Genomic DNA, 72089 nt, shown 5'->3' on the forward strand with positions numbered 1-72089 from the left:
TAACGTTCCACGGCTGCCTATAGTTGTTTGCGGATAGGATCAGGTTGCGGTCAATCTAGTTACCACTTCCCCAGAGCTAGTAGTCTGTTCAGTTACTTAGCTAGTCCGACCTGCGATCCTTGCCACTAGGATCATAACAGTACAGCCGGCCTATAAAGTGTTAATTGCATGGCAGAAGCAGGAGAAAAGAAGCTTGGAGATATTTTTTTTTTTTTTTTTTGCTGCCGTGTGTCTAGCTACTGTGTGTCTGGCTTCTCTCCTCCTCTTAATCTTGGTGTGGCTCTGAGTTCAGCTGCTGATATGGATATCCAGAGTTTAGCCTCCAGTGTAGATCATCTTGCTGCAAGGGTACAAAGTATTCAGGATTTTGTTGTGCACAGTCCTATGTCAGAGCCTAGAATACCTATTCCGGAGTTGTTTTCTGGAGATAGATCTAGGTTCCTGAATTTTAAGAACAATTGCAAGTTGTTTCTTTCTTTGAAACCTCGTTCCTCTGGGGATTCTGTTCAGCAAGTTAAGATTATTATTTCTTTCTTGCGTGGCGATCCTCAAGATTGGGCTTTCGCATTGGCTCCAGGGGATCCTGCATTGCTCAGTGTGGATGCATTTTTTCTGGCCCTTGGATTGCTCTATGAGGAACCTAATCTTGAGAACCAGGCTGAAAAAGCGTTGTTGGCCCTCTCTCAGGGGCAAGATGATGCAGAGGTGTACTGCCAGAAATTTCGGAAATGGTCGGTGCTTACTCAATAGAATGAGTGTGCCCTGGCTGCAAATTTCAGAAAAGGTCTTTCTGAAGCCATTAAGAATGTCATGGTGGGGTTCCCTACGCCTGCAGGTCTGAATGAGTCAATGACTCTGGCCATTCAGATTGATCGGCGTTTGCGGGAGCGCAAACCTGCGCACCATTTGGCGGTGTCTTCTGAACAGACACCTGAGTCTATGCAATGTGATAGAATTCTGACCAGAAGTGAACGGCAAAATTATAGACGGCAAAATGGGTTGTGCTTTTACTGTGGTGACTCAGCTCATGTTATCTCAGCATGCTCTAAGCGCACAAAAAAGATTGATAAATCTGTCACCATCGGTACTTTACAGCCTAAGTTTATTTTGTCTGTTACCCTGATTTGTTCCCTGTCATCTTACCCGGTTATGGCTTTTGTGGATTCAGGTGCTGCCCTGAGTGGATTTGTCATTTGCCAGGCGCTGTGGTTTTGTTTTGGAGCCTTTAAAATTCCCTATTCCACTAAGGGGAATTGATGCTACACCATTGGCTACGAATAAACCTCAGTACTGGACACAAGTGACCATGTGCATGACTCCTGTTCATCAGGAGATGATTCGCTTTCTTGTATTGCATAATTTGCATGATGTTGTCGTGTTGGGCCTGCCATGGTTGCAGACTCATAATCCAGTCCTGGATTGGAAAGCAATGTCTGTGTCAAGTTGGGGTTGTCAGGGAATTCATGGCGATGCTCCTGTGGTGTCAATTGCTTCATCCACTCCTTCTGAGGTCCCTGCGTTTTTGTCAGATTACCAGGATGTATTTGATGAGCCCAAACTCAGTTCTCTACCTCCTCATAGGGATTGTGATTGTGCTATAAATTTGATTCCTGGTAGTAAGTTTCCTAAGGGACAACTTTTCAATTTGTCAGTGCCGGAGCATGCTGCTATGCGGAGTTATATAAAGGAGTCTTTGGAGAAAGGACTTATTCGCCCCTCCTCCTCCTCTCTTGGTGCGGGGTTCTTTTTTGTGGCTAAGAAGGATGGTTCCTTGAGACCTTGTATTGATTATCGCCTTCTAAACAAAATCACGGTCAAATTTCAGTATCCTTTGCCATTGTTATCTGATCTGTTTGCTCGCATTAGGGGGTCTAGTTGGTTCACCAAGATAGATCTTCATGGTGCGTATAACCTTGTGCGTATTAAGCAGGGTGATGAATGGAAAACTGCATTTAATACGCCCGAAGGCCATTTTGAGTACTTGGTGATGCCTTTTGGACTTTCTAACGCTCCTTCTGTCTTTCAGTCCTTTATGCACGACATCTTCCGCGAATATCTGGATAAATTTATGATTGTGTATCTGGATGATATTCTGGTTTTTTCGGATGATTGGGAGTCCCATGTTAAGCAGGTCAGGATGGTGTTTCAGGTCCTGCATGCCAATGCTTTATTTGTGAAGGGCTCAAAATGCATTTTGGAGTCCAGAAGGTTTCTTTTTTGGGTTTCATTTTTTCTCCTTCTGCTATTGAGATGGACCCAGTCAAGGTTCAGGCTATTCATGACTGGACTCAGCCTACATCTGTTAAGAGTCTTCAGAAGTTCTTGGGTTTTGCTAATTTTTACCGTCGCTTCATCGCTAGTTTTTCTGGTGTTGTTAAGCCATTGACGGATTTGACCAAGAAGGGTTCTGATGTTACTAATTGGTCTCCTGCGGCTGTGGAGGCCTTTCGGGAGCTGAAGCGCCGGTTTTCTTCGGCTCCGGTCTTATGTCAGCCAGACGTCTCCCTTCCTTTCCAGGTCGAGGTTCATGCATCTGAGCTTGGAGCGGGGGCTGTTTTGTCACAGAGAAGCTCTGATGGCTCTGTGATGAAGCCATGTGCTTTCTTTTCAAGAAAGTTTTCGCCTGCCGAGCGGAATTATGATGTTGGTAATCGGGAGTTGTTGGCTATGAAGTGGGCATTTGAGGAGTGGCGACATTGGCTCGAGGGAGCTAAGCATCATGTGGTGGTCTTGACTGATCACAAGAATTTGATTTATCTCGAGTCGGCCAAGCGGCTGAATCCTAGACAGGCTCGTTGGTCGTTGTTTTTCTCTCGTTTTGATTTCGTGGTCTCATACCTGCCTGGTTCGAAGAATGTGAAGGCTGATGCTCTTTCTAGGAGTTTTGTGCCTGACTCTCCTGGTGATTCAGAGCCAGCTGGTATCCTCAGAGAAGGGGTGATTTTGTCTGCCATCTCCCCAGATTTGCGACGAGTGCTGCAGGAGTTTCAGGCGGATAGACCTGACCGTTGTCCACCGGAGAGACTGTTTGTCCCGGATAGATGGACCAGCAGAGTTATTTCCGAGGTTCATTCTTCGGTGTTGGCAGGCCATCCTGGGATTTTTGGTACCAGAGATTTGGTGGCTAGGTCCTTCTGGTAGCCTTCCTTCTCGCGGGATGTGCGTTCCTTTGTGCAGTCTTGTGGAATTTGTGCTCGGGCTAAGCCTTGCTGTTCTCGTGCCAGTGGCTTGTTGTTGCCTTTGCCTGTCCCGAAGAGGCCTTGGACGCACATTTCCATGGATTTTATTTCAGATCTCCCTGTCTCTCAGAGAATGTCGGTCATTTGGGTGGTGTGTGATCGTTTTTCTAAAATGGTCCATTTGGTGCCCTTGCCTAAGTTGCCTTCCTCCTACGAGTTGGTTCCTCTGTTTTTTCAAAATGTGGTTCGTTTGCACGGGATCCCTGAAAATATTGTTTCCGACAGAGGATCCCAGTTTGTGTCTAGATTTTGGCGGACCTTTTGTGCTAAGATGGGCATTAATTTGTCTTTTTCGTCGGCCTTCCATCCTCAGACGAATGGCCAAACCGAGCGCACTAATCAGACTTTGGAAACCTATTTAAGATGTTTTGTTTCTGCTGATCAGGACGACTGGGTGACTTTTTTGCCATTGGCCGAGTTTGCCCTTAATAATCGGGCTAGTTCTGCTACTTTGGTTTCGCCTTTTTTTTGTAATTCAGGGTTTCATCCTCGTTTTTCCTCGGGTCAGGTGGAGTCTTCTGACTGTCCTGGAGTGGATGTTGTGGTGGATAGGTTGCATCAGATTTGGAATCATGTGGTGGACAATTTGAAGCTGTCACAAGAGAAGGCTCAGCGCTTTGCCAACCGCCGTCGCTGTGTGGGTCCCGGACTTCGCGTTGGGGATTTGGTGTGGTTGTCTTCTCGCTTTGTTCCTATGAAGGTCTCCTCTCCTAAGTTTAAGCCTCAGTTTATCGGTCCTTATAAGATTTTGGAAGTCCTTAACCCTGTGTCATTTCGTTTGGACCTCCCGGCATCGTTTGCTATTCATAATGTGTTCCATCGGTCGTTGTTGCGGAGGTATGTGGTGCCTGTGGTTCCTTCGGTTGAGCCTCCTGCCCCTGTGCTGGTTGAGGGAGAATTGGAATACGTGGTGGAGAAGATCTTGGATTCTCGTATTTCTAGACGGAGGCTTCAGTATTTGGTTAAGTGGAAAGGCTATGGTCAGGAGGATAATTCCTGGGTTGTCGCCTCTGATGTTCATGTGGCTGATTTGGTTCGTGCCTTCCATGTGGCTCACCCTGATCGCCCTGGGGGTTTTGATGAGGGTTCGGTGACCCCTCCTCAAGGGGGGGGGGTACTGTTGTGAACTCCGTTTTCAGGCTCCCTCTTGTGGTCACAGATGGTATTGTGTGACTTTGGTTTTTTGGCTCCCCCTGGTGGTTTGGTTTATTATCCTGCGGGTCTGCTGGATCAGCTGCCTCGTTATTCACCAGGGAGGCTCCTATTTAGCTCTGCTTCACTTCCACTTGTTGCCGGCTGTCAATGTATTCAGTGCTATTCTGATTACTCCTGATTATCTCGTTTTCTGCCTCTTCAGGATAAGCTAAGTTCTGTTTGAATATTTTTTGCTCATCTGCCTGCAATATGATTTCTGTGTATGATGAGTCTAGTCCAGCTTGCTAACATGTGATTTATTTTTGCTGGTAAGCTCTGGGGTACAGAGTTGCTTCCCCCGCACCGTTAGTTGGTGCGGGGGCTCGAGCAATCTCTGCGTGGATATTTTGAATAGGGTTTTTTATTGACCGCACAGTTTCCTTCCTATTTTCTGCTATCTAGTATTAGCGGGCCTCATTTGCTAAATCTGATTTCATCTCTGCGTTTGTGCTTTCCCCTTAACTCACCGTTAATATTCTATATCTTTGGGGTCTTCCACTGAGGCAAGTGAGGACTTACTTTCCCTCCAGGAATAGTCAGTTTCTCAGGCCGTGACGAGACGTCTAGGATTTTTAGGTAACGTTCCACGGCTGCCTATAGTTGTTTGCGGATAGGATCAGGTTGCTGTCAATCTAGTTACCACTTCCCCAGAGCTAGTAGTCTGTTCAGTTACTTAGCTAGTCCGACCTGCGATCCTTGCCACTAGGATCATAACACATAACATCCTCACCACCCACACCTTTCATTGGGCGCCCCTCAGCAGGGTCACGGACCGGGTCTAGCCACCGTGACAACCCCAGAGCAGAGACTCAGAGACCCGGTACCGGGTACCCCTCGTCCCTGCGGCAGTGGGGGCGCTGCAGAAACAGTACGGCACAGTTAGATGCCATGCTAGTGGAAATGGCAATATGTGAAATTCCCTGTTACTGCACAGGAGAGCGCTACCCTCTCAGGGGCAAGGGAACAGGTAGCGGACACAGTCACAGCGTATGCACTCATACGAACTCCTCTCCAGAGGTGCCGGAAATCTAAGGGCAATACGCCCGCCCTGAGCACACGCACAAACTCCTCTTTGGAGAAGTCAGAATTCTAAAGGCTATACGCCTGTCCTGAGCATACAAGTCCACACTACCATAGTGTTCCACACATGCATGTAACATAAATTATATTAGTGCACCGATGGGCACGCACACCAAAGATCCTTTTATAGATTGTGCCAATCAGACAGGACCTTGCTCGTGAACCAATCCGGAGCCGGCACAGGACCTGAGCAGCTGACGGCCAACCATCAATGAGAGGTCGCCTCACGAGCATGCTCAATGGAGTGATTTCTGCACTTAGACCCAGGAACGTCTGCTTGCTGCCGCCTATTGCTAGTTACTATAGCTGTAGCTGGAGAGCCAGCAGTAACTAGACAAACAGCACGAGTCAGAGCAAGACGCTGTGACCGACATCTCTGCTAAGCAGGCTCCCTTGCGGTCGAAGAATAATGGTAGATCGCAGAGGGAGACAAGGCTTGGGATCCACCTGGTGCAGTAGGAGAACTAATTATATCTGTCACATCTCCACCAGAACCTGCTCCAATGACTTCTGCTTCTATCACCAGACTCTGCTGTATTCACTGTGTGAGCGGCACTGGTGATAGAAATGTCAGAAACAGACGCTCTAGATGGCAGGCTCTGACCAGTCTCTAAGGTTAGAGTTAGAGTACCAGCCAATCGGAGAGCACCACAACCTGCTAAAGCTTCCAGCTTGCTGCTAGATATAGCTTAGTGTTTCCCTGGCTAGGTGTGTATCTTCTTATCCTGTTTTATTTAGTGTATTCTTGTTTTGGTCCCTGTTTGTTTCTGACTGTTCTTATGGATCCTGATTTTGTCCTTGACATGACCTTTCGGCTCTGACCCTGATTAGCGACCACAAAAAGACCTATATGGTTGAAACGTCACACTTGTCAAAATAAAGGAATTTTTTGGGATATTTCACCCGGATTGGATACTGTCCTTCATTGCTTCTTTGGCCTGATTAGCGACCATTCCTACCTAAGGATGGCAGCCCTTCTATGGTAGCATTCCACTGGGTCATACTGTAAAATCAGATCCCTGTACAGGAGTTAAAAGGTATTGGGATTTCTCTGGAGTCTACTAGATGGAGTGGCTTGTGCCAAATCTGTCCGAGGCAGTCTTTTGAGCCTGTGGCCTGAGACAAACATTACAATATCAAACAGATTAACACTTTCATATGTAGGATGAAAGATAGTCATTAACTGAAACAGATACAGATGTGAAGGTGTTCTAAAACTGGGTGAAGAATTTCAAACTCTCCAACAAAGGTGAGGTTATGGAAGACAGTTTCATGTCACATGTCATGCAGAGCATTTATGTTCCCATACAGATGAAGACTTTTTTCTAAGCGAGGAAAGGCATTGCTGGGTCCTGGAAACGAGAAATGCCTTTAAGTTGCTTCCAGGTACAGATGATTTGGCCAATTTATGCTCTAACGTTTCTAAATTTTTCATATTTCTAGTGCAGTGATGTAATTCAGTTTTCGTATTTCATGTTTGCATACTATGGCGCTACAGTGTACTGCCTTTTTGTTTGAGAGTATATGAGTTGGTGACTCTAGGTTCAGCACCTGTTCACACTTAGTCTATGTTTGGATGTGACAGTCAGTTTTTTGAAGTATGCACCACGGATAGACTGAGCACAGCAACAAGACACAAGGTTGTTATACTGCATCAGCAAAGTCTCCCTCAGACAGGCATTTCAAAGCAGACTGGGGTTTCAAGATATGATGTTCAAGGTCTTTTGAAGAAGTACCATGAAATGGGCAACACTGAAGACTCTAGACACAGTGATCAGCCAAAGAAACTTAGTGCAGCAGATGAAAGACAAATTATGCTTACTTCCTTGCGAAATTAGAAAAATTTCTAGCAGTGGCATCATCTTACAACTGGTAGAAACCAATGAGATACAGCTTTACTCATTTACTGTAGGGAAAAGTCTGACCAGAAAAGGAAGAATGGAAGAATTACAGTCCAAAACCCATACCTATGACATGGAAACCAGGAAATACAACTCAATTATGCATAAAAAACATAGGAACTGGTGTGCAGAAATATTGCATCAGGTGATCTGGACTGATGAGTCAAAATGTGAAATATTTGGCTGTAAGAGAAGGCGGTTTGTTTATCAAAGGTCTGGCACAATAATGAGTGTCTGAAGTAGTGAAGCATGCTAGAGGGCCCTTGCAAGTTTGGACCTGCATTTTAGTAAATGGAGTTGGGATTTGGTCAGGATTAATGGTGTCCTAAATGCTGAGATATACAGGCAGATATTTATCCAGCACACAATACTATAAGGGAGGCATTTGATTTGCTCTAAATTTATTCTGCTGCAGCACAATGACTCCAAACATACAGCCACTGTCTACTATCTTTAGCGTAATGAAGAAGAAGGAGTCCTGGAAGTGATGATACAGCCCACACAGGGCCCTGATCTCAGAAGGATTTGCGCAAGCTACGTCCACAGATCTGTGGTTGCTTAGGACAACTTCCCTGCCGAGTTCTTTCAAAAATTGTGTGTAAGTGTAGCTAGAAAAATTGTCTTATTTTCTCTAGCTGCTCCCCTTTATAATTTCAGTTTTATTTTTTTATAAATCTGCCATACAGTTCCAGAGGATACAGGCCTTTTTATTTAGTGCAATTTTTTTATGCTGAGCAGCCTAAAGACATGCCCCCAAAGAATCCTGTGAGCCACACCCATTCTACAGACCCCCAAAGTTAGCACTAAATAAGAACTATTAAACTGAAACAGAATACTCAGTGGAGCAGTGGGAATGAAAAAAATGGCAACTTTTGACCCAGTGATAGTTCATCTTTAAGGTCCAGTCACAGTATTTTTGTTGAGGTCTGGACTGTGCTTGGGCCATTTCGGCACCTTCATCCTTTCTTTCTCAGCCATTCTGATGTAGATTTCCTGTTGTACTTGGGATCACTGTCCTGCTGCATGACCCAGTTTTGGCCAAGCTTTATCTTTTAGATAAATGTCCTCACAGTTGACTCTAGAATACTTTGGTATACAGAGGAGTTCATAGTTGACCCACTGACTGTAATGTGCCCAGATCCTGTGGCTGCAAAACAAGCCATCACCTCTCCACCATTGTGCTTGAAAGTTGGAATAGGGTGTTTGTGCTGTTTTGCTGTGATTGATTTTCACTAATCCTGGCGCACGGCATTATGGCCAAACATTTCCACTTTGGCCTCATCTGTTCATGGATATTGTTCCAGAAACCTGGCAGTTTGTTCAGATGCAACTGCAATCCTTAGCCGTGTTTTTTTAGACTAGAGAGTCTTTCTCTTGGCAACCCTTCCATACAAACCACATGCTTTTTTTCTGATTGTACTGTCATGATCTTGAACATTTAACATGCTAACTTTTGGGTCTTACATGTAACTCTTTATTTATTTTTTTTTTCATTTTTATGAACATAGCATGCTCTCATCTAGGGATGCATTTGATGGGACGTCTACTCCTGGAAAGATTGCAAACTGTCTTGAATATCTTCCACTTATAAATCTATCTCACTGTAGAATGATGGACTCCAAGCTCATCAAAGATCATTGCTTTCCTCCTTGTCATGGTGCTAACACACAACGGCATGCTCCCGACCAGAAAACCATCCAAACGTTTGCTTTTACAGATGTGGTCACACTTGCTGATGAACAATTAATCAAGGGCATTTAATTAGCAGTTTCTGTCTGCTACTTAACCTCTTAATTCCTATGGAAGCAGTCAGGATGTACTTAATTTTTCACACACTGCTTCTATAAATGTCCAGATTTTTAATAAAATAATTAATAACATTGTGTACTTTTTGATGTGTTGTTCATTTGAGATTGTTTTATATAATTAAGATTTTCTAAAGACCAGATATTTTATTTTGTCTTGATATGTAGAACCATGGAATTCAAAGAGAGTGTATTTAGTTGTTTTTATGACTGTGTTGTATATACATAATAGAAAGACATTTAAAAATATTTAATGCTTTGAATATATATGTTCTTCTGCTCTCCCGGGCTTTTTAGACATGGATATTTCCCCTTTAGTCCAATTGGTAGCTCAAGTAATGTTAACCTGGCCTCAATATATTTGTGTTTTTCGCAGAGTGTAACCTACAGGGAACCAGCTCCATGTTGATGTTGACCCTTGGGAAACAGAGTCATAGAGTGCAACCCCGATCATCATGACAATCACGAGCCAAGTTTGGAAGTCTCCTAGGTTTGTGCCTGCCACCGTGATGGTTAATCTTATTTGTGACTGTATCTTGTGAATGGACTACATAATAGTCAATGTATTTTTACAAGTAGTTAGACTCAGAATTTGTAAGGGTGAGACCCCAGTTAACAATAGTTGGCAATCTCTCAAGTAATGTTAAACTGGCACCAATGTGTGTGTTTTTCAAAAGCATAATTTACTTAGTACCAGTTCCATGTTGATTTTGCCTCTTGGGCAACACAGTCACAAAGGGCTACCCAGATCATGACGACCTTTCCAAGTCAAGTTAGTCTTGGCACCTTCCATGCTTGTGGCTATCATCTCGATGGTTAGACTTTATCTGGGACTGTATTTTGTGAATGGAACACATAACTGTCATTACAGTTTATCACCAGTTAGGCCCAAGGGTCAAAAATGTAAGTTCCCGGGTTAGAAGAGTTTGACAACTCCATTTTTACCCAACTGTCTTTTTTATACTTATTTAAAGAACAGTCATTGAAGACAAATATGATGATTCAATTTAATTTTGTATTTTGCAAAAAAGGAGAAAATTACTTAAGATAATACCAGCTTATAAGAAACAATATTTATTAGTTTACTTTTAAGAAATAAGGACAATGTTTTACGCTTTTTTTTGTTTTGCTTTTTTCCTTTACAAGATACAACAATGCCTTTAAAACACAATAAACACTGATTGTTGTTATTTTTCAACTGAGAAAAATCCTAATTTTTTGGGTGCTACAGTACATAATGTCCATTCAGTTAGTATTTTTCCAGTTTTTGATGTTTTCAATGATCTGCTGTGCGGTTAGTTTTCCATCCTCAATTTGTTTGTCAATGAATTGTTGCAGTTCTTCCCATTGTTTAGAGCCTCTTTCGATACCTTCAAGCACCATGGAACGTGCAATTTCCATCCTCTTAGCTATGATTTCCTTTCTCACTTGGGGAACTTCGTCAAAAGATTTCCAATCAAATGGATGTGGGATTTCTACTTGAAGCTCACCTTTTTTTGTTGACACGTATGTTTTTACCTCTTCGCTGGCAGAATTCTGCAAATTTTGCAGCATTTGAGTGATGAATTGTACAAAGGCATTATATTGTTGGATGATTAGATCGATGACACGGTTTGCTTCATCAAGGAACTTCTGATAAGAGCTTAACAGTTGCGTATGAGCCTCGTTGAGTTTCGTATTTACAAACTGAGAATGTTCTGCTGTGGCTTGTTTAGCATTTCTTGACCAATCGCTGACTTTTTCTTCAAATTTCATGGAAAGTTCTCTTACCTGCTTTCTTCCTTTGTCTTCGGCATTGGTTAACAGAACCCTGGCTTGCTCATAATACTCTCTCAACAATTCTTTCATTTGGTCACTAATTTCAGAGACATTGATGCCATATTCCTTCAATGAATCAATGAAGAGTTTGAAAAGTTGAATGACTTTCTCTTCAATTTCGTAATATTTCATAGACCATCCCACAATATTTGGGTCCAAGTATTCTTCTCTCAACGCCTTAGCATAAACAAGTAACTGTTTTAATTTATCTAAAAGTTCTTCATACATATTCTGGTAAACTTTCAGCAGCTGGTTGGTGCTCTTTCTGATTCCGTCGGCAAGATCGCTAAGGTATTGTACGTACTGTGAATTAATGGCATCATTGTACATTTGTTGAGCCTGAAGTTGCATGTCTCCATAATTTCTGGATTTCAAGGCTTCAATCAATTTTTCTGATTTTTGTGAAATCTCCTGAACTAATCCTTTAAGTTGCTGCAAGCTTTTTTCAAGACTTATGTACTGGAGATCACTGAATACTTTTCTAGTCAGCTGTTGTAGTTCCTTCAAAAAGTCTTTAACCGCAAGGATGACTTGTCTGCTCTCGATCTTGAAGTTTGTACCAGGGATACTGAAACTGACATCATTAATGGACTGGATGATGTTATCGAAGAACTTTTGGATCTTCTGAATAAATTGCTCTAGAGTATTAAATGCCCATTTCACAGCCATGGTAAATTGTTCTTCACCAGTATATTTCTGGTTCTGGCCTGGTAGTTGAAATCTTGTGTTTTTCAAAAATGTAATGGCTGCATCAATAACCTCTTTCATTGTACTTTGATATCTTCTGATTGCAATTACAGTTTTTTCATACATTGGTTCCATATCGTTGAGAAGATAGGACATATCTGCTGGGTCTTGATACCATTGTTGTGCTTTTGAGACAGCTTCTGCATATTTTCCACTGGCACCCCTAGCTGCTGATCTAAGCCTATATTCCATGTTGTCAATGTGGCTGGATGCAGTATGGTAAGCTGAAGACACTTTGGTCTGTAGACCTTCTTTCATCTTTAGGCCAGCTTCTTTTATGTCCATGCCTAGGTGTTCCATGTGGTATTTGTTGACACAATTGTAGATGGCATCAGACATTTTGGGCATTCTTTCCTTTAGACCATTCATTACATCCTGGGCAGCATCTTCACGCCAGTTGAGTTTGTTTTGAATCTTGTCTGGATTTTTCAGTGATATTTCATTTTTCAGGATAAGTAATTCCTCTTCAGGTGAGGCCTATGAAAAGAGATGAAAATAAAAGATTCAGCACATAATGTAACATCTGACACTCCAAGTATCTTCTACATCCAACTTCATTGCTATTCCCTTCAGGGTCCATTTACACTGTGCAATGTGCAGTGATAAATGATTGCAAGGTCGGAGGTCATTTAATATTCTGTTTACACAGGCCGACCAAGCTTTAGGTGCACAGTGAACGATCTGTAATAGATCCTTCAGTGTGCATATACTGCCATTGTTCTCGGCAGCGTGAGTCCTGTTCGCACAGGATGATGTGCTGCTGAGAACGATGATCTCTTGTGCAGCACAAAAATCATTTCACCCTATAAACGAGTGTTTGCTCATCTGTCAGGTTATTAGCAGCCTGTTTAGACTGCATGATTACTGGGAAACATCCATTCCTAGGAATGCTGCTAGCTCATGATAATGTAATGTAAATGGGCCATAACTGTCCATCTTTATCTAAGAGTAAGCTCCCCAATCTCAAAATCGGGAACCACTTAAGTCAATATTTCTGGTACAACATAAAAAAGTAATATTCTTTGTGTTATCAATTTAGGTACCAGTCAGTAGCATCAGAGAGTTAACTTTTGCACTAGTAATTATGATAAATTACATTAAGAAATGTAATTAGGGTGAGGCAAGCCAACCACAGGTCCAGAGATACTTTGGTGGGCTTAGGATCAACCAGAATATTGGGCGCTAAAGGTCAAGCAGAAGATTATCCCACCTTCAACTAACTTTAAAGCTATTCTTTTTCACCAGTTTATTTCCCATATGATGATTCCCCAAAACACTACTAGAACTTATTGATGAGATGCCTGGAGGACATTTGGATGTGCATATGTTGTGTATAGATGGAAGGTGATTTAAATCAGACACAAAGTGTAAAAAATTCTACTAAAAAGCTTGCTCTTAAATGTCATAGTAATATGATCAATCAATAAGATACTCACTGCAGAACGACTGTACACTTTCACGTTGATTGTCTTGGAATCTTTCTCGAGGAGAAGCCCCAGAGTACCGGTGGACGGTGATGAGACAAATGAGGAGATTCTATTTTCATCATGCTGGCAACGTATTTGGGCATTTGAGAAGGTAGGGCTGGTAATATCCACTTGCAGATTGTGTCGAGGCAGGCTAGAAAGGAAATGTTTCATGGTTAAGGCTTACCGGTGTTGAAAAATAATAATTTAAGACACTATCTATCTATCTAGAATCCAAAAATAGAAAGCATTCCAGAAAACATTTCTAAAAATGGTAGACTTGATTAACCCACAAGTTGAGAAGTTTTGGCTAAAAAACAATGAGAGTTTCTCAAGCAAGAAATAAGGTTTGAGAAAGGCTCATTAGTTTTTGAGCTGAAACGTTGATTCATATGGGCTAAAAAAGTGTAATTTTTGGAAATATTTTCTTGAGTGCTGTCTGTTTTTGGAATATATATATTGGAGCCAGCAGTTCAGCAATACGGGTGCTGCTTTAATTTCGGGTCTATCTATCTATCTATCTATCTATCTATCTATCTATCTATCTATCTATCTATCTATCTTTTATATTAAAGATGTAGTTTTTTACCTTACGCCATTAAATGAAATCTCCTCCCTCCAAATTGTACTTAAATCCACATGTGCCAGACTTCCTTGTTCAATAAGATTCAGAGTTCTTCCATTTATTGAACCTGTTAATGAAGCTGTATAGGAAAGAAAACAACATTCGTAAACAATTTTTAACTACTTTGACCGAAGTTTGAAATATTACCAATGTTCCCCCAAAACGATAAAGGTAATATAATTGGAAAAGCAAAAAAATACAAAAATCAAAAAAAGTGTTGAAAATGTTAAGAAAATGTAAAAATTACTTAAATATATAGTTAAAAAAAACTCACCATCAAGATCAAATTCGAGAAACCGTAGTGTTGAACTGCTGGTGGCATCAATGGAGCCTACTATAGAGTCTGGTTTGTTTTCCAGCTTGTTTGTCCATGTGAGGTTGTACACTGGGGAAGCAAACTGAATGGAGCCAGATATTGAACCAAAGGCTGGAATATAAATTCCTGCTGGCATTCTCAGCTTAATTGGTGGGATCACAACCTTCTGTTCTGGAATCTCGATTGTTGGCAGGTCAATGTCGGCTATCTTGTTGAAGATGGCATTGAAATCCACACTGTAGAACTGTTTAGGGAAAGTGTATTTGGAGAGTGTCACTTGATATTGTGGTGCAGACACTTCAACAAGGGGAATATTTGAGCCTTCTGCTGTCGTGTACAACAACTTGATGTCTGTTGCTGGGAATTTTATCTCTGGCAAAAATGGACAGTTGTTTTTGGGTAGTGTCAGTCCTGGGAAAGTAATGGTGGAACCATCTCCGATTCTTTCAGATGGAATAGGGTAGAAGAAGCCATCGTTACTCTTAGTATAAATCAGACTTGTTGATGCATTAAGGTATTGTTTTCTGTCAATGTGAGTTGTGACATCAAGTTTCAAGACATCCCACAGACTTCTGTCATACACTGGTAGTACAATTGACTTCAAGAAAGCCATGTGGCCTTGCAATGAGCCTCCGGCTTCAAGTCTTGCATCTGTCTGATCATTGGATAGCCTAATGTTGTGAGCCACAATGAGAGATTCCAGAATACCTTGGCCATTCATGCTTAATTCTTGCTTGTCAGTATTAATTGTCAGTGTAATGCCTTGGTTTAGCGATGCTGCCTCTATAAATGAATTGGGTTGGCTGATTGCCATTTGTAGGTCTGCTACTAGACTCCAAAGGGCCAGTTCTAAGGTGGCTTTACCACTCTGCTTCCCAGTTGATGTAAACAGTGGAGTCATTCTGAAATAATTTTCTCCCTTATGTTCCCAAACTGCATAGACTCTACTGGGGGAAGCTTCAACAGCGAGGTTTTCTGTTAAGTCCAAGACTCCTACACCATCTGCCCTAGAATTGGCTACAAGCCTTATGGTAGATCTAAGACCATTTGCATTCATGTAGGTGTTTGCATCATTGGTTAGTTGTCCATAAAAATTTTGATTTGTTAGAAGGGTTCCAGTTATATCTCCAGTTATTTTTGACTCCATTGAAAAGTAGGATGTAAGTCCTTCAAGGCTTAGTGCATGATCAAGTTTTCCCTTAGCTGTATTTCCAAAGATTTTATCATTAAAATCATAAGTGAGTGTGATCTTGGAGGATACGGAAGACTTTGTCTTTGTATTACCTGTCAGTTCTTGTTTTAATGTGCTCTTTAACAGCCAGGTATCTAAATTAGCATTAGTTATCACAGATGCTTCCATGTTTCTTTTTCCAAATGATATAGAGCTTTCATGTTTTCCTTCAGCAAATACAGATCTCAATGCCAATGCCGTGGCCAGTTTTAGGCCTCTCTTCCTAGTAAGACCTGTTGTTGCATCTATGTTGAACTGAAGAGCATCGATAACTGATGTGGAGGCTACACTTACTCTTGCAGAGACATCAGACTGATTGTATATTCCAGCACTAGTGGTGAGGGAAATAACATTTGACTTGAAGAAAAACTCAAAAGTGAGGTTTCCTAATGCCGGGATTAATATACCATTCTGTCCACTTGGCAGCTTAAGTTTAGGAAGAGAAAGTGTACGTAAAGAGTTGGGTACTTGCAGCACAGGCATTTCAAGTGAAGGCATCATTAACTTGTAAGATGGGACAGAGAACCCAATCATAGGCACTATAAAGCTTGGTGTGGTTATTTCATTGGGAACGACATAACCAAAAGCTGGAAGTTCAGCGGAGAAGGAAGAAACTTCAATGTTCACCAATGGTATGGTGTAACCAGGGATTCTGAATGTTCTTTGTTTACTACTACTAACTTGATTGTCCACTTTATACTTGTCAAACTTGACTTTGGCTTTATTGTAGGAGTCCACTAGGAGGTTTAATGCGGTATCTCTTCCATTTTCAAAATTCTTGTTAATGGTCTTCATATTTGCATTAATGGCATCAAAAATTGCGTCTAGTGGCAAAGGTATCAAATGGCTGTCTTTATTTTTCTGATACTGAAGATTTATGTTCAGATCAAAATTCTGACGAGTCGATGTCAGCAAATTCTTTAAGCCAGTTTTCTCCCATACAGAAAATTCTCGAACCTGTGGAGTTTTCATTGATGTGTATGGGATCTGAATTTCGGGGATAGAGACTGGTATTGTCAAGAATTCAAGATTAGCTTCTCCATTCATGGCCAATGCAGCCTCAATCTTCTCTTCATTATTACCCAGTGACACTATATGAGACACTTTGTATTGGTTGAATCTTCCGTTGGCTTGCCATGACACTTGCTGAACAGTAGGGCTGAGGGTAAAGTCATAGTTGTTTAGAAACTCAATCTTGCCTGTAAGTTTTAAAGGGAAACTAACTTTTAGATTTCCATTGTTTGCAGTGGACAGTTTGATTTCAAAGGTTCTAGTCAAAAAGGCAAACCTGTTGCTTATTGTTCCCGTTGTCTGACCTGAAAGTTCTGCATTGTGAGCTGCCTCAAGTTCTACCCTCATCTCACTAAGCTGAGCATTTCCTTTTAGTGTAGCAATGCTGTTTCCAACATTAGGAGCATCAGCTTTTGACATTAATTCAATATTTGCAAAGTTCAGGAACAAGGACTCTATCTTGAGGGATTGATCCAGTTTCAGATATTTGTCATTTATTTTGTTACTGCCCACAAGGTCAATTTTGCCACCTTTCAGATTGAACCTGACATCAGCCTGGTGGGTGCCTTCATCTGTAAAGTGAGGGCAGGCCCATCTCCAGTTTCCTTTACCGGTAGATGTTAAGAAAATGCGTCCCATTTCCAGCGTCGTATCCACATCATTTTGTAGGTCAAGCTGACTAGAGAAGTCAAGCTGTGGAACATTCAATCTATGAGAATATTTTGTAGACACATCTGCTGTTATTCTTTTCTGTACTTTGACAATAATGGTGTTTTGAAGCTCAGCTGAATTCTTCTCGGTCCTTAAATCAGCCTTAGTTTGGATTTGTGTTTGGATTTCACTTGCTGCAAAGGTAACTTGACTGAAATGATTCAATTTTACATGTCGATTTGACAGTGACACAGTTTCTTTAAGAACTAACTGTTCCATCAAAGGAGCAGAAATCCGTGCATCAGCTCCAAAGGTAAAGACCAAAGCTTCAATCATTGAGGTTGACTCTGCAGTAAGGGAAGCAACAATTTCAGGTGATTTCTCAGAGACTGTGGCATTTTTGACCTCAGCTAAAGTAGACATTGTAAGAAAAGGAGAAACAACCTTGAATGAACTGGACAACTTGCCAAATGTTGGAATAGAAACAGAGTGAGGAATCTTTGGAAGCTGGAATTCAGGAATCCTTAGGTCAGGGAATTGGAAATTTTCCATATTTAGCTTTGGGATTTTATAGTCAGGAAGCTGCATGTTGGGTATATAAATTTCAGGAATAGAAAATTCTGGAAGTCCCATGTCACTCATTGTTATATCTCTGAATAATAATTCCGGAGATGGCAATGTATAGTCACTGGAAATAATTTGATCAATTAATCTCACAACCTTGAGTTTTATTTCATTCAGATCAATTACGTAGGATGGTACTTTATAGCTGTTTAAAACTGTAAACTCGGGTGTAACAAACCTCGTTGGAATTTCAATGCTTCTTAGATTTCTAAAATTTATTTCCACAGACTGGATCATCAAATCCGTGAATGGTACAACGAAATATGGTGTCCTGAATGTGGCTTCTCTCAGTGCCCGTAGGCTAACTTCAAAAGCAGGGAACCTGATGTACCCTAAGTTTATTTCTGGCACAACAAATCCTTCTTCTACAAAGACTTTCAATCTATCAGCCCATTCTTGGATATTGTTCTCTATTGCAAAGTCGTTAATCTTAGCAGCCATGGTCTTCCACTGCTCTGTTATGAAAGACACTAGTCTTCGGTAAGCTTGATCCACCTGTTGTAGATACCTCTGGCATTCTTCTTTTATGTTCATAGCATATATTCTGTCTCTGACATCCTCAAGGTGTTCAATCGCCCTGGTCTTCCATTCAATTAAAACTGTTGACGCCATGATATCTTCATACCACTGAACAACGGCAGCAAACCTAGTGTCTCTTACCTCTTGAAGATACTGTATGACCACTACCCTCACATTGTTCAAATATTGTCTTAATGCTTCAGCCTTTTGCGGCAGCTCCAGAGCCCTCATTTTATTATTTATTGTCTCTGTCAGCTCTTTGATTTTATTGTTGCACTCATCCACAAATTTATCGTAATTAAAAGACCTCATCTTTTGAACTAAAATATCCAAGTAATAGTTGATGTCATCTATTAGCTTCTTAAAGTCATAGTCTCTTACTTGTTTTGCTGCTGCATCAACAAAAGTACTTATTTTCCTAAAATGGTGACTTACATCAATGTTGTTTAGCATGTCTGTCACCTTTTGGATGGTTTCTTTTACTCTCTGTTGGTTTAGAAACTCGATAAACTTTTCTATGAGCATTTCCAGCTTTTTGTCAATTTCATACTTGGCCACAAGGTCTTGAAATTTGTCAACGACTGCATTGATTTTTTCACTTACTTGAAATTCCTCTAATTGTGTGATGATAAGGTTTTCTATTTGTTGTAGAAAAAATCTAACATTCTCGATAGGCACGAGGTTTTTGAACCATGTGACAAGCTCGGTCACTTCATAGGACCTTATGAATTTCTTCGCAGCTTGAGTCATCTGATCAATATTGATTCTCTGTATGTAATCCTGCATTTGGTATAAGAATCTCTGGATATTAGCTTTGATTTGGTATTGTTCATCAATATTTTGAATCCAGGCAGCCAAGCTTTGTCCAAAATCATTAAAATTTATTTTTTCTATTGAAACCCGTAAGTTCTGGATCATTTCCATGATCTTTTCCCGTACTCTGTATTCATTCTCGAAGGTTTTCAATTTGTCCATACATTTCTGAACACACAACTCGATGGCTTTTCTAAGGTTCTCAATGTCATAATTTCCTCTGATATATTTGTACAGTTCAGTCAAGGCTATTTGAAGATCTCTGAAATAATCCTGAACTGCAGATTGAAGAACATCAGCTGAGATCTTAAATCCTTTGGCCAACGATAGAATTTTTTCTCTTGCCAAACTAGCTTTGCTTTCTAGATCCAAACTGTTAACATAGTCACCCATTTTTTGGCTAGCTGTATTCAGTGCTCGTCTGTATCTCTGGACAAACTGGTCAACGTCTTTCAATGAATATTGTAGAGCTTGTAGAGTAGTCAGTAATGAAGTTCTCATTTTGTCAAAATATAAAGACATGTTCTCTAAGAAAGGCAAATTGATGATATGCATGTCTTTATTCTTGTCATACTTTATATGGCCAGAAATGCTGAATTCTTGAGGTGTGTTGACACTGTCTCTTAAGTTTAGAGAGTCAATTGGATTAAACTTGCCAAAAGGCAGACGGACTTCTGTATCCAGTATCGAGAGGTCTGCAAGAGTTTGCCCACTTAGTTGAACTCCAATATTGTCAGCATTGTTGAATGCACTGATATCCTGGGTGTACGTATTCTGGTTCAGTTGAGTCTTAAGTTTCCATTCGCTCAGCTGTTCAGAAGGAGTGAATAACAGGTTGATGTTGTAATCTAGAACAGTTTCATGAGTTCGGCCTGCTCCAAGCAAATGCTTTGTTGATCCCTTGTAATCATGAACTAAACTAAAGGAAAGAAGCTCCGCCTTTAATATGAATTTGCTGTAAAGGTTTCCTGACTGTTGCCCAAAGATCATCACTCTTCCGTCTCCATTGGTTTGCGAGTCAATGGCAATGGTGAATGGCTGCACAACTGAGCGAATTCGGTTCGTAAACCTCATAACTTTGGAATCACAATTTGTGCTGCTGCTAAGTGACACAGAGAGGCCGGCGACATCAAGTGTGAATCTATGAGTATAAGCAGCTCCTTGTATATTTGCGATAGTGTCTGTGTTAACATTGGCTGCCATGTTACCAGCTGAGAAACCATAGGAATGCTTTATCTCATCTTTGTTGTAAGCACCTCTTATATCGCCGTTGACATTCACCTTGAAGGCTTCGAGCTGCATTTGGCCTTTGTTGGTAAACTCTAGGTCACCATATTGCATTTCATTGTTCAGCATGGCTGCCATGGTATACGGCTGCACCTGGAAGTCAAACTTGTGCTTGTGGAATCTGTCTGAGCTCAAAGAGTTCTCGAATTTGGAGGTAAACTGTAGAAGGTATCCAACTATACTTAGGTCATTGCTGCTTTCTAGTTTTATTTGATCATAGGAGCCCATTAAAGTGTTAGTAAACTTCAGACCTTCTTTGCTAACCCTAAAGTTCAATAAATGTTTGCTGTCCAAGCCAAGAAGAGTAGCTTGATACACACTACCCAGAGACAGTTCATTCAAGGCTCCCTTTCCGTCAACAGAAATCCTTGCGCTATGCTCTCGATATCTTCCACTTGCCATCATTTTCATCATTGCTCCTGCTGATCCAATTCCAGCATTCAATTCACTTTCCAAAAGCAATGGACTAAAGTTGACACTGGTGGTAGCGCTAGTGGAAAGACCATCTCGGTTGAGTTTCAAAGTCCCTTTGTGAGCAGATCGACTTCCAGGGTTACTAAAAGTGATGTCGGTATTTAGTTCGAGGCCAAGGGAGTTAATAGAGCCAGACATAAGGGTGTAGAATCGGTTGCGCTTGTAGTCGGCCTGATACTCTGAACGGATCGCAGCCATCTCCTTCGACAATGTAAGTTCGAATTTGTTCAACCCAATGAGGTTGTAGTAGTTTCCATTTGTATCTGACTTCATCATCAGCTGTTTGTTTCTGTAGTCTACCGTAATAGTGTTGACAAGAGCGCCATCTTGCAAATCCGTGGTTGTGGTCAATGTTGCAGCTTCTGTCAAGAACATTCCTGATAATTTGTTGGTTGCCTTCAAATAAGATGAATCAAACTTGTAGTTGGAATCTACTTTTGTCTGTAGGGTATTGCTGTTGATGGTGGCCACTAATTTTAGATCAGTGTTTGCATAACGGGAGGCAACATTTAGTCTATTTTTGATATCGGATTCTGTCACTACCATTGGCTTATTCACTGATGTCGTGACTGAGGATACTCCAGAGGCTTCAAGTCCGAGTACGCTTCTTGCCTGGTAAGAATAGGATGCTTTAAATACTTGGTCACTCTGCAAGTTGTACACTTCACTGAGGTTTATGCTGCCATCTAGAAGAGTGTGGCGTACAGCTCCATCATAAGATCTGGTTATTGTGCCTATCGGGTCATAGGCTCCTTTGGCAGAACCTGAAATAGTAAAAATAGACTCATTAATAAAGAATACAGGATTATTCTGAGATTATAGATGCATATGTAGTGGATCAGGTTTAGTCAAATGAATATCAATTGATATTGGCTGGAACTTTTGTAGATCTATCTCATATGAATGGGCCTGATCAGATAACACCTTCAAGAGAATCAGAAGTCATCTCAAAATTTTTGTGATCTACAGTAAAGGCTTCTGTGTTAATCTGGCCAAGGAAAATTTGCTTTCTATGTCTTCGTAGATTTGTACAGAATGGGAAGGGAGAAGAAGAACCCTGTAAGAAAATTATGAAAAAGTTTCCATTTCTATTAATTTCAGTGGAAGTCGTGGGCTGTAAAATATTATAGGATACAGATGACAAATAAAAAAATGACTTACCATAAATGTTGTATGAAAGAATATCCACGATGCAGTCTGCTTTCATTTGGTATCTCAAAGCGTAACTCTGGATATCACTAGTAGTGTTTCCGCCCGTGTACGATGCAGACCAGTTATAGTAGTTGCTGTTGATGTTTGAAGACAGATCCAAAACTCCGAGTAAAGGCACTTTTAGCTGGTAATACTCAGGAATGGTGAAGGCTGGGACTTTGAACTCCCGTGCTGGGATGTTTAATCCCACCGACTGCAGCTCTAATGATGGAGACCTCAAAGTCTTGGCCACCAGTTGGTGAGATGACTTTCCTGCGTAGGGTAGCGGGATATTGATGGTGGTACTTTCTTTGTTAAATGTATATTTGATCTTTCCATCACTGCAAAAATAATGAACAGAGTGATTATAAATGGGTTTCTGTAAATGCTTGGAAGGTAAGAAACGAAACAACTCTTAGTAAGTCTAGCAAAGCTCAACTGGTTACGATAAAGGAGACATTTGTACAGGTCGTCAATATCCGATCAGTTGGGGTCCGACCTCTGGCACCCCCACCAAGCCCCTGTTTGCTGTGGATGTATACCGTATATAGAGATGCAAGGTTCTATTCACTCTAGTGGCCATTTCTAGTACTGCAGCTCAGCTCCCATTCACTCCAGTAGGAAATGAGACGTTAGGAATTTCTACCCTGCGTGCATTTGCCCAAAAGTAGTCATCTGAAAAATTACCGATATCACTTTGTGTAGTGCACAATCACAACACAGCAACAATTACCTATTTAAGAAAAGGTTATCGGGGAAAGCCGGAATACCGAGTTCCTGCATGTCCAGATCTCTCAATGCTTGCAGCTTGTTGCTGAGAGTTTGTGCGTATGGACTTTCCTTTGAAGCCGCCTGCAACCAATTATTAGAAGCCTAAAAGAAAAATATAATTTAATTAGATATAACACGTTTCCACATTGATATAAATCTGCTCTCTCCAATATATTTGCAGTATGCAGAACCTGATGCAGTATAAGTATATTTGGAAATATTTATCAAATCAACCTTCGACATCATTCTCATTCAGAGCAGCATTCATAATTCTGCTACCCTTCTTTTATACCTGACCTTACATTTGCCAGAATACACTGCTGCTCCAGTGTCTGCACATTTATGTGCATAAAAGCATGTGCACACAGGACACAGTGGATTTTTCACAATTAGATCCACAATGGCATCTCTCTCACTAAATTGTGCACTTTGTGTTACACATTTCATTACGGATCTGCAAAGGGTGAATATCCGCAGAATAATTTAATTTACGCGGCATATTTTTTTAAGATATGCGAGTATGACATCTCTAAATGTTGTATCTAAAATGCTGTTACTAAATTCTGGAAGAGGAATCTGTTGGATATCGGTGCCATGTGTGAGCAGTGAGCATACCCTGAGACTTCCCCATCCCTTAGGCTGCATTTACACTTCACTTTCCCGATAACCAGGCTGCCTAAATAGGCTGTTAAGGAGCCAAATGCTCGTTCGTTGGGTGAAATGATTATTTGGGTTCCTTTAAAATCATAGCTCTCGGCAGCACATTGACCTGTATAAAAAGGATAGGTGCTGCCGAGAACAATGATAGTCTGTGCACACTGAACTATCAACTTAATGATTGGGTATTGTGGTTCTCCTGTCTAAACAAGCTAATAAATGAGTGCCAATCGTCAAACCGTGTAACAAATTGGCAATTATTTAACAGCCACCATCGGCCAGCCTAAATGAGCCCTTAGGTCTTTATCCCATAAATTAAATTTTATTAATGACCCCCCTTTATTACAGCAGGGAATATAACCCTCTTTCTAATCTGGACCACCAGGGATTTTGGAATTACATGAAAAACTGTCTAGAAGTGGTCACAATTTGCCAGCCATATTGTATGTAGCTTTGGATGGGACTGGGAATGAGCAGAAGACAAAATCATGGAAGTGTTCAGAAACTTTTTCCGTCTTCTGTTGTATCATTAAGACTTCTACTAAGAGATCACTGATGATCCCCACCGAAGCAAGGTAGAAGGACAGGAAAATGCTTTTGCCTGATGCCCAATACATTCCCTCCACTTCCAGAGATCGCAGCGCTGTAGGCACGATGTCAATGAACACTTACCACTACAAACTGAGAAGCAATATGGCGGATAGTCATGTCTGTCTGAACCACCTTATGATCCATGACTTTGTTGACATAGCTCTTTAGAGATTCGGGATAGCTGGTGAAGTCGGAGAATCTGACGTCCGGCAACCTTGAGATGATCTTCTCCATGTTGCTGTTGGAGGCCGTGTTCCAATCTAACTCAACCTTTTCATTGTCTTAATGCAAAAAGAAAATGTAGAAATTTATAACAAAGGGGTCAACTATGGTGCGTCTGTAGACCGTGAGTCTATGGTGACACTTATATCTCCAACGAAACAGATTAAATGAACTTACCGTAGGTGAACACAAGGGTTTGTGATCCGGACAAGGCGCAGACAGTGGCAGAAGACTTGAGCTGAAGGGAGAAGTCACTCAGTACTTTCCTAAGGATGGCATCGGCTTTGGCTTCCACTCGTAGCTTTGGTATCAAAAGCTCGGCACTAAGGGCCCCTTCGGTGTGGCCGTCATACCTGAACATGGGAAACAAAGAGGTCGGCCATTAATATGAAGAAGGTTAGTGTTGGTCAGTGCTGTAGACGATGTGCTTGGCCGTATGAAGTTCCTACGAAGAGATGAAAAAATGTGACCTCATTTACCACAATGTAGTAAAGCATTTGCTTCTAGGAAAAGGCTATAGAATAGTTTTTTGCGTAAATTTAAAGGGGGATTCCAACCTAAAAAAAGTCATCACCTCTCCACTGGATATATACTAAGTGTTAGATCTGGGTGAGTCTGACCGATGGAATCCCTACCCATGTTGATGGTGGAGGACCTGTGTTACTAGTCGTCTGCTGAGAAGGCAAGACTTAAATTTGACAGCAAGTTACCTAAGTCTCCCAGTGAAAGTGACTTCTGAGACCTGCTGATTGTTGAGTTCAGCGACGAGGGCGAACGATCTCTGGAAATCATTGGATTCATCATTGACTCTTATGCTGCCACCAAAATTGATGTTGGCATTTGGGATTTCCATTTTACTTGTCAAAATAATCCTGTTACGGTTATATGTGATGGTCAGCCGCGCCTCTGACGTCTTCACTCCTGTAAAGCAGCATTTATTGAGATTTTAGATTATCCAAAAAGATTTACTTTTCTAAGAGGCCCTTTTTTCCATGCGTTGCATCTGATAAGTGTAATTCAGCTTCATTGACTTAAATGTTGATAAGCTGCAATACCAGACACAGCCCAAGGGTGGCGCTCTTCTCAGAAAAAAAAATCGTCCTAATTTTGAGCAATCCCTATAAAACCTCTAGAAATGTAATTACCTTCTGCTTGTGCGGAGATTTGGATAGTGTCCACCAGGTCCCGTTCTTCCCTGTTCAGCCTGTAACCTGCAGTCAAGGAATATTCTTGCACCTCTCCTGTTGGTTGGATCTCCAATTCATACCTTGCAAATGCAATAAAAAAAATACTTATTTTTTCTTATCCCAAAAAATTCTTATCCCCTAAAATCTACAGGTGCTAACAGAGCGTTCACTATAGAGACAGCCCTCAGCCCTCTGTGTAGCTGCCACTAGGGGGCGCTCACCCTATAGAAATATATACAGCTCTTACTGCGTCCAAAGAAAAAGCGCTAATTATCTATCTCCTACTAGGATTGGGTAAAATAGCAGAGAAGATCGTGTGCAACTCTGAGCAAGCGCAAAAACATGAGGTACCTGGTCTCTCCGGTGAGTGGGAAGTAAGGAGCGCCGTCTGTGGAGCTGGCATTGGAGTAAGCCATGCTGGTGCAGTAGTTCAGCCCCGTGAGAAGAGGCCGGCACGTCGTCTGCTCCTCTCTGTTCTCAACGATGGAAGGCAGGACCTCCGTCTTCGATGGAAAGATCAAAGTCACTTTGTTGCTAAATTAGGAAATGGAACAAATTATATACAGGTTCACAAAAAAAACACATATGTATTATCATCCATCTATTATCGTCTATTATATATATATATTATCATCCATCTATTATCGTCTGTCTATCTATTATCTATCTATCTATTATCTATCTATCTATCTATTATCTATCTATCATCTATCTATCTATCTATTATCATCTGTCTATTATCTATCTATCATCTATCTATCTATTATCATCTATCTATTATCTATTTATCTATCTATTTATCTATCATCCATCTATTATCTATCTATTATCTATCTATCTATTATCTTTCTATTATCTATCTATTATCTATGTATTATCTATGTATTATCTATTTATTATCTATCTATCTATCTATTATCTATCTATTATCTATCATCTATCTATCATCTATGTATCTTCTATCTATTATCTATATATCTATTATCTATCTATCTATCTATCTATCTATCTATCTATTATCTATCCATTCTCTATCTATCTGTTATCTATCTATCTATCTGTCTATCTATCTATCTATCTATCTATCTATTATCTATCCATTATCTATCTATCTATCTATCTATCTATCTATCTATCTATCTATCTATCTATTATCTATCTATCTAGTATCTATTATCTATCTATTATCTATCTATCTATCTATCTATCTATCTATCTATCTATCTATCTATCTATCTATCTATCTATCTATCTATCTATCTATCTATTATCTATCTATCTATCCATTATCTATCTATCTATCTATCTATCTATTATCTATCTATCTATTATCTATCTATCTATTATCTATCTATCTATTGTCTATCTATCTATCCGTCCATCTCTTACTTGATGCTGATGAGTTTGGTTGGTGTTGTAGGTGCAGGAATGGAGAACTTGAACTGTCCATCTCTCATAGAGATTCGCGCCTGGACCCCGGATTCATGGTAGATGTTGGTGTTCATTTGGACGGCATGTCTGGAAAACTCCGGAATCTGGATTCCGATCTGTGTGACAAACTCTACGGAAACTGCCGGATTCAGGGAAAATGACTTTACCTGCGGAGAACATGAATATTCACATAACTTGTCCTCAATATCTAGCATTCTACAGAGAGAGAATGAGGACGAGAAGCTTCTCTTATTCCTCGGCTCTGGGTCATGTAAAGTAATGGCTATTGTATGGGCAGAAAAATATTTATTTTTACAAAAAATATAAAAGAATATATATATATGTTGTATTTTTTTTTTTACCAGTATGAAGCGGTTGGATGGTTTAGTAAATTGTGGTTTAATTACAGAGTCTCCGCTCTACACTGACTCTTATTTAGAATTGTAAGACAGATTGTCTCTCGCTCCGGAGGACACAACATGTTCATGGATTACACAAAAAAACTGGCTTCAATAAGAATTGTGTAATGCCTCATTTCTCCTGTGGGGGAGCTGCAGGATAAGAGGACACGTACTGCCTGACATCACACCGCTGATCGCTGGAGCAGGATACCCTGTAATCGGCTTATTTTCATGGGAGCCTTTTTGGAAGAAAGGGATTATTCATAGTACACAACCAAAAAACAGAACTTACATCCATGGTTTTAGTTTTTATTCCGGCCTTTGTACCCGGAGCAATTATTCCTGATAAAGATACTTGGAGCTGAAGACCGGAGCCGGTTGGGAGGGAGAACTGATTGTCCAAGAAGATGTAGTGAATGAAGAGGTCGCTGTCGACACCGCCGGAGAAAATCTGAGCAATCTGGAATATTACATAGAAAAACATTCAATTATCACATCATCAGTATAATAAATCAATCTCCCCATGGTGATACAAGATTTTTTGAAATGACAATACCTATTTCACCCAATGTGTATGGCCACCCAGTGGCTGTGAGACAAATTGCAGCCGGTGAGACGTTTCATGTCACTCACGAAGCACATCCTGCCCTAGAATAGTCTACAATTTAGTGATGGATATCTATAAGGTTTCACATGTGCCATCTGGTGTCCAACATGCGGTACTGCAGACATCTTTCTCAAATAAATGTGGGCCACCAGCTACAGTTATCAATATTTTTTTTTTTACATTCTACCTGATATTAAAATCTAATCTCCCATGTAACACATTTTTAACTATTAGTCATGAAATTTAGAGCCATCTCCAACAAATTAGCCTAACATTGACATTGATTCTAAAATAATTGCTGTGTTGGAAATAACTTCTGTGCCTATAAATTATACTAATCCCGAGTTAAGGCCTGCAATATTGTCTTCAGCTGCATTTACAGCTCTGCAGGCTTCGGAGCTGAAATCTCTCGGCTTGATTGACCGTTTCAATATCTAATCTGCATTTTGATGCAGAGAAAAGAAAATGACAAACTTAGTCCTTTCCTACATTTATTGGAGAAGGAGTCTCCTACGCTATTCCTACTGGCTGCCGTGCAATGAAGGGATCGCTAGGCAGAGATCTGGCTGTGCGAAGGGTGAACCGAGCATGTGTGACCACCAGCACTCCGCTCATTAGGTGGACATGCACAGTGCTATACATTTCGAACACCAGGTGGCGCCATAGTGTGTAAGAAAAGGTCATAGCTCATCGGAGATCTGGCTGTGAGAAGGGTGAACTGAGCATGTGTGACCACCAGCACTCCGCTCAGTAGGTGGACATGCACAGTTCTGTACACTAGGCGGCGCTATAGTGTGTAATTAACTGTCACTGGATCGTTTACTAATGTTGCACTTTTTTATGATCTATACAATGAATATGATATATCCCGGGGGGACAACCCTTTTAAACTATCAAATCTTCACTATCATAAAGCTACGACCTACCTTTCCAGGGAGGTCCTGAGCAGATTGGAAGCTCTTCATCATCAAACTTCCCAGCATCTTGAAGTCGCTCAACTTCATGTAACCCAGTTCTTTACCGAGGATCTCCAGGTAAGCATTGGCCTCTGGGGCCTTGCTAGAGCTGACCTCCCGTACCAGCTTCTCCACGTTGTAGAGGAAAGCCTTCTTCAGGTCCTACAGTAGAAGATGGCATATATCATATACATTCTGTACCTTCCTGTGGTCACTCGTCGCATTGCATCATATCTTACCTGGTTCTGCTTGTCCTGTCTGGAGATTCCAAACCACTTGTACAAAATTTCGGTGACTTTGTCGGGAACTTTTCCATCCACCCAGTACAAGGCTTTTGTGGTGGTGTCTGGGAAGAAGCCTTCCTTACCAAACAGAGCGTCGAGGGTTGGTTCAAAGCCTTTGCCTTCAAGACCGATCTGTGGAAAATAACCAATCATTGATCAGTATGACAGTCTAAGTGGTCACGCATCAGCACTACCGCTCCATTCACACAGGAGAGACCCTTGTTCTCCTAAATGGGGGGAGTCCATGCAGTCAAACCACCAGCAGATACACATTTATTACCCACTGTGTTATAAGTTTTGAAAGAAAAGGCAATTTAAAGGGGGCCTCTTAATTTTTTCAAATGTGAACGTCACATCTTTTCCAATTGTCACTGATCCACTGATTCTGGAACAGTTTTTCTTTTTCTTCTGTGTCTCTCCGTTCCAAAGTTATGCTGCCCAGTAATAATGGTGCACGTTTTCCCTTCAGCCAATCGAGAGTTTGTCAATGTGGGTGTTTGCCTTTTCTCCTTTGATGCTGGCCAATCAATACATGGCCACACCCACAGAGAAGTTCTGTAGTACACGCCCAGTTAGTTGTAGGGAAAATTTTCACCTTTATTACTGGGGGCATAACTTTGGAACGGAGGGGCACAGAAGAGAAAGAGAAACTGTTCCAGAATCTGTGGAGCGGCAGCAATTGGAGGAGTTAGTCAGTTTAGATGAAAAAATTCAGTGAAATATCCCCTTTAAAAAGAAGACAGATTATAACCAGAGGTACAACATGAAGCACCTGAGCAAAGTGCTCCCCCCACACTCCCATACATTATACTACTACAGTTTTTTTTCCGACTGGGTACTATTACAGTCTCAGCCCCCTCTATGGCTATGTCATTTATGGCATCCTTGACGCTGTCCTTTACATGCCGTCTCCTTACCTCAAACATATCCACAGACTTTCCGAAAACATTCAGCGTTGTCTCCAGCAGGACTTCTCTGGGCATGTAGCCGGTAGAATCATAAATGATGTTTCCTTCCACTTTGGCCTCTAAATTATCCACCATCACCGGAACAACCAAAGTTTTGGAGATTTGATAATTCTTAGACAATTTTGTGAAGTCGCTGACGATAGCGGGAACGCCATTTGACTTGAGGGCCTCTTCTAGTTTGCTTTTCAGCCTGGGAAGAAAGATGGTAGGTGAATCAGGACCATAGGAGACTAAAAGAGGAGAACAATGATTTAAAGGGATCAAAATAAATCCAAAATTATATATCAGTTCAAGGCACGATGTCTGATGGGAACCTGTCTGGCTGATACAGAGTTCCAAATCCTCTGCTCAACTTATCATAGTCAGTTAAAGGAGTAATAGTCATTACTGAATGGTGTCTTGTGTCCTCCATCCAAACAGACCTGTGGTCACATTCACGCCACTGGTCCCAGAGACACTAATGAAGTAGCAGCACGCATGCGCGACCATTGCTCCATTTAAACAGTTTAAATAATAAAATTCTGCATTCTTGCAAACACCACTAGGGGGAGCTCCATCCATAAGGATTTACATAGTTATTGGTGAACTCAATAGAAGCTGTATATGCTTGTGTTCTCTAAGCTCCCCCTAGTGGAGACTGCACGCAGCCAGGATTTTATAATTCTATGACCATGTGAAAGTAGACAGAGGATTTGGAGTTCCGTGTAAAAAAAAAAAAAAGATCAGTGCTCGATTGCCTTCATTCTGGAAGGGGGTCCTTTTTTGGACTTTTTTCTATTTAACTGCATAGATTTGGGGCTGAAAATCATTTTTTTCAATTGGGTTGTATGCAAAAAATTGAACCATTGACCTTTACAGGCTCTTTGTTACATGAGTCAGCGGAGGGGAGTTGAGGAAAAAACACAAATGAAAGACTTGCAAACTCCAGATCAAACCATCATAGTGGGCTCACTGACAGACTCTCAGTTTACTCATTCTAAAGCCAACAATAGACAGTGCAACACGGAGTCTGGGGCAAAATTATTTTTCAAACTCAATTACAAAAAAATATTTTTAGCCCCAAAGACATGCAATTATGTAAAAATAAAAAAATGTCCCCAAAGATGGACGACCCCTTTAATCAGCACGAAGTTATAGACCTAGAAACCAAGTGATGGACGTTCAGTTTTAATAATGTGAATTACGCTACAATTACAGACGGGTCTGGACTTACTCCTGCATTTCTGGTGCATCGGAGCCCTGAATGTTAACGATGTGGGAGGCCACAAAGTTCTTCACTTGCTGGTTGTCGTCCTTGTAGAGGGTCCGAACAACCTTGCGAAGGTCAGATGGTGAAGGGTTTCTCATCAGGATGAGGTAGGCTGCCAGCCTCTTCTGGACCGGTGAGCTTCCATCTTGGAAGACCTGGACAAGTGCACTTCGAGCCTGTGATATAAAGGAGAACATGCGTTACTCAGCAGGGGGCGATAATGAGCCTCGGAGGAAGCTCCTCCCAAAATACAGAAGATAGGACATCCTAAGGCATGATGGAAGACACAAAAAATATTTTTTTCTGATTGTAGATGTTTTAACTACTTTTTCTGTACAAGATTGTGGGCTGTTATCTTCCCTTACAGCAATTATTTATATGCTTTACATGGCAAACATTGCACTATAGATTTCTATTGACTTTTTTGTGGGCATGCTCTGTGACCTGTGCAGAGATCACTGTGCAGGGAGGGGTGAAGAGGTGAGTTGTGAATCCATTGTGAATGTGGGATAAATAAATATAGATGTTTACTGTTAAACACTCCTGTCTGTGATGATAATGAGGCTGCTGAGAAGTGATATCTGCAGAACGCAAAGTATCAGGCTCAGTGTGGGGAGTGAAAACTGCAAGAATTCAGGATTTTGCCCAATATTACATATCACATTCACAGTATAGATCATGAAAAATGAATATTAATTAATATTAGTTACGTGGTGTTAAAACATTTTTGGGTGACGAGTCCTGGACACAAAGCAAAGCGCCACCTGGTGTCTAAGAATGAGAAGGTCCATCTAATATGCTTAGTGCTGCTCTCTGTTCACCGCAGAGCTCTAATACAAAAATATTCCTGTCCTGATGGCCATTTCTATGGGCTCCTCTTCAGAGAAAAGAAAGACCAAGCAATGTGGAAACTGACTGAGCATGTGTGTCCACCAGCGCTCAGCTCCAACTGATGGATGTGCATATTGCTATACGCATTAACCACAAGGTGGCACCATACTATGTAAGAACATGCTATAACTTTTCACTGGATCGTCTTTGTAACAGCCTATATAATGCTAATATTATTACTTTTTTAACATCTATATAAAAACTGTGATATTCAACCAAAGACTGGTCTCCTTAAAGGGGATTTTCCGCCAGGTAATAAGTGTCCAGTTTTTGCTCACAGTTTATTCCCAATGCTCCTCTAAGTGTTGTATTTTTTGTTTTCTTTAGATCTGTCAAACGGTTCCAGAGATACAGCCCTTTTTATTTAGTACTAATTGTAACGGCCTTTACAAAGGAGGCGTGGCTCACAGGGTAAGTAGACACTCCCCTCAGAGAGTCAGCCACGCCCCCTTGCAAACGTCAAAATGATCAGTGAACAAAAAGGCTCATATCTCTGAAACCGTACAGCGGATTTAAAAAAAACAAAAAGCACAATACTCAGGGGAGAAGCAGGAATTAAATAAGAGCAACAACTGGACACTTCTGTTTGTCTTAAACAATAGGTGATCACACGTTTCCTTTAAGTAAAGAGATCACGTGAGCACATGCTATATGCAATGCTTGGGGTATGTAATCCTTTTCACAATCATGCTATATTTTAGACAGATATTAGATTATTTGAGACCACCAGGACCATCGCTATAAGGAGGTCAGAGGTAGCTTGGCCGGAAGGGTCCATGGGCCATAAGCAGATGACAGGGTTATGAATAGTAGGTGGCAGACGACACTGAAAGCCACTAACATCACATCATTTTGGTGAACGGTCACTCTGGGTAAATCCCGGTGATCGCCTCGGTGGTTTATATCCATGGATCTATCACTGGTGGAAGTAACTTACATCATCAACGATGGACATTTTGCGCAGAGCCTGAACGGCCGCCTTCTGCACCTCCAGTGATGGCGCCTGGCTCCTCACACATTTCAGGATGGAGGACTTGACCTGCGGATTGGCTGCTTCTAATACATTCCCCATAATTCCAATCGCCTGAAGGGCAAAACAAAGAAGAAAAAAGAACAAAAATCTGTGAACTGCAAACTAGAACAGATGTCACAATTTTCGGACTTTTTTTTTTTTTACATTCAATACCTTAAGAGTCTGGAAAGTTTTGTCTTGGTCTCCGCTGCATTCATTGTCGATGAGAGAGGACATGAAATTGGCCACGTCCCTTAGCTCGGGAGTGATGGTGCTCCGGTCTGCATAGAAGCTGGCGACATAAGAGATTGGAGCACAGACTGTATTAGATTGGGTGTTTTTCATTATATAAAGCAGAATTTAGCTCATAATCAAAGTTATAGAAGTTCACAATTAACTTTTCAGATCGCTGCTTCCAATAGGTGGCGCTAGAGTTCAAGTCCTTTTCCTCTCTGAAGACCCAATTTCCATAGATATTCACATACGCAGCACATGACATAAAGTTTTGATACTGCAAGCAACAAGTGGCAAAATATGGCGCCCTCCACTAAAGGTTGTGGAATCAGCAGATATTTTTGTGCATTAATAATAACAATAAATGTTTATTGAGGCGCATATCTATCCCTGTTTTGCTTTTTATTACAGTATGGTGCAGTACCTAGAGTCACCACCAGATGTCACTGCTGCACTTCATTTCTCTAGAACTTTGGAAGTTTCAAAACTTTCCAATAAACTTTTTTTCTTTTACGGACTCAAATCTGCTTCATTTTACCTGCGCTGATACATTGTGCGACAAATGGTGTTCTCCGTGAGTCCTGTAACATGGAGCTGAAATCACGGGACACGTGAACCCATAAACTAGTGCTAAATGGGGAACTCTAGCAACCTCTCACCTATTCTTCCAGAGAGCCATATATACATGATTAATTTAAAAAAAAATACCCCAAACTGGTTGCCTCAGCCTTTAGAAGGGAGTTTGTCATATACTCTAATAATACATAAGGCCAGGAGATGTCTATCCCATATATATATATATATATATAGATATATATATATATATATATATATATATATATATATATATATATATATATATATATATATACAATAAGCATTATTAATGATGTATGTTCCATTTTTAGAATATTTGTCTATTCTCTGCATTATTCCATAGAATACTCACCTGCTGACAGCGTGGCTCAGTGCATAGAATGTAGCTCTGCTTTGCTTGTACTGAGCCATGTTCAGAAGCTCTCGCACGCGCTTAGTGCAAGGTGACGGCAGAAGTCCTAGTGCATATGTGACGGTGTCGGCCAGTATGGGTGACACATCACCGGTGCGCAGCACCTGAAGAATGGCTCCGAAACATTCTGGAGTTCCGCACTGAGTCAAAGCTTGTAGTGCGATAGGACTGGAAATAAAAGAAAAAGAAAGAAAAAAAAAAGATTATAATAATACCAATATGAGACGGGTTCTTACAATCTATGACTTTTACAAGAATGATAAAAATGGGAGAAAGTTTAGAAGTTGTTCAAAAAGTCGCAGTCGGATTCGACTCGATGTAGTGCAACGCTGACATCTAGTGGTCAGGTATGGAACTGCAGTACTAAGATTTGCAATATCTGGGATTAGTAATTATTGCTATAGATGAGGAAAACTTGCATGTCTTGTACTTAGCACTAGCCCTCCCCATGCTTTCTCCACCAATAACTGAGCAAGTAGTAAGGGTTAATTATAAGTAAGATTTTGCATGGTGGATGGAAAAAGATGTCTGTGTAAGAAGCTATACCCCCAAACTTTATGTATCTACTGCCTTATTTGTTAAAGGGTCTCCTAACATTGAGCTGATCACAGGGAGTCCGAGTTTATGTCAGCACCCAAAGAACCCAGGGAAGTACCAGAGCCTGATGAGGCTGTTGTGCTCACTTTCCAACATCGGTTGTACATGTACGGTAGAGGTGTGCACCGCAGGCAAGGAGCGGCCTCAGCTCCTGAGTTTCTACAGCGCAGGAGCCAGCTGTGCTTTACAGCCATCATTCAACACCAACTAACATAATCCAGCTAGTTTAACCCCTTAGATGCCTCTGTCCGTTGTGTCAGCGGCATTTAAGGGGTATATAAAAGCTTATATCACTCTTTTTTTTCTAAAAAGGAAAATAAAATCTAAAAAAATATGAACAGAACACTTTGCATCTTTGCTCCCCCCCCAAAAAAAAAATAAAGAATAAATAGAGATGAGAAAGTGCAAAAAGTTATAGTTTTTTCGGAAATTGACAAAGAAAAGTGAAAGCAAAGAGCGACCCCATAAACCTAGAGCCATCCTGTAGAGGTCCCATCTCTGGCACCTCTAGAAATCAGTATGTAAAAGTAGCAAGAAGTGCTTCATTTCCCTACAGTGCCTCCGCAGGTGACCTGGAGCATTACACCGTTCTCACTGCGCTCTACAGGCAGCATGGATGTGCTGGGATTTCTAGTAAGAGGATTACACGCTCTGCTCTGTCGAGATGAACGCAGAACGTTACTCAGATAAATCAGAAAAGGGTTTTCCATCCCAAAATCTCTGTAAATACCTTGAGAGCTGCATCAGTCTTGGCACAAGGGGCCCAAGGGTGTCGTTGTTTAGGGCCCGCAGGGCGGTGACCAGTTTGTAGAACCTGTTTGCTCTCTGCTGGTTCTGTTCTGTAGATGATAATCTCTGCAGTTCCATAAGGTTTTCCACAACGGCATCTTCGCTGGAAGAAGGAGACTCTGTGGCCTCCAGGGCCAGGCTTTTTACCACCTGCGAATCTATGAAAAATACAGGGACGTGTATCACATATACGCAGCTCTCTGAGGTGACCTGTCATATATATACATACACTACTTTGCACTATATACTAATATATATACCACCAGTCGGTGATTATGTGGGGCTCCATCTGCTGGACGATGTAGGAATTACAGTGTGGTAAATTCTACACATTCTCACCTGCAAACTCTCTGTTGTTCGTCTTGGAGGAATCTTCCAGCTTCAAGGTCTGGGTGACTTTAGCCATCATGCCATACTGATTTCTGAAATAAATGGGAAAGGATATATAACAGTTTAGTAATTACGTACCCGTGCTCTTACCTGACAGGTCAGGTCCCGGGTGGGGATTTTTCCAGAAATAGTTGCCCCTGATGCGTTTCCATATATCATGGTATTTATTTGTGTATGTAAGTTTTTATGTAACTTCTTTTTCCTTGTTTTTAGTTATTTAAGTAGTTAGTCGACTTCTGAGGATGTTAGTTTTATTTCTGAATTGGATTATTTCCACATATAGACGGCTAACTACGCCTTATTCCTTTGGCGGTATTGGACACTCAGGCTATGAGGACCCCACAGTGCAGATTACAATGAAGCCCCCTTCTAGCGTCGATTTGCATCATTACAGTCCATAATCACCTGGAACAGGAGTGACATAGACAAAACAAATGTATGATGGGCCGGACCGTCAGACACCCCGGCGTACTGTACCCCGATGTCTTCGCTCTATCCATTCTTTATGTGATGGCTACGCAGAGTACAGTGAAGGACTATCTCTCCATGGAGGATTAATCCAGAGGAGGTCCCTGTGCTTTATCTCTGCTCCATTCAGATGGGACTCTTTCTCACACACCCCAATAATCAGGAAGTTATTACCTACATTTGGACAAAGACCTCCAGTGCTTTGTTGTTACCCAAATAGTTTACATGATCCCTGGGTTATTCGCTAATGCCTTAATTTGTGGGTCCTGTGGAAAGGGGATTCCTGCAGCATAGGCGCTCATTATCTCCTTCAATGTTTGGTTATGACCCAACTTGTCTTCATGATCCCTCAGTTACTAATCAACACCCTAACGTGTCGGTCTTGTGGAACGGGGATTCCTGCAGCATAGGCGCTCATCACCTTCAAGGTTTGGTTATCACCCAACTTTTCTTCATGATTCCTCATTTATTCATCAAACCCTAACTTGTAGGACCCATGGAAGGAGGATTCCTGCAGCATCGGCGCTCATTATCTCCTTCAGTGCTTGGTTATCACCCAACTTCTCTTCATGATCCCTCAGTTATTTATCAACACCCTAACGTGTCGGTCTCATGGAAAGGGGATTCCTGCAGCATAGGCGCTCATTATGCCCTTTAATGCTTGGATATGACCCAACTAATGTTCATGATCCCTCAGTTATTTATCAACACCCTAACTTATCAGTCTTGTGGAAAGGGGATTCCTGCAGCATAGGCGCTCATTATGCCCTTCAATGTTTGGTTATCACCCAACTTGTCTTCATGATCCCTCAGTTATTTATCAACACCCTAACGTGTCGGTCACGTGGAAAGTGGATTCCAGCAGCATAGGCGCTCATCACCTTCAAGGTTTGGTTATCACCCAACTTGTCTTCATGATTCCTCATTTATTCATCACACCCTAACTTGTGGGACCCATGGAAGGTGGATTCCTGCAGCATCGGCGCTCATTATCCATATCAGAATTACCATAAAGAAGCTGGGAATATTCTTTCTCTTTCTATGTACCTCTGGCTGAACCGTTTTATTAATATATGGATTTTGGGCTAATTATTGCACACGTTCGGCCACATTATTGCACTTACTTGTGGGAGAAGGGAAGGAACAGATGAGTCTCCACACAGGACGCCTCCGTCACATGCCTTCTCTTTGTCTCCAGGGTGTACTGACAAGTCTGGCTGCTGCTGACCAGTGTGGACAATGGGGCATTCTGGGAGACAAATATATGAAATTATATAAACACCAATCAACCAAAAAGAATCTGTCCCACTAGAGAGATGGACGCACCAGTCCTTTAAAGAGGGCGATTGGGCTGACGTAGTCTCTGGATGGTGTGAACTGGTCGCACGTCTTCAGGTTCGTACGGACGGTGACATCGGCGCTCCCCTTCTTTCCTACGCTGATTTCACTTTTGCATTTTCCGTACACAGTGTCCTGTAAATTGGAGCAAAAAAAAAAAAGGAATCACAAATGTAATATAAAAATATTATTCACACGATTCCGGCTGACGGACCATGGACAACGGTGGCGCTGCTTCTAGAAAAGTTTCAGATCTATTTTTCTAAGCTCAGACAATCCCTTTAAATTTTAAAGGGATATTGCGGTCTACATAAATTATCACCAATCCACTGAATTCTTCACCTCTGTGACCACGACTAATCGACAGAACAGGGGACTTGTAGCCTTCACTCTCCAGTGTCCTCAAGACTTGGGAGAATGGGTGACATATGTTCAGTGTACTGGCGGCCATGGGGGTCCTAGTGTTGGGGGACCCTTAAAATGATCAGGTATCCATAGAATGCGATCATTTATGTAGGATGGAATGACACTTTAAGAATACGGTCCCAATGGTAAACAGGGATCAGATCTGCAGTTCTCCACTTGCTCTTCAGCAGTCACTGCATGCTGGGAGTTGTAGTGTCACCACCGATTCCGAGGCCATAACAGGTATTCTTACCATGTCACTGGTTTCCTGTGTCTCGTCTGGAACAAGAAGAGCTGAAATGATGCCTCTCTTAATATTTAGTACAGTCCCAGGCTCGTCATCTTTGGGATACAGCATGACCCTTTTCCCATCCTGAACACTGAAGTTGACCTCATACCTAGAGGGGGACATTACCAAACATCATAAAGGCAATGTGAAAAGCAGTTATATACCCAATACAGACCTGATGGCTTTCTCTACCCGTACATGCTTCCTTAAAGGGATCACAGCATTTCATATAATAATAACCTTCTTCTTGTAGAACTCTTCTCGCTAATTAAAATGTGCCGTCTACCACTGTCCACTACTTCTGAATAATGCCTCTTTTCTATCATAAAACGTTGATTTATTTCAGTCACCTGCAGTACCTCTTTTAACCATTGCTGGCAAGTCATGTTTTCCATAGAAATCAGTGCAACAGCGCCCCCATCTCTAGTTTTAGAATTCAGTCAAAATATTGACCTTTGATTCACCGTAATTCTAGGAATGGCAGCCGCTTCATTTTAATGAGACCGGACAGTGCTATTATATTCTTATTTTATAGAAATGGTAATGGCGGTCCCTCAAAATAGTCCTTCTTGCTTACTTGGACATAGCATTGGAGAAGTCGTCAGAGTTCTTCGCCTTCTTGTAGATGGGTTTGCCCTCGGAGTCCACGCCGTACACCTCTCGCAGGGTGCACTGTTTTATCCTCAGGATGAAGTTGCATGGCTGTGGCACTTCTAGCTCTACCTGTTAATACACAAGATGACGAAATATTTAGAAAAGTATAAGATTGTGACATTCCCCAATCTATGCCCAGTCTTTTCGGATCCACTTACCTTGCAGTTAAACTTGGAGCCGCTTTGTGAATCGGCTGTACCGGTCACCCCACTGGATGTAGCAGCGTCGTAATTATATATATATTTCCTAAGATGTCGGAACTTAATTGTATCTCCTGAAAGAAATGTAGGAACAAGTGTAAGGGAATTAAAATATAATTATTACTTGAATTAAAGAAGATTTTTAATAAAAAAAATATATTTTTTCATACACCCTAATTCTGAGTTTAAATAGGGGGTCATCCGTTCAGGGTCCTCAAGCCTTGGCGAGAATAAAGAGCGGTTACTAAGAACATCCCATTAATGCGAACGGACTCTGACATCTTCATTAAAAATGTTCGACCATTTTACTGCTGCAGAAAATCTATAAGTCTTTTATCTAGCTGAGTGCTGTGCAAAAATGTTACAAATGCAACAGAGTTCCTGCTCCTGGTTCTGACAGCTCTCCCGGCACTCCGCTCCCTTCTCTCAGTGTTAGAGATAGCAAAATGGAGGGTGATCGAGGGGAAAGAACACATAGAGACTCAAGGAGGGCAGAGAAAACACGTTTGTTATAGAGAAGTAGGAAAAAATAGGAAATAAGTGCAGGATAGAAGCTGTGCTGGTTTATCAGCCAATGAATACAACAGCACCATGACATCATCACATCCAGCCCATATTACAGAGAGAGGAACTCCCACAAGAGAAAAATCTAAACTTTGGATCAGTCTGCAAACTGTATATCAGGGGGATAAAATGAAGGAATAAAAATGGCAGACTGAAACTTAGGTAAAGGTAAACACTACCCTAATAACCTCCCTCTCCAACATCACTGAAGGAGAGCTTACTCGCCTCTTTTCCAAATCACACCTCACCACCTGTGCACTTGACCCCATGCCTTCCCACCTGCTCCCCAACCTCACTAACACGCTTATTCCAGCCCTAACCCATCTCTTCAACCTATCTCTCTCTTCTGGTACCTTCCCGTCTGCCTTCAAACATGCCACCATCACACCCATCCTCAAAAAAAACTAACCTTGACCCAACTGCTATGCCCAGCTATCGCCCCATATCACTGCTCCCGTTTGCTTCAAAACTCCTTGAGCAGCATGTCCATTCTCAGCTTTCCTCCCACCTCTCATCTAACTCTCTCCTTGACAACCTCCAATCTGGCTTCCGCCCTCACCACTCCACCGAAACTGCACTGGCAAAAATTACTAATGACCTAGTCACAGCCAAAGCTAACAGACAGTTTTCCATCCTCCTCCTTCTTGACCTGTCCTCTGCTTTCGACACAGTCGATCACTGCCTACTGCTACAGATTCTTTCTTCCCTTGGCATCAAAGACCTTGCCCTGTCCTGGATTGCCTCATACCTATCCAACCGCACATTTAGCGTTTCCCATTCCCACACTACCTCCTCATCCCGCCCTCTCTCTGTTGGAGTCCCTCAAGGCTCTGTCCTAGGACCCCTACTTTTTTCCATCTATACCCTTGGCCTAGGACAACTCATAAAGTCCCATGGCTTCCAGTACCACCTGTATGCAGAAGACACTCAGATCTACCTCTCTGGCCCAGATGTCACCTCCCTGCTGTCCAGAATCCCGAAGTGTCTGTCAGCCATATCCTCCTTCTTCACCTCTCGCTTCCTAAAACTCAATGTAGACAAAACCGAATTCATCATCTTTCCCCACCTCACGTATCCCCCCTACCTGACCTATATATTATGGTAAACGGCATCACGCTCTCTCCCGCTGCCTCGGAGTAACTCTTGACTCTGCCCTGTCCTTCAAACCTCACGTCCAAGCTCTTGCCACCTCCTGTCGCCTCAAACTCAAAAATATTGCCAGAATCCGTCCCTTCCTCAGCCCACAATCTACCAAAACTCTTGTGCATGCTCTCATCATCTCCCGCCTCGATTACAGCAACACCCTCCTCTGTGGCCTCCCCGCTAACTCTCTCGCACCACTCCAGTCTGTCCATAACTCTGCTGCCCGGCTAATCCACCTCTCTCCTCGCTACTCCCCTGCTTCTCCCCTCTGCAAATCCCTCCACTGGCTCCCAATCTCCCAACAAATCCAGTTCAAACTACTAACACTGATCTACAAAGCCATCCACAACCTGTCCCCTCCCTATATCTCTGATCTAATCTCCCACTATCTTCCCTCACGTAATCTTCGATACTCCCAAGACCTCCTTCTCTCCTCCACACTTATTCGTTCCTCACACAACCGCCTCCAAGATTTCTCCCGAATATCCCCCATCCTCTGGAATTCCATGCCTCAACACGTCCGATTATCCACCACCCTCGGATCCTTCAGACGGAACCTGAAAACCCATCTCTTCAGGAAAGCCCACAGCCTACAATAACCGAGCTGCCGCCTCACCACTGCCAGAGCCGCCGCCGCCTCACCCCTACCTTCTGTCTCTTCCCCACTATCCCATAGAATGTAAGTCCGCAAGGACAGGGTCCTCTCCGCTCTGTACCAGTGTGTCACTGTAAACCTGTTTACTGTAAATGATATCTATGACCCTGTATGTAACCCTTTCTCATGTACAGCACCATGGAATTAATGGTGCTATATAAATGAATAATAATAATAATAATAACACTAACATATATAAAATGATATTTTCCATATTGTCCATAGGCCTAAGCACCTTACTCTATCCCTATCACAGATCATAATGTATTATGATATATTTGACACTAAAATAATAATAATAATAATAATAATAATAATAATAATAATAATAATCCCTAAAATCCCTTAAGGGGATTTTAAAAAATATAAATATTCACATATATTTTAAAAAAAAAGTAAAAAAAAATCCTACAATAAAACATTTAATTAAAATGTATAAAAATGAAAAAAAAAAGTTATTCAAAGCTTGATTAGTTAGTGTAAGATACATTTTCTGACACATATATTACATAAAAACCCTCGTTTGGTAACCACAGGACTGTAATAACCTCAAATAATTTAATAATAATTTAATTGGTGTTACCGTGACCAATATATATATATATATATATATATATATATATATATATATATATATATATATAAAATAAATAAATATATATATATATATATATATATATATATATATATATATATATATATATATATATATAAAGATTAAACAAAATAATGTAAGTAAAGCACACCTACACAGAACAGGTAAAAAAAAATCACAACATTTTTGGGCATAAGCCAAGCCCAACAAAGCCTGTTTTTAATTTCTTGAGAATAATTTGATCCTTCAGTGATCAGCTATAATGGGGGAATCTGGCAGCAAGTGCTCAATTTCCCTACAGCGCCACCAGGTGTTAAATAAAAAAATTACACATTTGTCATAAAAAAAGTCTTTGGATTCTCTGCTAAGTCTGACAGATGAGTATCAACTTAGTAACTCAGTAATCTCGAAAAGGGTATTGAATGTTATCGTATATAAAACTATGGAATACTTAACAAATTGGCAAAGTTTTCATTATTATTTTTTTTTTTAGGAGTATGACCATGCCATATATATAAAAAATGTTCAAAAAGTCAAAGTTATTTAGAGAATTCAAAGTCTTCTTTGGTAACTCCTCCAACTGTGATTTGAGAAATGACGCTTGCGTGCAATCTACCGGGTGAACACAAGAGGGCGCTATCCCCTCATGTTACACTGATGTATCTGCGGTCATTTCCCAATTTATCTCACACTTTGTCCTGTATAGAACAACTTGTATCTTTTCCAGGGAGCAGAAATGGCCTCCAGCCTCCAAGACAAAGGTTAAGCACACAGTACACACGGCGTGATCTCCGGGAAGATTATCTGCAATAAATAATTCTCCACACTGATAGGGCAGGGATGGCGTCACCTCACCGCCTGCTGTTTACCAGGAGGACCAGGGCTCAGGTACCAGAGTCCACCAGAATCACCGCGTCTGAACTCACCCCTGTTCCAAACCTATCTAGGGCTTAGTTTTTATCTGGTGGCGCTCCTATGCGCCATTTTTGCAGTAATTATATCCGGTGCAATGTATAAAGTGTAATCTTACTTGAGCAGCTGGGATTTTGGCTTTCCGCCCCATCTTCTTCTGCAAATACAATAGAATAATTCTCAGTTTATGTATATAGTGATAATAATATATATAGTCTGACTACAGTAACACAACAACGAATATGCCCCGGTGATCGCACCCAACCTGCTTACACTGCCCAGTTATCGCTCCTTGGATTATTACACCTTAGACCTGATGACACTGATGCACTTACTTTGACAAGCATAGTTAGAATGACTGTATGAGTTGTTTTTTTTTTTCTACCCCAACTAAAACTATAAAATGATCATTTTAATATCAGGCAGACAGACTTAGAAAGAGAAGGGATTATATGGCATCAGCTTCATCCGGTGTAAGGGATTTATTTAATAATGTAAGTAGTTGTATTGTGAAATATGGTATATCTATGTAAAATAAGTCTATCTACAAAGACAAAAAAGAAAAGCAACAGGCAAAAGCGTATCTGGGTACCGTGTCCCTCAGGCAAATACCAAACCTTCAAAATAGAAGATAAAAAAATGGAGGCAGCGCACCAGTTCGAAGGGAAAAAGTGCTTTTCAGTAGCTCAAAATGGCGACGTTTCGGCTTAGAGCTGTGAGCCTTTTCCAAGCTTGCACGTTGGCTCAGTGGTTAGCATTGCAACGCTGGGGTTCTGGGTTCTAATCCCACCCAGGACATCTGTAAGGAGTTTGTATGTTCTCCCCGTGTTTGTGTGGGTTTCCTCAGGGGTCTCTGGTTTCCTCCCACATTCCAAAGACTTACTGATAGGGAATCTAGATTGTGAGCCCCGAGGGGACAGCGATGATAATGTGTGCAAACTGTGGAATTAATGGCGCTATATAAGCAAAGAAAATAAGTAAGAAATAAAATAAAGATCCCATCTCATCTTCACTGTATCTGCAGGAATTGCTGCTGATTCACTACCTCTATATATTTATCACGATATAATGAATATCCAGTGTATCCACACAATATATATATACCGTATATAGTCCATACACATATATATGTATATATATATATATATACACAGACACTGACTCACACAATCTATATATATATATATATATACAAAAATATATATATATATATATACAAAACACACACACACAATATATATATATATATAAACAAAACACACAAACATATATGTATACACACAGACACTGACTCACACAATCTATATATATATATATATATATATATATATATATACAAAAAAAATATATATATATATATACAAAACACACACACACACATATATATATATATTCACACAGACACTGACTCACAATCTATATATATATATATACAAAAATATATATATATATATATATACAAAACACACACACACAATATATATATATATATATATAAACAAAACACACAAACATATATGTATACACACAGACACTGACTCACACAATCTATATATATATATATATATAAATATGTATATACAAAACACACACACACACACACACATATATGTATACACACAGACACTGACTCACACAATATATATATATATATATATATATATATACTAGCTGTACTACCCGGCTTCGCCCGGGTTAATGACTGCTGTTAGCAAAATAGAATGTGTTAACAAAAATTTATTCTGCACACAAAAACCACAAAACAAATAGATAGAAATGTAATTATTAAAAGGCAAAAACTAAGCAAATAGAAGCATTTCACAACATATATTAGCTTTGTTATACTGAGAATGTCTTTGTTGCCTATATTAACCAATCAGAGCTCAGGTTAATTAACTGTAGCAAAATAGAAGCTGAGCTGTGATTGGTTGCTATTGGCAGCCTGATAAATCCCCAGCCAACAGGAAGCCCTCCCCCCTGGCAGTATATATTAGCTCACACATACACATAATAGACAGGTCATGTGACTGACAGCTGCCGTATTTCCTATATGGTACATTTGTTGCTCTTGTAGTTTGCTTATTAATCAGATTTTTATTTTTGAAGGACAATACCAGACTTGTGTGTGTTTTAGGGCGAGTTTTATGTGTCAAGTTGTGTGTGTTGAGTTGCGTGTGGCGACATGCATGTAGCGACTTTTGTGAGATGAGTTTTGTGTGGCGACATGCGTGTAGCAACATTTTGTGTGTTGAGTTGCATGTGACAGGTTAGTGTAGCAAGTTGTGTGCAGCAAGATTTGTGCATGGCGAGTTTTGCGCGTGGCGAGTTTTATGTGTGGTGCATTTTGAGTATGTGCAAGTTTTGTGTGAGGCAACTTTTGCATGTGGTGCAACTTTTGTACATGTGGCAATTTTTCTGTGTGTGCAAGTTTTGCATGAGGTGAGTTTTCCATGAGGTGAGTTTTGCACGTGTGGCGAGTTTTGCGTGAGCCTAGTTTTGCATATGGCGAGTTTTGCATGTAGCGAGTTTTGAGTGGTGACTTTTGTGTTTCGACTTTTATGTGGCGAGGTTGGTGTGTGTGTGTGGTGAAATGTGTGCTGAGGGTGGTATATGTGTTCAAGCACGTGGTAGTGTGTGGCGCATTTTGTGTTTGTGTTCATATCCCCGTGTGTGGTGAGTATCCCATGTCGGGGCCCCACCTTAGCAACTGTACGGTATATACTCTTTGTCGCCATCGCTCTCATTCTTTAAGTCCTCATTGTTCACATCTGGCAGCTGTCAATTTTCCTCCAACACTTTTCCCTTCACTTTTTCCCCATTATGTAGATAGGAGCAAAATTGTTTGGTGAATTGGAACGCGCGGGGTTAAAATTTCACCTCACAACATAGCCTATGACGCTCTCGGGGTCCAGACGTGTGACTGTGCAAAATTTTGTGGCTGTAGCTGCGACGGTACAGATGCCAATCCCGGACATACACACATACATACATACACACATTCAGCTTTATATATTAGATATACCTGTATGTAATCTCCTGTATATAGTATATACCTGTGTGTCATCTCACCTATATATAGTATATATCTGTGTGTCATCTCCTGTATATAGTATATACCTGTATGTCATCTCCTCCTATACATAGCATATACCTGTGTCATCTCCTCCTGTATATACTATATACCTGTAGGTAATCTGCTCCTGTATATAGTATATACCTGTGTGTCATCTCCTCCTGTATATAGTATATACCTGTATGTCATCTCCTCCTGTATGTAGTATGTACCTGTATGTCATCTCCTCCTCTATATAGTATATACCTGTGTGTCATCTCTCCTGTATATAGTATATATCTGTGTGTCATCTCCTCCTGTATATAGTATATACCTGTGTGTCATCTCCCCTGTAAATAGTATATACCTGTGTGTCATCTCCTGTATATAGTATATAGCTGTATGTCATCTCCTCCTGTATTAGCCCTCGTTCACACGTTATTTGGTCAGTATTTTTACCTCAGTATTTGTAAGCTAAAATGGCAGCCTGATAAATCCCCAGCCAACAGTAAGCCCACCCCCTGGCAGTATATATTAGCTCACACATACACATAATAGACTGGTCATGTGACTGACAGCTGCCGGATTCCTATATGGTACATTTGTTGCTCTTGTAGTTTGTCTGCTTATTAATCAGATTTTTATTTTTGAAGGATACCAGACTTGTGTGTGTTTTAGGGCGAGTTTCGTGTGTCAAGTTGTGTGTGTTGAGTTGCGTGTGGCGACATGCATGTAGGGACTTTTGTGAGATGAGTTTTGTGTGGCGACATGCGTGTAGCAACTTTTTGTGTGTCGAGTTGCATGTGACAGGTTAGTGTAGCAAGTTGTGTGCAGCAAGTTTTGCGCATGGCGAGTTTTGCGCGTGGCGAGTTTTATGTGTGGTGCCTTTTGAGTATGTGCAAGTTTTGTGTGAGGCAACTTTTGCATGTGTTGCAACTTTTGTGCATGTGGCAATTTTTCTGCGTGTGGCAATTTTTCTGCGTGTGCAAGTTTTGCGTGTGGCGAGTTTTGCACGTGTGGCGAGTTTTGCATGTGGAGAGTTTTGCGCGTGGCGAGTTTTGAGCGGCGACTTTTGTGTTTCTACTTTTATGTGGCGAGGTTGGTGTATGTGTGGTGAAATGTGCACTGAGGGTGGTATATGTGTTCGAGCACGTGGTAGTGTGTGGCGCATTTTGTGTGTGTGTTCATATCCCCGTGGTGGTGTGATTATCCCATGTTGGGGCCCCACCTTAGCAACTGTACAGTATATACTCTTTGGTGCCATCGCTGTCATTCTTTAAGTCCCCCTTGTTCACATCTGGCAGCTGTTAATTTGCCTCCAACACTTTTCCTTTCATTTTTTCCCCATTATGTAGATAGGGGCAAAATTGTTTGGTGACTTGGAAAGCGCGGGGTTAAAATTTCACCTCACAATATAGCTTTGACGCTCTCAGGGTCCAGACGTATGACTGTGCAAAGTTTTGTGCCTGTAGCTGCGACGCCTCCAACACTTTTCCTTTCACTTTTTCCCCATTATGTAGATAGGGGCAAAATTGTTTGGTGAATTGGAAAGCGCGGGGTTAAAATTTCACCTCACAACATAGCCTATGACGCTCTCGGGGTCCAGACGTGTGACTGTGCAAAATTTTGTGGCTGTAGCTGCTACGGTTCAGATGCCAATCCCGGACATACATACATACATACATACACACACACACACATTCAGCTTTATATATTAGATATATATATATATATATATATATATATATATATATATACAAAAAAAAAAAAAAATATATATATACAAAACACACACACACATATATATATATATTCACACAGACACTGACTCACATATAAGACGTTTTCTGCTATTAATGTGCCTGAACTGGAGTGGAATAAACCTATGTTTACTATGGTACTAATATTAGTGATATTAGCAACTATACATATATTATTGTCATTTATATACATATATATATATATGTAGAGGTTTGTAAAGTGTTCCTCTCACATTGGAGTAACTACATGATGCTAGTTACAATATATACTGTATATCATAGGCCGTCTATACACATTAATTGCAGGAAACATCTTATTTCTCGTGAGTTTATTAAATACGATAAATAACAACTAAAAAAATATCTCTGCTTTATTTTCAACGTGCAAAAATAAAATAAATCAGAAATGAAACATATCTCTAACAACCTTATCCAGACCAAATTTCCAGTGCCACCATATACTATGCCTAGCACCATTCTTTGAGAAGACCACCCCTCTAGAAGACCACCTCTCTAGAAGACCACCCCTCTAGAAGACCACCCCTCTAGAAGACCACACTTGCCAATGCAATTTTGAATGAATGTTTTTAGGCTTTAAATCAATTCAATGTTTTCCTGTTTTAAAGACATGAATCCGGGTTAGGGTTATCCTTAGCTATTATTACTTTTCTACATAATATTTGCAGGATTTGTTGCAGATATAGAACATATCATTATTACATTATATATGATATATATTTTCGGACATATTTCCTACTATAATGCATCAGTAACATGTACCGGTATTTATTTAATAAAATGTATCCAAATATATATTTAATAATAATAAACTATAGACGCATCACATTTAAAATAATATAAACAAATAATGTAATTAAATTATTAAATTAAATGATGACCATTTCTATTCATTAAAGGATAGTACAATACTATAAAATACTATTTTTTTAAATAATATTTGATAAGTTTTGGCATTTTACAAGGCAGCCCGTTATCAACCATCCATCCTTACTTTAGCCATTAGATGCCAGGTCCCATAAATTTATAAATATAGAATTGCCCCTGAATAATTATTTCCAGAAGTGGATCCATTACTTACGAGCTAAGATGCAACTGCTGGCGAACAGCACAAGGAGCAAGAGCGTCCTGGTGGCCATGATGAGCTGTGACAGCTCTCAGGAGCTCCTTATCGCCCTTGTATGCCAATCCTGGGGTTTCTTCTCGCGTCCCAGGGAGAGAATGAGTTTTTGCCTTGGACATGAATTTATATAGGCAGGAAAAACCAGCTGAGTTATTATGTTTGGGAGTTCAGAGCAAATTGCAAAAGGTCCAAAGGGTAAAGTTTTGCCTGGGAGATTAGTGTGATGACCTGGGCCTAGAGCTGGGAAAACAGCAGTGATCATGACAGGTTCATCAGGGACTATAGTTATGTGCATTATATATACACAGGGCCGGATTTATTATTGCATTTCCACTTTTTTTCCCTCTAATTTTTGACATTTTTCCACTTATTTTTCACTTACGTCTTATTCTTTTTTTTAATTATTTTTTCTTTTAATTATGCCCTTTTTAAGTTATTTACATGTGTTCTTCTTGCTTCTTTTTTGTTCATCATCGTGGGTAGGGTTTGGGGTTTCCAGATGTTTTTGCCTTGATTCGTCAATTTTTTTAAAAAAGTCAAAACATTTGTTGCAAATGTCCTCCGGTTCCCTCCATCGAGTGATTTTATGTAATCTCGGAATTTTAGCAACCTTTTAAGAAAAGTCTCAAAGTTTCAAAACCGTTGAAGATAAAGATCATTTTTTTATTTTGCGTGTATATTTGCGTGAATTTGGAGTAAAAACGTCAATGAATGCCACATGACAAAAAATAAAATAAAATGGTGAATCGATCCATAACGCTTTATATCGAGCTTAGTGGAAAAAGAAATTGGAAGGGTACCCAAGTATGATATAATCTGCGGATCTTCAGGGATTTATAAAGGATCTGTTACCAGGTCAAAAGGGCCTAGTTTTCTTTTTATTTCATTCACGCTGCTCCTCTGATTATTCCGTTCTTTGAAAATCCCCCGTACGGTTCCAGGGATACGGGCCTTTCTATTTAGTGCTAATTTATATGATTTTTACAAAGGGGGCAAGGGTAATTATGCAGCTCACCGTAAAGACACTCCCCCGCGGAACCCTGTAAGCCACGCCCCTTTAGTAAATAAAAATATAAATTTGCACTAATTAAAAAGGGTATTTCTGGAACCGTATGATGGATTTAAAAAAAAGAACAAACCCTGAATAACTGAATAATCAGGGACGCAGCTGGAATAAAATAAGAGTAAAAACTGGACACTTTTGACCCAGTAAAAGGTATTTTGAGGGACAGTATTGAAAAAGTCTGATTATTGTTACCAAACGATACCTATTTTCCATTGATAATTGCTGCCCATGTATCTAATCTCATCTCTAAACATGAACATTAGAAAGTGGAGATGCCTACACCGAAGAACATGAGTTACTCATATAGAGAGGAGCTTATTGATCCGTCAAGAGTCAAGTTCGAATTGAATTTCCTGAAAATAACAGGTTCCTGCAAATTTGGACAGTTTGTGAATCAATCACCTTGAAAATGGGAATGGTAACCTCCAGTCTGTGAATAATCAAAAGATTCACCTGATAGGGAGGTGCAGGAGCTGCAGAGTCAGTGTAACTGTGAATTCATTGATCTGTGATATCCTGCAGGAACAGAACCTGAACAGCTTTTTTTTTAGTCTTCACACACTGCAGTCACCAACTAGGAGGGCAGTGTAATACCCTACGTCCTACACCAAGTTTCAGAGCAATTAGAGGCTTTGCAGTATTAAGATTCACTGCAAATTTATTTGCCATGCATCAAATTATGGGGGGAAAATTTTAAAAACAGGCAAATTCTAATTTTAGGAGATTCAGTCATCTCAATATTCATGTTTGATCATGGAATATGAATCCCAGGACCCCTGCTAATCTAGAATAGTGGCTCCAAGCTAGCAGATTTGTTGTTGTGAATAATGAGTTGCAATACCTTACACAACCAGAAAACAGGAGTGGCACTGTAAAAGAAACTAAAACATAAAAAGAGTAAATATCAGTAGAAACACATGAGGCCAAGATGAGATCTATCAGACATTCAGGGCAAGCAGCTGATAGAAATCAAGTCTTTAACCCCTTCACCCCCAAGGGTGGTTTGCACGTTAATGACCGGGCCAATTTTTACAATTCTGACCACTGTCCCTTTATGAGGTTATAACTCTGGAACGCTTCAACGGATCTTGGCGATTCTGACATTGTTTTCTCGTGACATATTGTACTTCATGTTAGTGGTAAAATTTCTTCGATATAACTTGCGTTTATTTGTGAAAAAAACGAATATTTGGCGAAAATTTTGAAAATTTTGCAATTTTCCAACTTTGAATTTTTATGCCCTTAAATCACAGACATATGTCACACAAAATACTTAATAAATAACATTTCCCACATGTCTACTTTACATCAGCACAATTTTGGAACCAAAATTTTTTTTTGTGACGGAGTTATAAGGGTTAAAAGTTGACCAGCAATTTCTCATTTTTACAACACCATTTTTTTTTAGGGACCACATCTCATTTGAAGTCATTTTGACGGGTCTATATGATAGAAAATACCCAAGTGTGACACCATTCTAAAAACTGCACCCCTCAAGGTACTCAAAACCAGTTTCAAGAAGTTTATTAACCCTTCAGGTGTTTCACAGGAATTTTTGGAATGTTTAAATAAAAATGAACATTTAACTTTTTTTCACACAAAATTTATTTCAGCTCCAATTTGTTTTATTTTACCAAGGGTAACAGGAGAAAATAGACCCCAAAAGTTGTTGTACAATTTGTCCTGAGTACGCTGATACCCCATATGTGGGGGTAAACCACAGTTTGGGCGCATGGCAGAGCTTGGAAGCAAAGGAGCGCCATTTGACTTTTCAATGCAAAATTGACTGGAATTGAGATGGGACGCCATGTTGCATTTGGAGAGCCCCTGATGTGCCTAAACATTGAAACCCCTAACAAGTGACACCATTTTGGAAAGTAGACCCCCTAAGGAACTTATCTAGATGTGTGGTGAGCACTTTGACCCAACAAGTGCTTTACAGAAGTTTATAATGCAGAGCCGTAAAAATAAAAAATCATATTTTTTCACAAAAATGATCTTTTCACCCCCAATTTTTTAATTTTCCCAAGGGTGAGAGAAGAAATTGGACCCCAAAAATTGTTGTGCAATTTGTCCTGAGTACGCTGATACCCCATATGTGGGTGTAAACCATTGTTTGGGCGCAGGGCAGAGCTCGGAAGGGAAGGAGCGCCATTTGACTTTTCAATGCAAAATTGACTGGAATTGAGATGGGACGCCATGTTGCATTTAGAGAGCCCTTGATGTGCCTAAACATTGAAACCCCTAACAAGTGACACCATTTTGGAAAGTAGACCCCCTAAGGAACTTATCTAGATGTGTGGTGAGCACTTTGACCCACCAAGTGCTTCACAGAAGTTTATAATGCAGAGCCGTAAAAATAAAAAATCATATTTTTTCACAAAAATGATCTTTTCACCCCCAATTTTTTATTTTCCCAAGGGTAAGAGAAGAAATTGGACCCCAAAAATTGTTGTGCAATTTGTCCTGAGTACACTGATACCCCATATGTGGGTGTAAACCATTGTTTGGGCGCAGGGCAGAGCTCAGAAGGGAAGGAGCGCCATTTGACTTTTCAATGCAAAATTGACTGGAATTGAGATGGGACGCCATGTTGCGTTTGGAGAGCCCCTAATGTGCCTAAACATTGAAACCCCCCACGAGTGACACCATTTTGGAAAGTAGACCCCTTAAGGAACTTATCTAGATGTGTGTTGAGCACTTTGACCCAACAAGTGCTTCACAGAAGTTTATAATGCAGAGCCGTAAAAATAAAAAATCATATTTTTTCACAAAAATGATCTTTTAACCCCCATTTTTTATTTCCCCAAGGGTAAGAGAAGAAATTAGACCACAAAAGTTGTTGTGCAATTTGTCCTGAGTACGACGATACCCCATATGTGGGTGTAAACCATTGTTTGGGCGCATAGCAGAGCTCAGAAGGGAAGAAGCGCTATTTTACTTTTCAATGCAAAATTGACTGGAATTAAGATGGGATGCCATGTTGCGTTTGGAGAGCCCCTGATGTGCCTAAACATTAAACCCCCCCACAAGTGACACCATTTTGGAAAGTAGACCCCCTAAGGAACTTATCTAGATGTGTTTTGAGAGCTTTGAACCCCCAAGTGTTTCACTACAGTTTATAACGCAGAGCCGTGAAAATAAAAATTATTTTTTTTTTTCACAAAAATGATTTTTTAGCCCCCAGTTTTGTATTTTTACAAGGGTATCAGGATAAATTGGACCTCAAAAGTTGTTGTCCAATTTGTCTGGAGTACGCTGATACCCCATTTGTGGGGGGGGACCACTGTTTGGGCGCATGACAGAGCTCGGAAGGGAAGGAGCGCCATTTGGAATGCAGACTTAAATGGATTGGTCTGCAGGCGTCACGTTGCATTTGCAGAGCCCCTGATGTACCCAAACAGTACAAACCCCCCACAAGTGACCCCATATTGGAAACTAGACCCCCCAAGGAACTTATCTAGATGTGTTGTGAGAACTTTGAACCACCAAGTGTTTCACTACAGTTTATAACGCAGAGCCGTGAAAATAATTTTTTTTTTTTTTTCACAAAAATGAAATTTAGCCCCCAGTTTTGTATTTTCACAAGGGTATCAGGATAAATTGGACCCTAAAAGTTGTTGTCCAATTTGTCCTGAGTACGCTGATACCCGCTATGTGGGGGGGAACCACTGTTTGGGCGCATGACAGAGCTCGGAAGGGAGGAGCGCCATTTGGAATGCAGACTTAAATGGATTGGTCTGCAGGCGTCACGTTGCATTTGCAGAGCCCCTGATGTACCCAAACAGTACAAACCCCCCACAAGTGACCCCATATTGGAAACTAGACCCCCCAAGGAACTTATCTAGATGTGTTGTGAGAACTTTGAACCCCCAAGTGTTTCACTACAGTTTATAACGCAGAGCCGTGAAAATAAAATTTTATTTTTTTTTTTCACAAAAATGATTTTTTAGCCCCCAGTTTTGTATTTTCACAAGGGTATCAGGATAAATTGGACCCTAAAAGTTGTTGTCCAATTTGTCCTGAGTACGCTGATACCCCCTATGTGGGGGGGAACCACTGTTTGGGCGCATGACAGAGCTCGGAAGGGAAGGAGCGCCATTTGGAATGCAGACTTAAATGGATTGGTCTGCAGGCGTCACGTTGCATTTGCAGAGCCCCTGATGTACCCAAATAGTACAAACCCCCCACAAGTGACCCCATATTGGAAACTAGACCTCCCAAGGAACTTATCTAGATGTGTTGTGAGAACTTTGAACCCCCAAGTGTTTCACTACAGTTTACAACGCAGAGCCGTGAAAATAAAACATATTTTTTTTCCCACAAAAATGATTTTTAGCCCCCCAAATTTTTATTTTCCCAAGGATAACAAGAGAACTTGGACCCCAGAAGTTGTTGTTCAATTTGTCCCTAGTACGCTAATACCCCATATGTTGGGGTAAACCCCTTTTTGGACGCACGGGAGAGCTCGGAAGGGAAGGAGCACTGTTTTACTTTTTCAACGCAGAATTGGCTGGAATTGAGATTGGACGCCATGTCGCGTTTGGAGAGCCCCTGATGTGCCTGAACAGTGGAATCTCCCCAATTCTACCTGAAACCCTACCCCTAACCTCACCCCTAACCGTTTACTGAACATTTTCTGACAGTCATAAGTGCCACGTATATAAGTGCCACGTATATAAGTGCCACGTATTTAAGAGCCACGTATTTAAGTGTCACGTATTTAAGTGCCACGTATTTAAGTGCCACGTATTTCAGTGCCACGATATTTCAGTGCCACGTATTTCAGTGCCACGTATTTCAGGCACTGAAAAATACGTGGCACGTAAATACTTCAGTGCCACGATATTTCAGTGCCACGAAATTTCAGTGCCACGTATTTCAGTGCCACGTATTTCAGGCACTGAAAAATACGTGGCACGTAAATACGTGGCACGTAAATACGTGGCACTGAAATACGTGGCACTTAAATACGTGGCACTTAAATACGTGGCCACTGAAATATCGTGGCACTTATATACGTATATACGTATATAAACGTATATTTCAGTGCCACGTATTTCAGTGCCACGTATTTCAGGTTAGGGGTAGGGTTAGGGGTAGGGTTAGGGTTTTTTGTTTTTTTCTTGTTTTCTTGTGTTTTTCTATAAAAACGCATGCGTTTTACCGCGTTTACATGCATTTTTTCACACATGTGGTTTTTTTAAAAAACGCATGCAGATAAAAACGCAAGTGTGAAACCAGACTAAAAGACGCTTTTTATAGCAAAAAAGTTTTTGCGTCTCCACATTTTGAGACCTATAATTTTTCCACATTTTGGTCCACAGAGTCATGTGAGGTTTTTTTTTTTTTGCGGGACGAGTTGACGTTTTTATTGGTAACATTTTCGGACACGTGACCATTTTTTATCACTTTTTATTCCGATTTTTGTGAGGCAGAATGACCAAAAACCAGCTATTCATGAATTTCTTTTGGGAGAGGCGTTTATACCGTTCTGCGCTTGGTAAAATTGATAAAGCAGTTTTATTCGTCGGGTCAGTACGATTACAGCGATACCTCATTTATATCATTTTTTTATGTTTTGACGCTTTTATACGATAAAAACTATTTTATAGAAAAAATAATTATTTTGGCATCGCTTTATTCTGAGGACTATAACTTTTTTATTTTTTTGCTGATGATGCTGTATGGCGGCTCGTTTTTTGCGGGACAAGATGACGTTTTCAGCGGTAACATGGTTATTTATATCCGTCTTTTTGATCGCGTGTTATTCCACTTTTTGTTCGGCGGTATGGTAATAAAGCGTTGTTTTTTGCCTCGTTTTTTTTTTTTTTTTCTTACGGTGTTTACTGAAGGGGTTAACTAGTGGGCCAGTTTTATAGGTTGGGTCGTTACGGACGCGGCGATACTAAATATGTGTACTTTTATTGTTTTTGTTTGTTTTTTTTAGATAAAGAAATGTATTTATGGGAATAATATTTTTTTTTTTATTATTATTTATTTAGGAATTTTTTTTTTTTTTTTTTACACATGTGGAAATTTTTTTTTTTACTTTTTTACTTTGTCCCAGGGGGGGACATCACAGATCGCAGATCTGATAGTGTGCACAGCACTCTATCAGATCCGCGATCATACTTTCATCGGAGCAGGCTGCAGCTTTCATCTGCAGCCTGCTCCGACCCGGAAGTGCTCCCTGCAGGACCCGGATACAGCCCCTCGGCCATTTTGGATCCGGGGCCTGCAGGGAGAAGACGTTCGGTATGAGGTGAGTACATCACCTTGTACCGATCGTCTCAGGGAAGCACGCAGGGAGCCCCCTCCCTGCGCGATGCTTCCCTGTACCGCCGGTACACCGCGATCATGTTTGATCGCGGTGTGCCGGGGGTTAATGTGCCGGGGGCGGTCCGTGACCGCTCCTGGCACATAGTGCCGGATGTCAGCTGCGATATGCAGCCGACACCCGGCCGCGATCGGCCGCGCTCCCCCCGTGAGCGCGGCCGATCGCGTATGACGTAGTATCCCGTCGGCGGTCATGGGGGCCTACCCCACCTCGACGGGATAGTACGTCAAATGTCGGGAAGGGGTTAAGAGTAACTGTCGTTTCAGGATAACTTGCAGCAGAATGTCTGTGTCTGCCTCTGCTGCCTCTCTCCTCCTCCTCCCCATCTCCATAGAACTTTATGAGCACCAACTTTCATCTCCTGTCTCAGTAATGGGGGGAAGTCAGTATTCATTGAATGCAGATTTTATCCTTGAATTGGGAGCAAAAGATCAATCCAGATGGAGAAGGAAGCCATTTTCTCAGATAAGATACAGTATTTACAGCTGTTAGTCAGCCTGAGTACATGTGGGGGTGGCCTGGTTGCTATGGAATCCCCACATGTAATCAGCCTGGCTAGTAGCTGTAAATCATTCAGCTGTGGCGATGAAAACGAAATCTCCGAGCAGTCATATATACTCTGAGGTCACCCGAGCAATGAGAACACTCGCTCATCACTAATACAGACATTTAGGTAAGGAAAAAAATGCCCCTAAAAGTGTCCACATCCTTTAATTTAGAAAAAAAAAAAACACACACACACAGTTCTACAGATTTCCTTATTTTTGCCACATTTGCGAAAAGTTCAAAAACGATGAAACACACAAATATTGTCATCTGTACTTACTAATTACTACTCAATATTTCATATATATAGGAAGTAACAATATTTTTAAAAGTAGGATTATTTTGCAAGGGCTGTAAACATTGGCCGAGGTCCCCGGGCAGGACTCCGCAGCCGTGAGGGGTACCGTGCCAATGAGGTCATTTCAGGACAGGTTGTGAAAGTCGTGTGATCCGATCACGTTTAGTCCTGAGCAATGATGACTCCATCCCTCCGGAGACTTCTGGTCCCAAAAGAAGAATATCTCTAGTATCTTTACCATTTATTTCAAAAGGGGAACTTTTTAAAGTACGTGATCGTTACCAATAAAGGTGTTTACCAATACATTTATAGACTTATCCACATTTATAAATTACTCACCGCTCCTGGGAATGGGGATCCCAGAGTCCAAGGTGTGAATAGAGGAGTGATCATGCATGCGCACCACCGCTACAATCATGCAGAAGACTTTGGGACCCCCATTGTTTGAGTTTAGTAGAAGTCCCAGTGAAAGAAACCTCCAGCAATTACATATTAATTATACACTATGTTGATAGGAGATAAATGATTTTAGTGAAAAACCTTTAAAGGGAACCTGTAACTTCGAAAAACCCTTTACCTGCAGATATGGGGGTTGAAAGAGCGGCTACTGGGAGAAAATGAACTTTATTCTTCTCATCACCTCTCAGTCATGGGGATGATTCCAGTTATCACCCACAGCACCTCTCCCTATACTGTGAGCAGCAGCTGTAAGCATGCTCCAGCACTTTGATTGACAGCTCGGTCTGCACAGATGTGCCGAGCAGCCGCCTTTCAATCAAAGTGCTGGTGCATGCTTCCAGCTGCAGCTCAGTTTAGTGAGCATGCTCCTATTACTTCTGCTGGTACATGGGCAGCATTGTAATGCAATTTATCTGCAGATTAACCCCATATCTGCAGATAAATTGAGCTTTGTGAGGTTTAAATGTGTTGTTATGAGACTAATGAATATGGAGACAGCTAAGGCATGTACAGTTTTTGCTTATAGTGGACCTATCATTTCAGCTGACTTTTCAAAGCAGCTATCATGTGTGTCTACATGAAGAATAACACTATTTTGGCCATTGTATTGAATTGTATCTTGCATTTTTCACCAGTTTTCCCTTTTGCATGTTCTATCTCTAATTTCCAATTGTCTCTGAGCTAGTGGATGGAGATTAGCTGATAATGTCTCCCATACACAGCTTACAGTGACATGAGGGATTCCTGCTCTATATTCTCCTAGTAGGAAATGTTCAGAAACCACAGCAGCAACATGGAAGATATTATACAGCAGTCCTAGGCAGAGTAGCTGTGCACGAATCATAAAATACAATAACACATTTTAAAATTTTCAGGGCTGAAGTATTGATCTAGAAGTCTTCCTCTCACTGGACATCCGGCTCTTCTCAGTTAAGGTGCAACAAAACTGACTAAAACAAAAAACTAGCCAGCTTGGATAACACAGGCACATCCAGTCTTGAGAATGTCCTAAACAGTCCTTCTTTCCATTCCAAGGCGAAAAAAAACAGCAAGCTATAAGGCCACGAAGGATACACCAGTCCTTCAGTTACATTCAACCCATGAGACCCGAATGGTCTCTCAACGAATCAAAATCTTCATGGCCTTATAGCCAACTTTGGAAAAAAACAGAAGTATCGCCAACCAAAACCATCTTGGTGGTTTTCTCCATTTAAAGGGTTAGCCAGAGTACTTGACAGCTCTTGGATCATCCTACCTGACACCGAACTGCCATATCCTACTAGGATCGACCCATAGCAGGTGATCTGACAGTGTCGAACCACCTGTCTTGTAGTGGCCCTAGCTATCTCGGCTGCCTCCTGCTGTATCACTGACTCCGGACGTCTCAGATCTTCCTCCCTTGGAATGGACAGTGGATGTTGGTTTGCCTCGACAGCCTATTCAGGAGCTCTATTGCCCCCCCAGAGGTTCCTGCTAAGCTTCTTCAGCCTTCATCGGTGGAGGCTCCTACTGGACCACTTCTTCTTCCTGGCTGGGATCACTGACATTGGGGACCTGAATGAACCCCTTTGGGGTTTCCTTGGCCACTTCTTCTGGGCCTGTACTCTGGCCTTCTCCTGAACCATTTCTTAATCCCTCTGTTCTAAGTCAGTGTCCTTGAAGGGGCGAACCAGTGCTGCCACACACCAGTCCGTTTCGGCACCAGCACTTTATTATTTCCACAATTTCACCTGGATACAGATTATGGAGCCATCGGGGCATATATTTTCACTTAACTGCTCTCCGATCCACAAATATCTGGTCCACAGTCTCCTCTTTCTCTAGGAACCTGAATCCCTTCTTGATAATAAACTCTAGCACCTGGCCTCTAGTCTGGGCATCTTCTGTGGCCATACGTCACGCAATGTTGGAACCTACCAGCCACCCCCTCAGATAAACAATCGGCCCACATCCTTTCTTCTACCATATCATCCAACTCAGGCGGTCGCTCCCATAGCTTCTTCAGAGAAGGACTAGGGGGGCTCTCTACCAGTGGTGTATGAAGTACATTGTACTTGAAGTACATTGTGGCGTCTCTGCATTTAAGGCCCTGGGGGTTAATTCTTTGGACTCCTCAGCAGAGTCTGGTATGGCCTTTACTGGCACCTCTACGTCAGCCATGGACATCTTTTCCTCCGACTTCTGGCTCCAGCACTACACCTGCAATTTGTGGACTACTTCGGTCTGTGGGGTGTTTGTTCATTGCATCATTAGCCGTGGTGCGGGTGATGATCCCTGCATAGCGCCCATCGCACATTAGCTTCCTGTTGTGGCTCCCGGAGTGAAAAGCTAGGGCATCTAGTCCAGTCCCACAGACTCCCCAGTGGAATTCATGGGTAATTCTTTCTGCCCACCCACTTCCTGGTTACTGCGAGCCATTCACTGTCTTCCACTCGATGGGTTGCACTGCACAGAACCATCCTTAGATATATTCCTACCACTCAGGCTGCGGGGCACATCCTTCTTTGGGCCAACACCCCTGTGGGCTGGACACACTTTTGCTCTATCGGGTGTCATCCACATCTGCAATATGCAGTCTTTCTTCCTCTCTTCACCAGAGCCGTTGCCATCTTAGAGTCCTTGCTTTCGGATGCCGCCTTGGGTAGCATGTATTCCAGGGACCTCTGTCCTGAACCCGATATTTTTACCCTGCTCTCTTCATGTGAGGAACTCGCATTCGGCTGACTATGCCAAATGTAACGGGTCACCGGGCGGTTGCCATGGCAATGACTTCGGTCTCTGCACCCTGGCCTGTTACAGAAATATGAGGACCCTGATGGTCCTCCGATTGCTAGGTGGGTGGGTGCTGTGATGTTTCAGTGAATGAGACTTCCATACCCACTTTTGTCTCGCCTAGAGTGGCGCCAGTCCCTTTGGACTTGAGAATAAGAAAACCACACCAGCTTGAAAATCCAAAGTCCTTTTTACTACCAGACACGTTCAGATACAGGCGATAACATGCGGTACACTTTCCATTTTCTTCACTTTCACAAACAATGGGGCATTTCCACACAGTTTCAGCAATAAATATATCAAATATAGACAAATGAATGGCACTCACCAGGCTATTTTTTCAGACTTTATTGCAGCATCTTCTGTGGGAGAATGGGAACAGGGGTGCATGAATGAGGATGATCGTTTCGCGTTTAAACGCACTTGCGCAAAATGATCGTCGTCATTCACGCAACCCTGTTCCCATTCTCCCGCAGAAGACGCTGCAATAAAGTCTAAAATAATAGCCTGGTGAGTGCCATTCATTTGTCTATATTTGATATTGGAGGACTGTTGTGGCTCTGGATGAGCACCCGAAGGCTTCAGGTCGTCTGTCGACTGCGGCTCATATAGGGATATGGACAGCAGCACTGCAGGTGTTTAAGTGGTGCGTACTCTTTTGGTTCTTTCATGAGAATCAGCAATAAATAGAACTGTAGTGCAACTCAGCTCTAAGGATAACTCCATCTTCCTGGAACTTTGACATAGGAGAGCTCCTGGTAACACCCTACTGTTCCTGCTACCTGTCTGCCCTGGATCCGCCTTCTCTTCAAAGCTGTCCACAGACTGGAAAGTTATTGCTGCATTACAGCTTAACAGTGATGAAGTCCCCTTGCAAGTCTGTTTGGATGAAACTGTTCTGAAGCTTGATCTCTACCATTTTCGGTTCCCTGTCTTCGTCACACACTCAGCATTTTCTCCCAGTTCACACTCCTCCTGCTCTTCTCTTGCTTCCTAGCTCTCACACTACCCAGAGGTTCCCCAAATCCTCCTCCTCAACATGGGTCAGCCTTACAGTTAACTCTTGTCATACCTGACTGCAGGAACTACAGCCTCTAAGAGGATAATACAAAACACAGTGCATTTACATAAATATACAACAATTGGTTATTGTCAGAATGGAGAAACGCCATCCTCTCACCCTATCATTAGTAGCCAAGTCAGCAGGCTAAATAAGTACTCAGCCCAAGCAAGTTATCACATATGTGCTGGGTAGCATAAAATAGCAGAAAATGGTTGCGTTGGTGTAGATTCCACTGCTAGGACCACTACAATGGGACTTGTTTCCCTAGTTCTCCTCTCGCTAGGACTTTAGTGGAGTGGCCATAATGTTGCTTCATTCATCATTCTGACACTCAAGAAGAGAGACAAGCATCATAGAATAGAGGCCGAAAGGGAGACACAAGTACCCACTTCTGTATCTCATGAAAATGTATCACTGCTCCTCAGCTTGGTACAGACTGGAATACACCTTCAACATTTAACGAATTTGATGATTTTCCTCATTCTTGTATCCATAGGGAATGGGATAATTTAAGAATTCAGTTTTATACCCCAACCCCAACCCACACAGTTTCAAAAGTTTTAGAATTGAAGGTAGACTTAAGTTCATCGAGTTCAACCTATAGCCTAACATGTTGATCCAGAGGAAGGCAAAAATACCATAGGAAAGACATTAATAGCTCCCTGTTAGCGTAAAAAGTCCATACTGACTCCACAAATGACAATCAGACTAGTTCCCTGGATCAATGTCCAAATCACAGAATCTAGTGCCCATAACCTGTAATATTTATCTAGAAAGACATCCAGACCCTTCTTGATTTTTAGTAGTGAATCAACCATTACCATCATGTGACAGAGAGTTCCATAGTCTCACTGCTCTTACAGTAAAGAACCTACATCTGTGATTATGAGGAAACCTTCTTTCCTCCAGACGTAGAGGATGCCTCCTTGTTCTCGTTGCAGTTCTAAGTGTAAAAAGATCAGATTTATGTGATTTGTGTAGTGTGCACTCTGCTATATTGATATTTCCAGTCAGTGGCATTCCCACACCTTACCGTTCTGTTCTATTACTTTATCATCACATCTCAATTACCTTTACAAGGTACGTTGCATTTCTATGTTGTTTCTCTCTCCCGGTGATGTCTCCATGTCTATCGCGTAATCAACTTTTTAATCTTTTAATTTTAATCTTTAATTTCCTAAATATTGTGATATTTTGTTAAAGGAATTGTGTCCATTCTTGGGTACTACCGCTCTGCTCATATTCACATCAGTGAAACAATGAGAATGGCCACTACTCAGTGGTGTCTCTATACACTGTTCATTTCTGACTGCTGCTGAACCCAATCACAGCAGATTGATGGCTGTGCTATATGTCGGACTCCCAGCAATCTGATATTGATGACCTATTGTATTCATAGTTCTTCAATACCTATGATCTGGACAACCCCTTCAAAGGATCATTGGTATCTTCATAAATGGATATTGTTAGATGGTGCTTGTAAAAACAAGCACTTTTGCACTTTAATGCTTATTGAAATTTGCTGATATTCTTGAGACATTAACAATTTTCTTTTCTTTACAACTTTTTGCTTAGGAGACCGAGCAACGCTGCTGTCTTGCTTGTAAATACTGCGCTGGAAAATGGGGATGTGTTGTGCTTACAAGTTCTTTATTATTGAGCTCGTAAGCACAACACATGATCTCCTGTCTAGCAGCAGTGGTTGGTTTCCCTGGCAACGAGCTTTAAGCAAAAGAAAACTGCCGTTCCAGTGGTGTTATCACTGGCTTTCTCAGTGATTGTGTGCCAATCAGTGGCCAATACTCTGCTTCGTATGAAGGTCAGAAGAGTGAAGCCAGTGTTCATTGGCTACACAATCTCGGATGCTAAACAGCACTGGCATCACTCTCCCCGCGTTTGGACATATCACATAGATCAGTAAGGAGTGAGAGAACAGCACTCACTTCCTCCAGATGTAAGTAATGTGTCCTAAGGTGGGGAGTTTGAAGCATCCGCTGATCGGCCGCAGGGATCGCGTGACATAATAATGTCATGCAATCCCTGGTAGAGTCAATGCCGGCACCACTGGAATGGTGCCGGCACCAGAAGTGACAATGAATGTTATTATTTTTCAAGAGGGAAACATAGGGATTGAGAAAGGGATGTATGGGTAGTGAACAATTTCTTTAAGCTAATAAACATCTCCAAGCAAAGAAAACATTAACATCCATTGTTGTGAAATCGCTAAATGCAGTAAATACACGACATGAATAATAAGGTGAATACCATGTAAAAGTGTGATTCAGCAATCTCAGGTAAATAAGAAGCAGTGATAAACCCAAGAATGTGATGATGAGAACGAGGATGATAATCTCCTATCAGCGAGTCATTAGCCCGACTATCTACTGTGCTCGCTGTATTTGCACAATGTCTGTGATTGCTCCGTTATATTAAAGATGTTTTCAATAGAAACGTTGACTTCTGTATTGAGGAATGACTCACAGCATGATACATTATAAAACAATAAGTGTCATGGCAGGCAGGGAAACATTTATTGCAAAAGTTTCATGCTATTACATAGTTTGGCTTGGGACCCAAATATTTACAAAACTCTGACCCCCTTCTCCACTTTACTGAAGTCCTAGCGCGGGTGACCAAAATGACGCTTTGTTCTTCCGATCAAGCAGGGGGTGGTTGTAAGACAACCATAGGAATCCATCAGACGATGCATCTGTGATGAAGTCACTGATCCCAGCCTGTAGCGAGGTCACTAAAAAGTAGCCTAGCATTAAATTTATTCTTGTACAGTTTTTCAACATAAATCAGTGATTTCACTTTAATCATTGAAGCCTCAATACATTAGTACATTATGTAACTTTTTAGGTAAATTGATATCTATTTTTATAGGTGTGGTATTTTCACCGTCTTTTTGTACCCAGGGTTGTGGGAATTGACGTGCCAGAGCAAGCTTCATGCCATTCGGCAACCTTCAAGGTCACAAGCAAATGCAAGTTTTTATGGAATGAAATATTATGTTTTTTAAGGTGTGGAGACACGGGGGTCAGCGGGTGCTCTAGTCCGCTAGCCGAAACCACATTGGCCAGGGCTCATCCCACCAAACACCCACTCTCCTTTTACCGTGGGCATAATACTACGCAGACAACACAAGGTGAGGGTAAAACAATGTGGCAATACTTTATTGAACCACAAAACAGGCAAATAACACACCCTTCTGGTGACTCGCCATGGTCCCCTGAGTTGGTATCCTGCAGAATGTCAAATCTGTGTCCCTCGTGATGGAGCAATGATTTGGCAGCTATCCTGTAGAGTTTTCCTGGCTGCGGTTTTGTAAAAAGTCTCTGGTTCTTTGGATCTGTTGAATATCTTGAATTACAGAGGCATATCCTTTTTATGGTTCACAACTGTTCTTCAAGCCATCATCCAGAGGTTAAGAGGAAGGTGTGATGAGACTAAATTGCATTGTTTGACTATTTCATCAATTTTTATAGTTTTTAGTCCTCTGTTTTGCAAGTCAACAAGCCACAGGACCCACACAATGGTCAATCAATATTAAGCAAACATCCATTGTTCATTGACCCTGCATCACTGTCTTGCAAAGACAGCAAACAGTAAGTTGTAGGAGCTGATATAAGAGGTAAATAACAAACATTCATCAATTTACAAATATCAATTCAACCTACAGGAAGAGTCATCAAAAAGATAACAGTCTTACTGAAAATAGGCGTCTGGAAAATGAAGATAAAATACTGTGTCATCAAACAAAAGTTTGTAGAGTAAGGCCTAATTCAAATATCCGTTTTGTACAAGAAAAAAGGAACAGTTTTCTATTTTCATCCATTTTTGGTCCATATTTATCATCAGTGCAAAATCCATTTTTCTTGCATGCAAAAAAAATCCAAGCCTTCTCTACCCATCAAACACAAAAATACAGACAGCACTCGATTGATGCACAAATGTCATCTGCGTGCTCTCTGTTTTCTGTTCACGGCCCATTTGATTTGAATAGGAGAGGATGACTCAGATCAAGAATAGACATGACACCTGACTCCATTTATGACATTTTTTGGTGGATTGTCAGACTGCAAAGGAAAAAAAAACACAGACATGTGAACAGCCCCATAGACTATAATGGATGCTTGTTCTTTCAGTGAAAAACACGGATAGATCAGATATGGGAGCAACAGACACTTGGATGAGGTCTTAGTCTTGTTTTTTCTTAATCTTTTAAAACAGTTCTTTGAGGAAGACTTAATATAAGCTTAGAGTACATCTCTGGGACCGACACAGGGCAAAACTATTAGGTCCAAACGCTGCAAGTTTACAGGTGCAAACCTGTCTTCAGATGTTGCTGTTAAAAAGAATCTGTCATCAGGGTTTTGCTACGAAATCTGAGGTACAGCCTGATGTAGGGACAAAGGCCCTGATTCCAGAGATACAGTGGTTTGAAAAAGTATTCACCCCCTTGGCTTTTAATCTATTTTGCTACATTACAACCTGCATTTAAATATTTTGCAATCCGGCTTGTGTGTGATGCATCTGCACTAAATAGTCTAAATTGGTGAAGTGAGAAAAATATAGACAGAAGTTAAATTTATGGGATCAAATAACTAAAAATTGGTATGTGCATATGTATTCACCCCTTTTACTATGAAGCCCCCTAAAACATTCTGGTGCAAGCAATTACCATCATAAGTCAAATGCTTAGTGACAGAACATCCACCTATGTGCAATGTAAGTGTCACATGGTCGGTCAATATATACACTTTACCTTTTCTGAAAGACCACGGAGGCTGCAACACCATTAAGCAAGAGGTACAACTCGCCAAACACCATTAACAAGAGGCATCACACTAACCAAACACCAATAACAAGAGGTACCACTAACCAAACACCAATAACAAGAGGTACCACTAACCAAACACCAATAACAAGATGTACCACTAACCAAACACCAATAACAAGAGGTGCCACTAACCAAACACCATTAACAAGAGGCATCACGCTAACTAAACACCAATGACAAGAGGTACCACTAACCAAACACCAATAACAAGAGGTACCACTAACCAAACACCAATAACAAGATGTACCACTAACCAAACACCAATAACAAGAGGTGCCACTAACCAAACACCATTAACAAGAGGCATCACGCTAACTAAACACCAATGACAAGAGGTACCACTAACCAAACACCAATAACAAGAGGTACCACTAACTAAACACCAATAACAAGAGGCATCACACGAACCAAACACCAATAACAAGAGGTACCACTAACTAAACACCAATAGCAAGAGGTACCACTAACTAAACACCATTAACAAGAGGCATCACACTAACCAAACACCAATAACAAGAGGTACCACTAACCAAACACCAATAACAAGAGGTACCACTAACCAAACACCAATAACAAGAGGTATCACTAATCAAACACCAATAACAAGAGGTACCACTAACCAAACACCAATAACAAGAGGTACCACTAACCAAACACCAGTAACAAGAGGCGCCACTAACCAAACATCATTAACAAGAGGCACCACTAACTAAACAGCACCATGAAGGCCAAGGAGATCTCCAAACATTTCAGAGGCAAAGCTGTTGACAAGTCAGGGTTGGATTTTAAAAAAATATCCAAATCTCTGATGATCCCTCGGAGCACCATCAAATCCATTGTCATCAAATGGAAAGAACATGGTACCACAACAAACCTGCCAAGAGAGGGACGCCAACTAAAATTCTCAGCCTGAGCAAGGAGGACATTAAGTAGAGAGGTCAAGTGTAACCCTGAAGGAGCTGAAGAGTTTCCAAGAAGCTGCCAATCAGTGTTGTGGGCGGGGTTATACACAGCTCAGCATTCTGAGCTCTGCTACTTCTGCAGCAGAAAAAAGATTCTATCACAACAACTGTACCCAGTAGAGTAAGTGATACATCACTGGAATCAGAGTCTCTTCCCCTACTTTATTTTGCTCTCAGTTGGTGTAGTAAAAACCTGGTGATGGATTCCCTTTAATGTGCAGCAGTTCTGCAGCAAAACCTGCATTATTAAATATTGCTGCCCTGAAAGGAGAGACATTCCAGTTGACATCCACAACAAAAAACTGAGTTAAAAATCTGCACTGCTGTCAATTCCTGACACTGAATTTTGCTAAATTCTCATCCACATGGCTAGTGACCATATCATTACAGACACAAATTGGTGATAATGCTGCACAAATGTATCAAAATGAGGCAAGATAAATTCACTAGGCTTGCTAGATTTTTTTTTCCCTTTCCAAGGCCGGGGTTAGACGAGCGTATGAAAAATTGTCCGATTTTCATCCAAAAAACTCCAATAATTTTCATCCGTATTGCGGGTGCCTTCCGTTTCTCTGTACTTTACATCCGTGTGACACCTGCTTTCATTCATCAGCAATTTAAAATTTGCGTGATCAATTCTAGTACTTTAGGGCTCGTGCACACGACTGTTTAAATTTGACAACTGCTATCCATAGTTTTCACGGATAGCACTCATAAAAGAGTTGTGCACATGTCCAATTTTTTCCTCGGACCAAATGGTCCGAGGAAAAATTGGAGACATGTTTGACTGTGATCTGAGTGATCAGATCAAAGTTTGGAAATGCAAGTCTGTGGGTCCATGAAAAACATCTACTGCTAGTTTTTTTTTTTTTTTACGTGGACGTGTCCTTGTAAACGTAATTTGAGGAGTCCTACTGATGTACATGGTTCAATGTGCTGTCCGATTTTTACTTGATAATTTCCCCCCAAAAAAGGAAACTTTGGCTCATTTTGCAATTATTTTAAGTCTTTCATTTTTCTTCATGAGACATACAGAGTCTATAATAAAGTCATAACATTCTTTTCCATTTTATTCAAATATTTTTTCTTCCTCCAAATCAGTCATTTCTGTGAATCATTATTACCGGGAATGTATCATCAATACGGCAGATTAACAAAAAAGGATCCATTATACTAATTAACTATTTTAATTGTTACTGTAACTAACATTACACATTACACTTCAGCTACAATTATAGTCTTATATTTGACTTGCAAATTCCATTAATATCAGACCATTAAAATCTCAATATTGCTGCCAGTTAAAATGACACTTTCTAACAATGGAACATTATTGAGGTAAGATGTTTAATAATTGTATATTGCAGTAGAGGTAATTTGGTTAATTATTGCATAAAATATAGTTTACATTAGGATTTCTACAAGATTTTGGAAGTGTCTATGTGAATTTTGGACCATTCACTAAGGGTACCGTCACACAGTGGCATTTTCATCGCTACGACGGCACGGTTCGTGACGTTGCAGCGTCGTGTGATTATCGCTCCAGCGTCGTAGACTGCGGTCACACGTTGCAATACACGGCGCTGGAGCGATAATTTCATGACGTATTTGCGATGTAGAAGCCGTTGGTTACTGTGCGCACATCGTATACAACCTGTGTCACACGATGCAATCATGCCGCCACAGCGGGACACTAGACGACGAAAGAAAGTTTCAAACGATCTGCTACGACGTACGATTCTCAGCGGGGATCCGGATCGCAGTAGCGTGTCAGACACAGCGATATCGTAACGATATCGCTAGAACGTCACGAATCGTGCCGTCGTAGCGATGAAAATGCCACTGTGTGACGGTACCCTAAGAAGAGCATTTGTGAGGTCAGACACTGATGTTTGGGAGAGGCTGGGATCACAATCTGTATTCTAGTTCATCCCAAAAGTGTTGGATGTAGTTGAGGTCGGGGCTTTGTGTGACTGATCATGTTCTTCCACCAAACTTCCCCGACCAAGTCTTTATGGATCTCCATGCACTGGTCATAGTTAGGTGGAACAGTAAATGCCCTTCCCCAAGCTGTTCCCTCAAAGCTGGAAGCTTCAATTGTCCACAATGTCTTGTGTCAAAGCATTAAGAAATCTTTTTCAATGGAACTAAGTAACCTTATAGTATTATCCTTCATCCATCAAACTGTACAGCGGGCACAATACAGTCAGGCGGGTAACGTTGGTAGTAGTCAGAGCTTGGATTTTGGTGCAGTAGGCAGATGCAGCTAATGGCACCCTCGCCACACCCCAAAGCTTAGGAACTAAGGAACCAGGAGCCCTAATGTACATCCCCCCTTCCCCTCCGATGGGTTAGGTAGCAAACTCTGATGACCACTTCCATTAGAATTGTTACTTTTTTCGCAAAAAAAGTAATCAAAAGTAAAGAAAAGTTGTGTTTAGGGATGTGACTTAACAGGGAGTGAAATTTCAAAATTAGATACAGAATAAAAAAATTTTTGCTGACCATTTACAAAATACAGCAGAAAAAATAGCGATAATCATCCCTGACATCATATTTTAAATGTAGAACTCAAGGGTAGTTATGGAAACTAATAAAGTGTAACTATAATTGAGGCCGGTTAGTTTCAATTAAGTTGTCCAGCATTTGGCAAACACCCTAATGGAAAATAAAAAAGTCCCCATTATAAATAAAGGGATACGTCTGATGTTTTTTGAGTCCGGGACCGGAGCGTGTGTCTGCATGTATTTCTATGCAGCCGCACACACCGATCCCGAGTGCCGGCGGCAGTGCTGGGTATTGAGTTTCTCGCATCACACTCGCAAGTGTGACCCCGGCCTAACAATGATAAGGGTATACTGGGAGTTGTTATTAACAGCCATTATCAGACTGCGAACCGTACAGGAACCAAAGTACTGATGTGAATTAGTCACTATCACAAATAAACATTTACATCCAGGTACCTTATAGATTATATTTTTTCTGGAGCTGTCTCCTTCTTTTCATCTCCATCTTGTCTACTACACGTTCTATATCTCCACACTGTCCCCCTGCCACGCTAATCCCTCAGTATACTGTGCCTCCATTTCACACTGTCTCTTCTCAATATCAATTCTATGTCCCTTTTCATACTTTGCCGTCATATTGCCCACCACGCTGCACTCTTTCAAACTGCAACCAATCCTCACACTGTCCCCCTACTCAGTATGATGGTCACCACTGCCGCCCATACGGTATGATTTCCACAACACCCCCCCAATATTTAGTATGGTCACCACCACAGAGCCTCATATATAGTATGATGTTCACTACAGACCTCCATAAATGGTATGATGTGCCAAGCAGCTCTCATGTATACTATGTTGGCTCCCACAGCCCCTCATTTTATTACCCCTTGCACAGCCTCTAATTTTATTCCCCCATCTGCACAGCCCCTCAGTTTATTCCCCCATCTGCACAGCCTCTCTGTTTATCCCCCATTAGCACATTCCCTCAGGTTATTCCCCCCTCTGCACAGCCCCTCAGTTTATTTCCCCAGATGCACAGCCCCTTGGTTTATTCCCCCCATCAGCAGAGCCAGCCCTGGTTTATTCTCCCATCTGCACAGCCCCTCGCCTCATTTTATTTTCCCATCAGCAGAGCCAATCCCCTCATTTTATTCTCCCCATCAGCACTGCTCCTTTCCTCATTTTATTCACATCTGCACAACCCCTCAGTTTATTCCATGAGCATAGCACCTCAGTTTATTCCACCCATCAGCACAGCCCCTCACCACATTTTATTCCCCTCCATCTGCACAGCCCCTCATTTTATTCTCCCCATCAGCACAGCCCTACTGTTTATTCCTATCTGCACAGCCCCTAATGTTATCCCCCATCAGCACAGCCACTCCCCTCATTTTATCCCCCCAACAGCACAGCTCCTCCCCTCATTTTATGACCCCCCTGCACAGTAATATAAGAATAATAAAAAAAGGTTCATACTCACATAATACCGGCTCATGTCAATCATCTCCTCTTCTGTGAAGTTCAGCAGCAGACGCTGGACAGCACAATGATGTCACTCCATCCCTCTATCTGATGTCCCCTTCATGTGCCTTCTCCAACATGGCGCAGGCCATTAGTGGCCTGTATCTTGCTGAAGAGCCCGGCGGAGCAGGGGAGATGGCAGCTACTCTCCTCCTGTCCTGGGCGGCGCTCACAGCAATTGTATTCGTGTCTGACAAATGAGTATACAACTGAGTGAAGCGAGGGAGCGACAGCTGGGGCACAGGCAGATAGAGAGGTGAGTGGTGTCAGTGACTGACACTGTTCCCCTGTGTGCCCG

The 72089-nt window shown here is 41.2% G+C and overlaps 1 protein-coding gene across 1 annotated transcript; it reads right to left on the reverse strand.

The window, feature by feature from the left end:
• Window positions 1–10212: 10212 nt before the first annotated feature.
• On the reverse strand, window positions 10213–49510 carry APOB (apolipoprotein B). Its single transcript, XM_077291491.1, has 29 exons — window positions 49373–49510; window positions 43580–43618; window positions 39551–39666; window positions 39316–39461; window positions 38703–38847; window positions 38033–38179; window positions 37831–37955; window positions 36188–36270; window positions 35790–36006; window positions 34403–34630; window positions 33394–33511; window positions 33145–33291; window positions 31281–31492; window positions 30017–30257; window positions 29055–29231; window positions 28786–28977; window positions 27545–27712; window positions 26810–27018; window positions 25772–25954; window positions 25379–25500; window positions 24944–25154; window positions 24411–24586; window positions 24093–24292; window positions 22726–22865; window positions 21963–22333; window positions 14150–21565; window positions 13840–13954; window positions 13221–13404; window positions 10213–12261 (listed from the first exon to the last, which is right to left on the reverse strand). The coding sequence occupies exons 1-29, from the start codon at window positions 49428–49430 to the stop codon at window positions 10465–10467; spliced, it is 13683 nt and encodes a 4560-aa protein (XP_077147606.1). The 5' UTR covers window positions 49431–49510; the 3' UTR covers window positions 10213–10464.
• Between the last annotated feature and the right edge of the window lie 22579 nt (window positions 49511–72089).

Source organism: Ranitomeya variabilis, chromosome 2, assembly GCF_051348905.1.
Source record: "Ranitomeya variabilis isolate aRanVar5 chromosome 2, aRanVar5.hap1, whole genome shotgun sequence".
Lineage (NCBI taxonomy): Eukaryota > Metazoa > Chordata > Amphibia > Anura > Dendrobatidae > Ranitomeya > Ranitomeya variabilis.

Bases quoted from the DNA above. Each gene is read 5' to 3' on its own strand.
- APOB (XM_077291491.1), bottom strand. From the start codon at position 49,430: ATGGCCACCAGGACGCTCTTGCTCCTTGTGCTGTTCGCCAGCAGTTGC. The intron at 30,258-31,280 runs GTAAGTCCAGAC...CTTTCTTCCCAG, and splicing joins GATGCACCAGAAATGCAGGA to GCTGAAAAGCAAACTAGAAG. The intron at 25,501-25,771 runs GTACCTCATGTT...TGCATTTGCAAG, and splicing joins CCACTCACCGGAGAGACCAG to GTATGAATTGGAGATCCAAC.